This window comes from Alnus glutinosa, chromosome 10, assembly GCF_958979055.1.
Source record: "Alnus glutinosa chromosome 10, dhAlnGlut1.1, whole genome shotgun sequence".
In the NCBI taxonomy this organism is placed as follows: domain Eukaryota; kingdom Viridiplantae; phylum Streptophyta; class Magnoliopsida; order Fagales; family Betulaceae; genus Alnus; species Alnus glutinosa.
Window position 1 is genome coordinate 13,555,004 of NC_084895.1, and position 72,089 is coordinate 13,627,092.

Sequence of the window (72,089 nt, forward strand, 5' to 3'; positions counted from 1 at the left end):
AATCCTCCACCAAGGCAATGCTTAAAGTCTATATGGACCTTCCTAACATGCTTGATATGAGCGCGTAATGGGCGTCAACCATTACGACGACCTCGACACGAAAATACTTTAGTTAAGACGTAATCATAAAGCACCTAGATTTACATTAATCTACTCCACGTAAAGACTAAACTATAATTGAAAAACATTTACTCTACCAAAGGTGTGGAGTGACTAATGTTCCCTAGCTTACTACTCTATAACACATCCTAATGAGTATACACAATACATGAAAACCCTAATTAGGCCACAATGATAAGATATCTAGTTTCACACCAATTCATTCCACATAAAGTTAAACTACAATTGAAAAAACCATTAGACTACCAAAGGGGTGAAATGATTTGGTGCTCCCTAGCATACCCTATAAGGTGACTCTAATGAGAAATCATATATCATGTCAAATAGCTTCATTGCAAAAGACATCATTCTTGTTTCCAAGAATGTTGGTTTTACTCAAGACTTCAAGAAGAACTCATAGACAAGTTAATCTATTTTTCATGAATAATTGGATTGGAATATTGATACCAAAACCTTTTAGCATGGGTTTTGATATCCTCTAACCCTTAGCAATCATCAAACATCTAAAGAAAATCTCAAGAACCTCAAGAACACTACATGGTTTTGGATAGGACTTGGATCAAACCCTAAGACTTAAATTAGCTAGACATGAATTTAAACTAATCTAGGCATGGAAATGAATGAAAACAGTAAAGAAACAAGGAGAAATGAATTGAAATCAACTATATTAAACTTAAAGAAATTCGGATTACAAAAGAGAAAGAAGAAAACTAACTAGAATATGAAGAACAAAGGAAAAACAACAAGGAAACAAACTCTCTGGATTTCGGTCCAGAGAGTAGCATCTAAGTAAATGAAAATACAAGAAATTGAAGTGATACACCTGAGCAAATCCGAATAAACCCCAAAAGATGCATGTTCTAACCTAAAACCCTAATCTCATATATATAGAGAATTGGATTCACAAAAGACCATCAAGGATTAATCCTAGCCGCACAAACAGAGCTGGTCGGCGTCCATTTCTGTCCACAAAATCCAACTTATGATTTGAATTGCATAAAGAATGCAAAGATCTGGAAATATCTGATTTTCTGGAAGATGCGAAGTCGATCGATCGAAAAGTAGATTGATCGAATTACTGGCTGTACAAATAGTAGATCGATCGAATTGCCTTGGACGATTCTTCAACTTGCAGGAAAATGACTAAAGTACTCTTGATGTATTTTCAGGTCTAATTCAAGTGTTTTGAATTAGATTTCAATTAAGACCTGAAAATAAGATAAAACACAAAAACTACGACAAAACGTTATATATACAATACGAACTAGGTCTAACAAATGCAAATAAAGGGGTCTTGAATCAAACAATTCAAGACTTATCATTGACTATCCGGAGTGGCTGGCTAATGTGGTATTGGTGAAAAAAGCGAATGGAAAATGGAGGGTGTGCGTAGACTTTACGGACCTCAACAAAGCTTGTCCGAAAGATTGCTTTTCCCTTCCCTGGATTGACCAGCTCGTAGACTCGACAGCGGGGCATGAGGTGTTGAGCTTTATGGATGCCTTCTCCGGCTATAATCAGATACGAATGGCGGAATCTGACCAGGAGAAAACCTCATTCACGACCGATCGAGGGCTATATTGCTATAAAGTAATGCCATTCGGACTGAAGAATGCTGGGGCCACTTATCAGAGGCTTGTGAATAAAATGTTCCAGGCACAGATTGGACGAAACATGGAAGTGTATGTCGATGACATGCTCGTCAAGAGCCTGACCTCGCATAATAATGTTGCAGACCTGGCGGAGGCGTTCGATACACTGCGCAAGTACCACATGAAATTGAACCCGCAGAAGTGCGCGTTCGGTGTTGATTCGGGAAAGTTCCTGGGATTTATGGTGTCGCAGAGGGGAATTGAGGCGAATCCTGACAAGGTGAGGGCCATTCTAGAGATGCCATCCCCCCGGACAACCAAACAGCTACAACAGCTGACGGGGAGGCTGGCGGCACTGAATCGTTTTGTTTCTCGATCCTCGGATAAGTGTCTGCCTTTCTTTAAGGTCCTGAAGAAAGCCTTCAGCTGGACAGAAGAATGTGAGAGAGCCTTTGCAGAGTTGAAAACCTACTTGACCAATCCCCCGCTTTTGAGTCGTCCAGTAGAAGGAGAGATCCTCTATTTGTACCTTGCGGTCTCACAGAACGCGGTCAGCTCGGTGCTAGTGAGAGAAGAGTCAAGTAAGCAAAGGCCAGTATATTTCACGAGCAAAGTACTGCATGGAGCGGAGGAACGATATCCCCGCATAGAGAAGTTGGCATATGCTCTTGTAATTTCAGCACGAAGATTAAGACCTTACTTCCAAGCACATGTTGTTCGGGTATTAACAGAATACCCTCTCAGAAAAATATTGCAGAAACCGGATTTTTCGGGAAGATTGGTCAATTGGGCGATCGAGTTAGGGCAATATGATATTGAATACCACCCACGGACAGCTGTAAAGGGGCAGGCTTTGGCGGATTTCGTGGTAGAAATGAACGAGACACCGAACGCGGAGGAACTGCCGAAGGGCTCAACTTGGATTGTTTATGTAGACGGCTCGTCGGCGGGGGGAAGATGTGGGGCCGGAATAGCTTTCTGGGGACCCAATCGAGAAGAATTCCGATATGCCCTCAAGTTCGGATTTGCTGCAACGAACAATGAAGCCGAATATGAGGTCGTGCTCTCGGCCATGGAGATTGCCCGGGAGATGGGGATAATGAATTTGGAGGTCCGGAGTGACTCGCGTGTTGTAGTCGAACAGGTGAATGGAAGTTATGCTGCCCAAGAAGCAAGGATGTCGCGGTAACTGGACAAGGTACGCCAATTCTATCTTTACTTTGATAATGTTGTTTTAACCAAAGTCCCCAGAGAAGAAAACGGCCTAGCGGATGCTCTTTCGCGCATCGGTTCGGGGACGGACCCGGCCGTGACTGTAGGGGGCTGCAAGATCTTGGTTAAAGCTCGCCCAGCAATATCGTCGAATGCAGAGGTAATGCAGCTGAACGAAGCGGAGCCTGAATGGGGAGCGGAAATCGTGCGATACTTGAAGATGGGAGAGCTCCCCCCTGGGAAGACAGAATCTCAAAAAGTCATTTGGAATTTGGCTCGCTATGTCCTTGTTGGGGGAATTCTTTACAAGCGTGGATACTCTTTTCCTCTGCTGAAATGCTTGCCGGATGAAGATGCAAGTTATGTTTTGAAAGAGGTACACCACGGTGTGTGCGGAAATCATTCAGGAGCAAAGGCGTTGGCAAACAAGATCATAAGAGCAGGATATTATTGGCCGACGATGATCAGAGATGCGAAGGAAATGGTGAGGGCATGTTACGCATGTCAGAGGTTCACCCGTGTATCAAACAGCCCCCCTGAATATCTTCATTCAGTTACTTCGCCATGGCCATTTGCTAAATGGGGGATCGACATCGTCGGACCCATGCCACCGGGCAAAGGTAATCGAAAGTTCATTGGGTTGCGGTCGACTACTTCACCAAATGGGCTGAAGCTGAGGCATTGGCCGCAATCACAACTGAAAATGTTATAAAATTCCTCTGGAAGTCCGTAATATGTAGATTCGGTATCCCATATGCTATGGTGACCGATAATGGGAAGCAGTTTGATTGTGACCGTTTCCGAGAATGGTGTGCCGAGCTGGGCATAAGAAAAAGCTTTTCATCCCCCGTGTTCCCGAAGTCCAACGGCCAAGTTGAGGCCACAAACAAAACGCTGATCCAGATGTTAAAGAAGAAGCTCGGCCGGAAAAAAAGGAGTCTGGGTTGAGTATCTCCCCGAGGTGCTCTGGTCCTATCAAACTATGGTCAAAACCGCTATAGGAGAGACCACATTCGCTTTAGCCTATAGGACGGAAGCAGTAATTCCTGTGGAAGTGGGATCACCAAGTTTCAGGGTAGCCCACTATAATCCGGGGTTGAATGAAGAAGGAATAAATCTACATTTGGATTTATTGCAGGAAAGGCGTGAAGATGCCAATGCCACGTGTGCAGCTTATCAGAGCCGAGTAGCTAAGTATTATAATAAGAAGGTTAAACCTCGGGCGTTCAGTGTTGGCGACTGGGTCCTGCGGAAGGTCAACCTGATGACTAAAGAGCCGACCGATGGAAAATTGGGCCCAAAGTGGGAGGGGCCATATCGGATAGTCAGCTCCAGCAAGAATGGGGCCTACCGCCTAGCCACAGGAAAAGGGAAAACCGTGCCAAGGGCCTGGAATGTAGATCATCTTAAAAGATGCTACTTTTGAGATTCTCTGTTCTTATAAAGTGACTTTTTAATTTTTACTGCATTAGAGCCAACCATGTGAATGTCCGATCTCGGACTTGGCCCCCTCCTGGTTTTGGACAGGGGGTGGAAATGAGCCCGCCCTTAATAGGGGACTAACGGGAGAATGTCCGATCTCGGACTTGGCCCCTTCCTGGTTTTAGACAGGGAGGTGGAAAGGAGCCCGCCCTTAATAGGGGACTAACGGGAGAATGTCCGATCTCGGACTTGGCCCCCTCCTGGTTTTGGACAGGGGGTGGAAAGGAGCCCGCCCTTAACAGGGGACTAACGGGAGAATGTCCGATCTCGGACTTGGCCCCCTCCTGGTTTTGGACAGGGGGTGGAAAGGAGCCCGCCCTTAATAGGGGACTAACGGGAGAATGTCCGATTTCGGACTTGGCCCCCTCTTGGTTTTGGACAGGGGGGTGGAAAGGAGCCCGCCCTTAATAGGGGACTAACGGGAGAATGTCCGATCTCAGACTGGGCCCCCTCCTGGTTTTGGACAGGGGGTGGAAAGGAGCCCGCCCTTAATACGGGACTAATGGGAGAACGTCCGACCTCAGACTTGGCATACGTCTTGTCTGTGGACAGGGTGGGGGGACGTCGGATAATCCGACCCCGTTCTTAATAATGGATTAACGTCCGACTTCTTTTGTTTGGGATGACGTGGGCTTACCCCTCTCAAATAACAAATCCCTCCGTTCCTTTTCAGTAGCAACGCACGGATTTGGGGGGGAAGGGTGAGGTAAGTGACCCCACTCCCTGTGACGTTTGTATATTTTTATTTGGTTGTGTTAGTTAAAAGTGCAAATGAGTGCTCGGAAACAACCAAGGAATAACCTTTAAAGGAGATATTTTAAAGCAAAAAAAGAACATGCTTATTGATAGAATATACAATTACACGTTATAAAATATTTGGGCTGGCGTACATGAAGACAAGTCGTGCGGCAACAGGTCGCCGGTCTCGTGCCTTTGAACAGTTGGGTTCCCGTCTGCCTGGCGTGTTGACTCCTGACAGCGTCTCCATAGAGATGAGGTCTCATCTTCCCTCATCGCCAGCGTCTCCATGGAGAGGAACTCATAGTAAGGGCCGGCGACTCCCGATCGGGCGTGATAAGCAGTGGAATATCTCCGCCGTAAAGCCGGAGATCGCGCCTCCCTTACTAGATAAAGCCGAAGATCGCGCATGCAAGTGGGTCAAGATGCTGGAATTGGGGCACTCTTAGCTTCATGCCTAAGTGCTGGAACAGCAAGAGCATCGCGACTCCAAATGAGAAAAGGTAAGTGCGAGAACTTGAAATGAAGATGTGATGGATGAGGGAAATCTGGAGGTACATATATATAGGCGCGAAGTTGTTTAATGCATTCGCAATTCCCGCGATGGCAGGTATTCCTAACGCTGAAAAGCTAGATTGGAAATGAATTCGGGCCGGTAGCCATTAATGGGGTAAGGCCAGACAAGATGGTTATTAATGGCGACAATAAGTGAAACGTACAGTTTCTTTTCATTAAAAAAAAGAAGGGGTGAAACAGTACATAGATATTTTAAAAGAAGAAGAGCTGTCAGGGGTTGCCGGGGGCGCTGCTGGAAGAAGGAGCCCCTTCTCCTCCAAGACGGGCGTTCCCTCTCACCGGAGATGGCTCCGCTCCGGACGCAGAGGAAGTAGACCCTGGTTCTGAATTTCCGGCGGGAGCAAATTGAGAGGTTTTCGGACCCCAGTCGGTTACATGGGGGTACTGATCGACTCCTAGTTTGGCCATGGTCTCCAAGGCCTCGTCCGGGATCTGGATGGTGCTGATATCGAGATCCTTGAAGGACTCGTCACCGGTCGGGGCGCTTTTGGTGACACCCCTGTAATGCTCGAAACCCCAGTTGAAACCCACGGCCCATGATGCATCTCGGAGTTTCGGAACCTGAGAAAGCTCCCTTGTAAGCTCGACCACTTGGAGATGAAGCTCCTCAATTCTCTCCACAGCTTCTCTCCTTTCCTCGAACGCGCTGATCTGAAGGTCGAGGGCTTGCTTTTTATCTGCGATAGCTTGTTCGAGCTCCGATTTAACCTGGTCCCTGGCAGTAAGTGCCACGCCCTTCTCGGACAACGCTTGATCCCTTTCCCCAGAGAGCTTCTCCTTGTCAAGCACGACTCGATCTCTAGCCGCCTGGGTTGATTGCAGTTCGGACTTCAACGCCGAATTCTCGGCTTGTAGAGACTGGATGGTCGCCCTTAAAGAGCCGGAAGCTTGAAGCTCGACCTCTAGTGTAGCCTCAAGTTTGACCTTCTCGGACAGTGCGTCCTTTAGGCGAGCTTGGGTCGTAGACAAGTTGCTTTCCAGAGTCTCCATGTCGTTGACCATCCTTTTGCAGCTGTTCAGGGTGCTCTGCAGTGTACTCTCTCGGAGCTCGGACAGTTTCTGAAGCCTGAGCTGATGCTTTTCGGATTCGGCCAAAGTCCTCCTTTGCCTCCCGGATTCCTCTTCCAACTCCTCCACGCGGGCCCTTAAAGACCGAATGGATTCGGACTGGTCTTGTTCGGGGCCGCGGAGGCTTTTCCAAGATGTGGCTACGTCCACGGCGAACTAAACAAAGATAATGCACCAATGCATAAGTAGAAATGGGAGATAAACTACTATCCAAGTAGAAATTGTCAAACCATGTACCTGGAGGATCTTTCCGGTGAGCTGTTCGGCGTAGCCTTCCACTGGGAGCTGCCCGAACTGAGGACTATAGTTCGAGGTGACCAGGGAACTCAGAGCTTCTAACGGACATCCCGCCAACCCTTCGGTTTGGAAGTCCGGCCGTCGCCCGGTGGTTATAGGGGTGGTTGGAGGAGCGGAAGTTGAAGTTCCGGGGACCGCGCGAGTTGGAACCAGAGCTGGGGACTCGGGTCCTGTGGATGAAATAAGTGTCGGCGAGGCCTGCTCGAGTGCCTCCCTTTCGGAAGCCACTTCTTCTTGTAATTTGTTAAACTCTTGAGAGAAGGTGTCCGGGTCTTCCCCCAGTAGCGAGCGAGTCGAGGACCTGCCGGGGAGAACTTCATCCCCCTCTATAACGTCAACACCGAAGGTCAATCCAGCCTCCGGTCGACCAATCGGATCATCTGAAGAGGGCTCAGGCGTGGTAGACGCCGGAAGGGAAGTAGCCATTGGAAGCTTCTGGCTGCTCGGGGGAGCATAAACCTTGGCCATGGCTAAAATCCGATCAACCATGAACCCGCTGTCCCGCTGGGCTCGAAGTCTTTTGGGCTCAGGATCCTCGTCGGTCTCTGAAGCGACCCTTTTCCCTTCTTGCTTCTGTGGAAGAACCTCATGTCGAACAGCCGGGCCCTTCGCAGGTCGTGAAGGAGGGTTGGGCTCAACTGGAGAAACGATAGAACACCCGACCACTTCAGTTAGGACAGCGGCAGTGACCATGTCTTCGGTGACATCCTCGAAAGAGATGGGGGGTGAGCGAGCGTTCAAATCAGGGGAAGGGGGACCCGTACGATGATCTCGGGGAAGGATCGTCACAGCCGGAGAAGAATTCCCCTCCTCTCCCTTGGACGAGGCTTCAACTACTTCGTCGATCTCCCTCATAATGGAGTCGTCGGAACCGATCGACGAATCGGAAGATAACCTGTTCGGGGAAGCCTCAGGGGTTCGGGAAGCCGGGGCCTGTGGGTGATAAAATTTGAGGCGCGTGTCCTCCTGGGAGACTGATCGGCCTGCCTCCCCGAAGTGTTCCCTTTTTGGGCGGCCTTCTTCGGAACCTTGCCCGGAATGGGTCTGCTGGTCGTTACAGACCACCCAGCTATCGGAGCCCCCCGCTTGTCCAGGATTATTTTTTGTTTTGGGATTTGGTACCCAAAGCACTCATTTAGACTCTGAACGGAAACAAGTTTCTCGTAGTCGATCGACGACTGGACTGCCCTGGCCGAAAAGGAGAGCATGGCGTTGACTTCTTTGACTTTGGCGATGCTCAACGTGGGCAAGATCCGTAAGTCGTTGACCAACGGCCTCCACTCTCTGGGAACCCTTTGGGAATCTGGAATGGCCGACTGTGAAAGGCATTCCCATTCTCCGGAAACCCGGAAGAACTGTTGTCTCCAACCCTTGTTGTTCCCATACTTGCGTTGGTCGAGGTAGATGAATATCGGATCTTGGCGCACTCGCAAGTCGACGGCCCCGTCCTTGGTAGATGGATGGTATATACTGAAGAACTGAGCGGCATCCATCTCAGTTCCGAGGACCTGTCGCCACAGGATAGATGACGCCACCACGTACCTCCAGCCATTCGGAGCGATCTGGCCGGGGGCAACCCCGAGGAACGCGCACACCTCGCGAACGATCCTGGGGAACGGGAGTCGTATCCCTGCCATAAGCATTCGCTCTGTTAGGGTAACTTCGCCCCCGGCTATTCCCAACGATCCGGGCTCTTGAAAAGAAGACGTTGACAGACAGGCCGATATCGTAAGCCCTCCGAAGAGTCGCCTCGTGGCTCGCCAACCAGGTCGACTCTAACCGGTCTTCCGGCGGTACCAAACGAACAGCCCCAGGTCTGACAATAGGAGGGGGGACGACGGCCAAAGGGACATGCTCTTCGCGAGCGTCCACGTGTCCTCTGGGTGCTGGGTCTCCTCTGCGAGTGATGGCCATGTGGTGGTCGGAGGAAGCAACGAAGAGAAGCCCGAGAAAACGAGAAGATGAAAACAGAATGAGCGATAGAAGAAATGACCAGAGTTGAGGCCGAAGGGAGACATTTATAACGAGGCCGACAACCTCTGGAAGACGAGGGGACGTGACTGTCTGACTGATGGCGGCGAGCGTCCGATAGTGTCAGCACGGTAACTGAAGAGGTATATTCCAGTCATTGAATAATTGCCTATTTTAGGGGCATCCAGCTTAAAAGCTGGATACAATTAACCAGTGTGAAGGCATCCCAACGGCCGCCTGATTCGGGCGGCCAGGATTCATCCTTGGTTAAAGTGGCATAAATGCCCGCTTTAAAGGAAGAAAAGCAACAGACGCGCTGCTTCATCATCCTGAAGAGGAGTGGGTATAATGCCAAAGAATAGTCGAGATAGCTGAGATCCATAACCAGAAATTGCAACATTGAAGACCAAATTCTTGGGACCCAAGCATCGAAGAAAGATCAGTGTTAGGCCTGACCTCTGGATCTTCCGGAGAGCACCGGTGGAATTCCCATCTCCTTAAGAGAAAGGAGAGAGAATTCGGGGGGTAATTGTTAGGGAAATTTCCCAAAAAGAAAATAATAAAAAAAAAAACATTTTCATTGACCCCGGAAGAGCGCAAAGTTCAACGGCTACAACAGGATAAATCCGGACAGAGGAAGAGGAGGAACGAAGCATTAAATGAGGACTTTAATGAGGGAATCACCTCATTAAAGACTTTGATCCTGCTAATCAAAGACAACCGCCACCATATGGGAAAGTACAAACTGTGGCCTGATGATGTGGTCTTTTGTTGTGAAGCAATTTTGATATATTAAACATCTGAATTTGGGAAAGCCTATTTCTGACATATTTTTTTAATTTTTAATTAGCTTTCCAACGCTATCAATTGTATTGCAATCCAATGTCTGACGCAAAAGTTATGATTCAAACACTGAGACATATGCAGAATCCAAATTTGAATCCAATCCGATTTTTGACTCTTAGTAGAGAAATTCCGATTTATCCTTCACTTGATTTGATTAAACTTAACCACATCATATAGGTATTCTATTATGATTGGTTAAGCTTAAACATATTTTCTAGGTCTTCTCAAAGTGTGCTTTAAGCCCAAAATTAATGGAATTAATTGCATCTTTATTTAAAACCTGAAAACAATAAAACAACACAAAATCAAACAAATAACAATGCTAAGGAATTAACATATATAAGTTAAGGGGCTTGAATGTGTAACATTCAACGCTTATCACACCCCCAAACTTACATATTACTAGTCCTTTAGCAATACAAAACAAGAAATAAAACTGAAAAACAACATAATAAATCCTTCTTTCGTGGGATGTACGATTGCATTTAGCGTATGCAACAAACCTTTTAAACCTCTAGGACTTCCTAGTGGACGAGTGAAGTCTCGTGAGGGTTTGCCAGAAATGATACCCACAAACATTGTTCCTACCATGTTATCCCCAAGAATGCAGCATCATAAAAATAATGGTTCTCATTCATTAGCAAGCTTAACAAAATAAACTCCATCTTCACAATTTCAGGGAATTAAAAATTAAGCTACTAACATGGCATTATGAGATATCACAAGATTCAACTAGTGTAAAGTGAACTTAACACATAGTCATGAGGTTTCAAAACTAATCTCAATCATGAATGGTTCAACACTTAAAATTCGCTGGACTCCCCATTAGATAAAACAACCAAGGCATATATATTTATTATTATTTTTATATATGCAGGCTGTGCAATGCTTAGCTCCCTTAAGCTTTCTAATTGACCCATGTAACGAGTGTTAGGTCAATGACTCCCAAACCAGATGGTTTTAGGGCATTAGGTGTAAAACACCCTAAAGACTTACTAACTCGAGTCAAAAAGGCTACGAAGCCAAACTTAGCCATTTATCAATCAAGGTAAACTTCCACCTTTTGACGCGAATACTCAATGCTTAATGAGGCAAGAGATCCGGTTACTCAGTGAAAAGCTCAAAGTAATCAATATTATTATTCTTTAATTTCTTTCTTTCTTTCTTTCTTTCTTCTTTTTTTATTTTTTTATTTTTTTTAATGCCAAGGTTATTCCTCCAATAAGTTACCCAGCTGCATCCAAGATATTGATAACAGACATAACTGATTTCCAATTTCATACCCCACAGACTACGTGCTAGTGTGCTTGTGAGAATCAAATTGAAACAGGTAATATCTCATGCTGCCAAAGAAATTAACAAAACTTCTTAATTCCCTAGTCAAGTGATCATGTGTTCAACATGTTAAGCTCACCAATGAAATACGAATCAAAATTTAAAATTCAACCAAATTCTTAGAAATAGCATGATCAGGCAGTCACAATATCTACAAGAGGACAACAAAATGTTTTTTCCACCCCCAAACTTAAACGATACATTGTCCCCAATGTATAGATAGAGATACAATACCGGGTGGAAGGAAAAAAATAAATGGGACTGGTTGTACTCCCCCAATCTTCAACGCAAGAATGCCTGTCCTAAAAAAAAAAAGAGCACTACTCCAGCTTTATAATAAGAATCAAGAAAATCAACAAGAGAAGTGTTAGTAAAGTGGGTTGCCTCCCATTAGTGCTAAGTTTAACGTCTTCATGAGCCAGACAAACTAGATCCATAAACAAATCAAAAATAAAAATGAGGAAGGGTAAGAAAAACTCCTCTAGTCCAAGTAGATGGGATCCGTCAAGTGGATGGAAGCAGCATTTTCATTCTGTGCAACGCCCTCTATGTAGGGCTTCAATCTTTGGCCGTTGACTTTGAACAAAGTGCCATCCTTTGGGTCCTGTAATTCGACGGTGCCATGTGGAGACACTGACGTGACTATGAAAGGGCCATCCCATCTGGAGTGAAGCTTCCCAGGAAAGAGCCGGAGTTTAGAATTGAAAAGTCATACCTTTTGTTCTGGCACGAAGGACTTGGGCAGAATATGTCGGTCATGAAATGTCTTTGTCTTTTCCTTGTAAATGCGGGCATTGTCATATGCATCATTGCGCAGCTCCTCCAATTCTGTCAACTGAAGTTTCCGGTGAGAGCCAGCTTCTTTCATGTCAAAATTGAACTGCTTGATTGCCCAGAGAGCTTTGTGCTCTAGCTCCACAGGAAGGTGGCATGCCTTACCATAAACAATCCGATATGGAGACATACCGATTGGTGTCTTGTAAGCTGTGCGATAGGCCCATAGTGCATCATGGAGGCGCAAGGACCAATCCTTGCGATCTGGCCTAACTGTCTTCTCTAGAATGTGCTTCATCTCCCTGTTGGAAACTTCCACTTGGCCACTAGTTTGAGGATGGTAGGGAGTGGCTACTTTGTGTGTGACGGAATATTTAAGGAGCAAGGTCTTGAGAAACCGGTTGCAAAAGTGCTTACCTCCGTCACTAATGATGGCCCGTGGGGTACCGAATCGGCTGAAAATGTTAGTCTGGATGAATTTGACCACAACCTTGTGATCATTAGTCTTGGTGGCCATAGCCTCGACCCATTTAGAGACATAATCCACTCCAACAAGAATATACTAAAACCCAAAAGATGGCGGGAAGGGTCCCATGAAGTCGATACCCCAAACGTCAAAGATTTCAACAATTAGGATAGGGTTTAGTGGCATCATGTCCCTCCGAGACATAGCTCCAAAGCCTTGGCACTTCTCAAAAGCTCGACAAAACCCATAGGCATCTTTGAACAAGGTAGGCCATGTGAATCCACTCTGTAGAACCTTGGCTGCGGTTTTCTTGGCACTGAAGTGTCCTCCACATGCTAGTGAATGGCAGAAGGTAAGAATACTGTGGAATTCACTCTCAGGAACACAACAGCGGATTATCTTATCAGCACAATACTTGAATAACTCCGAATCTTCCCAAAAATAAGATCGAACTTGCTTGAAGAAACGGTCCTTGTCTTGTTTGGACCAATGAGAAGGGATCCGACCTGTGGCTAAATAGGTAACAATATCAGCATACCAAGGCAGCTCCCTCAAAGTAATCTCAAATAGTTGCTCATCTGAGAAGGAATCATTAACTGGAATAGGCTGAGGTTTCTCAAACATAATCCGTGACAGGTGGTCAGCGACAACATTCTCAGTTCCCTTCTTGTACCGTATTTCGATGTCGAATTCTTGCAGAAGAAGTATCCATCGAATCAATCGGGGCTTAGTTTCTTTCTTGGCTAGCAAATGGCGCAGAGCCGCATGATCTGAGTAGATGATTACCTTAGATCCAAGAAGATATGAGCGAAATTTATCCAAGGCAAAGACAACAGCTAGCAACTCTTTTTCTGTTGTTGTGTAATTGACTTGAGCATCCATCAGAGTCTTGCTAGCATAATAGATGACATGAGGAAGCTTACCTTCATGTTGTCCCAGGACCGCACCCACAGCATAATCAGATGCATCACACATGATTTCAAACGACAAAGACCAGTCGGGAGGCTTCATGATGGGAGCAGAAGATAGCATAGAACGGAGCTTATGGAATGCCTTTAGACATGCATCATCAAAGTGGAAAGTAGTATCCTTGGCAAGTAAATTACACAAGGGTCTTGAAATCTTACTGAAATCCTTGATGAAGCGGCGATAGAAGCCGGCATGGCCGAGGAAGGAATGAATCTGCTTCACTGAAGTAGGTGGCGGTAGATTTTCAATCAGCTCAACTTTGGCACGGTCCACCTCAATTCCTCTTTTAGATACTATATGGCCCAAAACTATTCCCTCTTGCACCATGAAGTGGCTCTTCTCCCAGCTTAAGATTAGATCTGTTTCTTTGCAACGTTGAAGCACAAGTGATAGATTGTGGAGACATGTATCAAAGGAGGAACCAAAAACAGAGAAATCATCCATAAATACCTCTAAAAATTTTTCTACCATGTCTGAGAAGATCGACATCATGCATCGCTGAAAAGTGGCAGGTGCATTGCATAATCCAAAGGGCATGCGCCTATAAGCGAAAGTGCCAAAGGGGCAGGTAAAGGTCGTCTTCTCTTGGTCTTGGGGATTAACTGCCACTTGATTATACCTGGAGTACCCATCTAGGAAACAGTAGTAGCTTTGGCCAGCAAGACGTTCCAGGATTTGATCAATGAATGGGAGTGGAAAGTGATCCTTCCGAGTATGGGAGTTGAGCTTGCGGTAGTCAATACAGATGCGCCATCCCGTGGTTGTGCGCTGGGGAATCAATTCACCAACTGAGTTCTCTACCACTTTGATGCCAGACTTCTTTGGAACCACTTGGGTGGGGCTCACCCACTTGCTATCGGAGATAGGGTAGATGATACCTGCATCAAGTAATTTGACCACCTCCTTCATCACTACCTCTTTCATATTGGGATTCAGCCGGCGCTGTGCCTCACGAGACGGTCGAGCATCTTCCTCTAAATGAATCCGGTGCATACAGATGGAGGGGCCAATGCCCTTCAAATCAGCTACAGTCCATCCAATAGCCTCTTTATGCTTCTTCAATATTGTTAATAAACTATCTTCTTGGTCCTTTTGTAGATCTGAAGCAATGATGACCGGCAAGGTATCATTAACGCCAAGGAAGGCATACTTAAGCTTGTCTGGCAGTGGCTTCAATTCAAGCTTCGGTGGAGACTCAAGGGAAGGAATGAGAGGAGTGCTTGAAGTTGGAGGTAGGGGCTCCTTGGGTAGTCTCCATGGATGAAAATCTGCACTGGCAGCTGTCTCTAGCAAGGTATTTACCTCATCAATGTATTGATTGGTGTTGAAGTCTTCAGAGCCAAAGTGAGTTAGGCAATCTTCCAAAGGATCCCTTGCCAAAATACTGGGGAGTGAATCTTCTACATATTCTTCAATGTTGTCCTCAAAGAAACACTCATTCTGATCAGGTGCATGCTGGAATGCATTGAAGATATTTAACCTGACCTTCATATTACCAAAGGAGATCTCCATGACTCCTGTACGACAATTGATGCATGCATTGGCCGTGGCTAAGAAAGGGCGCCCAAGGATGACCGGGATCAGCTTCTCAGGATTGGGAACGGGCTCAGTGTCAAGTACAATGAAGTCCACTGGGAAGAAAAACTTATCTACTTTGATGATGACATCTTCTATTACCCCTCTTGGTTTCTTAATAGACCGATCAGCCAACTGTAGAATTACTGTGGTGGGCTTCAGTTCCCCTAGGCCAAGTTGCTGATGATAAGCGTTGAATGTTACACATTCAAGCCCCTTAACCTATATATGTTAATTCCTTAGCATTGTTATTTGTTTGATTTTGTGTTGTTTTATTATTTTCAGGTTTTAAATAAAGATGCAATTAATTTCATTGATTTTGGGCTTAAAGCACACTTTGAGAAGACTTGGAAGATATGTTTAAGCTTAACCAATCATAATAGAATACCTATATGATGTGGTTAAGTTTAATCAAATCAAGTGAATGATTAAATCGGAATTTCTCTACTAAGAGTCAAAATCGGATTGGATTCAAATTTGGATTCTGCATATGTCTCAGTGTTTAGATCATAATTTTTGCGTCAGATATCTGATTGTAATGAAATTAGTGGTGTTGGAAAGCTAATAAAATATTCAACAAATATGTCAGAAATAGATTTTCTCTAATTTGAAAGTTTACTATGCTAAAATCGCGTCGCAATAAAGGACCGCAATTCTGGCCGAATTTGAAATCCTTTTCCTACTTGGATTAAAGTTTCAATCTCCTACTTGGACAAGAAGACTCAAGAGACGATTTTTCTGGAATTCCAAGGGCTTCTAGGACTTGTGTGCTCCCTATAAATAGACCCCTAAGCTTCAAGAGAATGTGTGCTTGGTGCTTGGTGCTTGAGCTTGTGCTTAGATTTAGACAGAAAATTCTTCTTGGAGGCCTAACAAGTTGAAGAGGAGAATACCATGGCAGGAGGCCATCCCAGCACCATGATGAGCGGTTAAATTCCTAATAGGGTGTTGATGTAGCCCTTTCCAAGTAACAATGGTTTAATTGTATTTTAGTTTGGGATTTTCTCTATGCATGATGGTTGTATAACTGTGAGAATTGATTTTAATGTTTATATTCAATCATTATGAATTTCTTATCTTGTCTTAGAAAGTCTTTTATATTGATTGAACTCAATCCTTCATATTTTTTGTGATTATGTGAATGATTGTTATACAACGGTTTTAATTGATATATGATTAAGAGGATTAGATAGACCATGCCTAGGGAAGACGGATTGTACTACACCCTAGTTTAGTGTAATTTAGGTAGACAGTCCGTGCCAACCGAAGATGGGTTATACTATTCCATTGATTATGTGTATCCTATTAAAGACGTAGCTAGTCCATGCCTAGGGAAGACGGGTCGTACCGCATCTTAGTGGTTAGGTGGACGGTCCGTGCCAACCGAAGATGGATTATACTTATTCTTTAGAGGTAATTTCTTGACTACTCGAGTGAGACGAGCCCTATATCATGTATAGTATGAATTTTCCTTATTAATTTACGATTGACCATTGTTATGCGGTGAGTGGTGAAATCAATCCCCTATTCTTTATCTCATCCCTACTATCTTTAAATTGATGTCTTTTACTTTTATGTATTTATTATAAGAAAACAAAAATCAAATATCTTTTTTTAATTAAGTTATTTTTAATTTTGAAAAACTTGAAAGCAATACCCCTGCAGTCCTTGAGGTTCGACACTCTCTCTATAGCCTTATCCTACAAGGATTCGTCCTATTGCGAGTGGTTATTTATTATTGATATATTTTGGTAAACAAAAGACCACATCAACCATTGGCGCCGTTGCCTGGGACTGCTTAACGATAGCGTTATTATGTTTTAAAGATTGAATTTAACTTGATTCTTTTTTGTTTTTATTTTATTTTATTTTAATTTTGGTTTCTTTATTATTATTATTATTTTTATTTTATTTTTTTGCTTTCAATTTTGTTTTTATTTTCTTTTGTTATTTTGTTTTATTTTTCTCAATTTAGTTCATGTGGGGAGGCATTCCAACACCCCATGAACCATGTTCATATTGCTATAGTCCTTATCATCATGTTAAAGATTGTCCTACTGCAGGACAATTTTCTAACTATTCTTATGAGCATATGAACACGCAATTCTCTAGACCGAGGAATGAGCCGTACTTTGATTCCTATGACCCGGCATGGAGTAACCAGTCTGATATCCCATGGCAAGCTCAAGCTCCTGAAAGTTATGCTCCACAATTTCATGAACTGTACCATCAGACATATCCGCAGTTCAATGATCAAGCAGCCTATCCACCATCTAACTTCCATCCTCCCCACCAGCAATGGCAATCATCTCCATATTGTGCTAACTTTGAGGATAACTGGCAACCTTCTTCTCAGGCCACACCACCGCCTCGGTTTGATTCGGAATTTCGAGATCAGCTGTTGAAATTTATGAACAAGATGGATCAGATAGTGACCTCTATCAGTCAGACATGGAACTCTCGCTCTGAATCCATTGCTAAGATAGATGCTGACGAAGAGGAGCCATCCCCCATTGACTGGTCTCCACAATAGTAGTACCATGCCGAACCACCGCCTCGGTTGGATTCGGATTCTCAAGATCAGCTGTTGAAATTTATTAGCAAGATGGATGCTCACGAAGAGGAGCCATCTCCCATCTACTGGCCTACACAACAGCAGTCTCAGGCTACACCATCTGCTCAGTCAGATTCTGACGTTCAAGTTCAGATGTTGAAACTTATGGGTGAGATCAATCAGAATTTGAAATCTCGAGGTCAGACATTGAACTCTCACTCCCAAGCCATTGCCAAGTTAGAGCTTCAGATGGAGTAGATGGCAAAGCAAATAGAAGAAGAAGAGTTTCAAAGACAATCAGAGGCTGATCTTGATAGATTCTATGTGATGGATGAGAGTACTTCTTATCATGAGCAAACCATCACCACAATGAATAATGGAGAAGTGGTCGAAATTCAAGGGGAAGAGAAGAAGAAGGAGCAGATTGAGGCCCCACAAGCTCTACATCGGGCAAAAGGCGAGGAAGTGAGCACTGAGGCTCATTTATCATTCACTCTTATTCTCGATACACCATATGAACCCCGAGCCCCTATTGCTTGTGATTTACCAAGAGGTCAGGAGAGTAGTTTGTTGGGGATATTAGAAGAGCAAAAAGAGACCATCAAGGTAGAAAACTTCCTTGTGTATTCTCCTCAATCTATTCCAGTTCATGATTCCCTTCCGGATGAGAAACTACTTAAGAATACTCAGAAGGATCTACCTCGATATGCGGGCATTCGAAATTATCTTTATGTAGGTAAAATTTATTCTCTTTGGTCAAAGAGAAGAAAATATTGGTGCTTCAAATTTAAACTTAAAGGTCAGAGAGCACTGAGCGCATCAAGGATGTGGATTCTGTTGGCTTGACAGATCTCACATATTTAGACTAAATGAGTAAGCTTCATTGGTTCGAGCACAGGCCCTGTACACTCGAGTCCTCTATCAGGCCAGGTATTTGGTTGGAGTATCACTCTCTTTTTCAAGACATGTGTTTTTACAATCAAGTTTGGGGGTATGATATGCCCCGCATCTGCTCATTCAGGTATTCCTATCCTCTTATTGTTATGTTTAGTTTTATACACACATTGGGGACAATGTGTGATTCAAGTTTGGGGGTATGGAAGAACGAAACACTGTCCAATATTTTGCTATGTTATTCTTGAGCATGCTGTTGATTTTGAATTCTGATTCGTATTTCATTGGTGAACTTAACATGATGAACACATGATCACTTGACTAAGGAATTAAGAAGTTTTGTTATTTTCTTTGGCAGCATGAGATATTACTTGTTTCAATTTGATTTTCACAAGCACATTAGAACATAGTTTGTGGGGTATGAAATTTGAAATCGGTTATGTCTGTTATCAATATCTTGGATGCAGTTGGGTAACTTGTTGGAGGAATAACCTTGGCATAAAAAAAAAAAAAAAAAAAAAAAAAAAAAAAAAAGAAAAAAAATGAAAAAAAAAAAGAAAGAAAGAAAGAAAGAAAGAGAATAATATTGATCACTTTGAGCTTTTCGCTGAGTAACCGGATCTCTTGCCTCATTAAGCATTGAGTATTCGCGTCAAAAGGTGTAAGTTTGTTTTGATTGATAAAATGGCTAAGTTTGGCTTCGTAGCCTTTTTGACTCGAGTTAGTAAGTCTTTAGGGTGTTTTACACCTAGTGCCCTAAAACCATCTGGTTTGGGAGTCATTGACCTAACACTCGTTACATGAGTCAATTAGAAAGCTTAAGGGAGCTAAGCATTGCACAGCCTGCATATATATAAAAATAATAATAATAATAAACATATATGCCTTGGTTGTTTTATCTAATGGGAGTCCAGTGAATTTTGAGTGTTGAACCATTCATGATTGAGATTAGTTTTTTAAAACCCATGACTATGTGTTAAGTTCACTTTACACTAATTGAATCTTGTGATATCTCATAATGCCATGTTAGTAGCTTAATTTTTAGTTCCCTGAAATTGTGAAGATGGAGTTTATTTTGTTAAGCTTGCTAATGAATGAGAACCATTATTTTTATGATGCTGCATTCTTGGGGATAACATGGTAGGAAAATTGTTTGTGGGTATCAATCCTGGCAAACCCTCACGAGACTTCACTCGTCCACTAGGGAGTCCTAGAGGTTTAAAAGGCTTGTTGCATACGCTAAATGCAATCGTACATCCCACGAAAGAAGGATTTATTCTGTTGTTTTTAAGTTTTATTTCTTGTTTTGTATTGCTAAGGGACTAGCAATATGTAAGTTTGGGGGTGTGATAAGCGTTGAATGTTACACATTCAAGCCCCTTAACTTATATATGTTAATTCCTTACCATTGTTATTTGTTTGATTTTGTGTTGTTTTATTATTTTCAGGTTTTAAATAAAGATGCAATTAATTTCTTTGATTTTGGGCTTAAAGCACACTTTGAGAAGACTTGGAAGATATGTTTAAGCTTAACCAATCATAATAGAATACCTATATGATGTGGTTAAGTTTAATCAAATCAAGTGAAGGATTAAATCGGAATTTCTCTACTAAGAGTCAAAATCGGATTGGATTCAAATTTGGATTCTGCATATGTCTCAGTGTTTAGATCATAACTTTTGCGTCAGATATCGGATTGTCAGAAATAGCTTTTCTCTAATTCGAATGTTTACTATGCTAAAATCGCGTCGCAATAAAGGACCGCAATTCTGGCCGAATTTGGAATCCTTTTCCTACTTGGATTAAAGTTTCAATCTCCTACTTGGACAAGAAGACTCAAGAGACGATTTTTCTGGAATTCCAAGGGCTTCTAGGACTTGTGTGTTCCCTATAAATAGACCCCTAAGCTTCAAGAGAATGTGTGCTTGGTGCTTGGTGCTTGAGCTTGTGCTTAGATTTAGACAGAAAATTCTTCTTGGAGGCCTAACAAGTTGAAGAGGAGAATACCATGGCAGGAGGCCATCCCAGCACCATGATGAGCGGTTAAATTCCTAATAGGGTGTTGATGTAGCCCTTTCCAAGTAACAATGGTTTAATTGTATTTTAGTTTGGGATTTTCTCTATGCATGATGGTTGTATAACTGTGAGAATTGATTTTAATGTTTATATTCAATCATTATGAATTTCTTATCTTGTCTTAGAAAGTCTTTTATATTGATTGAACTCAATCCTTCATATTTTCTGTGATTATGTGAATGATTGTTATACAACGGTTTTAATTGATATATGATTAAGAGGATTAGATAGACCATGCCTAGGGAAGACGGATTGTACTACACCCAACCGAAGATGGGTTATACTATTCCATTGATTATGTGTATCCTATTAAAGACGTAGCTAGTCCATGCCTAGGGAAGACGGGTCGTACCGCATCTTAGTGGTTAGGTGGACGGTCCGTGCCAACCGAAGATGGATTATACTTATTCTTTAGAGGTAATTTCTTGACTACTCGAGTGAGACGAGCCCTATATCATGTATAGTATGAATTTTCCTTATTAATTTACGATTGACCATTGTTATGCGGTGAGTGGTGAAATCAATCCCCTATTCTTTATCTCATCCCTACTATCTTTAAATTGATGTCTTTTACTTTTATGTATTTATTATAAGAAAACAAAAATCAAATATCTTTTTTTAATTAAGTTATTTTTAATTTTGAAAAACTTGATAGCAATACCCCTGCAGTCCTTGAGGTTTGACACTCTCTCTATAGTCTTATCCTACAAGGATTCGTCCTATTGCGAGTGGTTATTTATTATTGATATATTTTGGTAAACAAAAGACCACATCAACCATTGGCGCCGTTGCCGGGGACTGCTTAACGGTAGCGTTATTATGTTTTAAAGATTGAATTTAACTTGATTCTTTTTTGTTTTTATTTTATTTTATTTTAATTTTGGTTTCTTTATTATTATTATTATTTTTTTTTTTTTTTTTTGCGTGGTGTGGGCATGATCTAAGCAGGTCCTTGAGTCTTTCCCAGGTCTAATACAGTTGTTCTCCCTCATTTTGGGAGATACTAGTGATAGCTCTCCTAATATCATTGGTCTTACCTATGGGAAAATACTTCTTCAGAAATTCTTGTTGCAATTGAGCCCAAGAAGTAATGGAGTTTGGTGCTAAGGAATGAAACCAATGTTTGGCTCTTTCCTTGAGGGAGAAGGGAAAGAGACGCATCCTTAGAGCGTCCTCGGTGAACCCACTCAATTTAATGGTAGAACAAATTGCTAGGAATTCACTGAGGAAGTCGTAAGGATTTTCAGTACTAAGTCCTAGGAAAGATGGTAAACTCTGTATAGTACTAGGCTTAATCTCATAGTGGGCTGCCGTCACATTTGGCAGCCTGAGACATGTGGGAGAAGTGTATGTGGTAGGGAGATAATGATCTCTCAAAGCCATAGGATTATCGTCACCCATAGTCTCAGTGGTGCGTTCTCCTAGCAAATTAGAGTTCCTTTCGGATCTAAGTTGTCTAAGAGTGCGTTCAATGTCGGGGTCGCAAGAAATTAACGATAATGATAAAGAACGACGACCCAGCATACAACAAAACAAAATAAAGATAAAAACAGGATAAAAGCTCACAAACGGCCCGTAGGAATGTTGGAATTTAGCTACTGCAGATGATGATGGCGGTCAGCGAGGAAAACTGAGAGGGAAAAGGAAAAGAAAAACTAAAAGCAAAATTAGAAACGAAAATCAAGAGTAAAAAAGAAATAAAAAAAAAAAGAAATAGAAAAAAATGAAGCTAGATTTAATCTTTAAAACTTAATAACATTACCGTTTGCAATCCCCAGCAACAGCGCCAAAAATTGATGTGGTCTTTTGTTGCGAGGCGATTTTGATATATTAAACATCCGAATTTGGGAAAGCCCATTTCTGACATATTTGTTGAATTTTTAATTAGCTTTCCAACGCTACCAATTGTATTGCAATCCGATGTCTGACGCAAAAGTTATAATTCAAACACTGAGACATATGCAGAATCCAAATTTGAATCCAATCCGATTTTTGACTCTTAGTAGAGAAATTCCGATTTAATCCTTCACTTGCTTTGATTAAACTTAACCACATCATATAGGTATTCTATTATGATTGGTTAAGCTTAAACATATCTTCTAGGTCTTCTCAAAGTGTGCTTTAAGCCCAAAATTAATGGAATTAATTGCATCTTTATTTAAAACCTGAAAACAATAAAACAACACAAAATCAAACAAATAACAATGGTAAGGAATTAACATATATAAGTTAAGGGGCTTGAATGTGTAACATTCAACGCTTATCACCTGAGATGACCATCTGAGACCACCGAAGGGAATTAATTGAGAAAAGATAAGCATCTCAGGATAATAAATAGCAGTACGGATAAAGAAATGGGAGAAAAAGGAAACAGATAAAAGGTGATCAACACAGAAAAATATAGTACAGGAAAACTCCTTAATTCTCTGATCTTGAAAAATTCTCTCATTCTCTTCCTCGTTGAACTCATACTAACTTGATCGTCGGAGGGGGTTCGGCAGGAAACCCCATCGGTCCTTTTGTCTTGCAGGACGTGGAGGAGGTTGCGTCAAGGTTTTCCACTTTCACCTATTCAGGGTCCGGAGACCAACCAGGAGTTGACACGTCTCACATCCAAATTTTTGCATCAACATAATTAATGCCAAATACTACTAAAACTTGTGTTTTTCTAATCATTACAGCAAAGGCTAAACCTTAAATTAGTTTGAATTTGTAGGAAGAACAATACTTTCTAAAATTTTTAATTTGATTTGAATTTTTTTTGCAGTTTGTCTAATTCAATTTTAAGGGATAACTTCACTTAAGGATACTAAATTTTTACCATTTTTGAAAGAATGTACCTAAACTTCAAAACGTCTCAATTTAGGATAGATATTTTTTGGAAAGTCTCAATTATGGGTCATCCATTAGGATTTTCTGTTAAATCCTGCCAAAATCTCAAAATACCCCTCTTTTTTTTTTTAAGAAAAAAAATTGCGAAGATTTAGGTGTTAGTCAAAATTTTTAACGAAATTTTCAAAAATACACGTGCCTGAATCTTTGAAAATTTTTATAATTTTTTTTTTAAAAAAAAAAATAAACATAGGGGTATTTTGGAAATGTTGGCAGGATTTAACGAAAAATCCTAACGGATGACTCCTAATCAAGACTTTCTGAAAAATTAATACTCTAAATTGAAACGTTTTGAAGTTCAGATACCTTCTTAAAAAATGGTAAAAGTTCGGTACCCTCAAGTAAAGTTCTTCCCAATTTTAAAGTAGTTTGAATTTATATTTAATTTATCTAATAACTATATCTTTATAATCCTGCCACCCTCATGTAGTACAGTCACCTTTACAAAAAAATAAAAAATAAAAAATGGAAACTACGTGTCATAATTTTAATGGTGCCACGTATTGTTGACGTGGAAATTCGTTAGTTTTAAATAGAAAAATGGACGAAAGTACTATTTTCATCTTTTTCCCCGGTACAAGTGTCGTCTATGAAAAAAAAAAATTATAAAGACAAAAAATAAAATTTTTAAACCATATAGACGTGTAAGGTATTTAACCCAAATGGGGACCTTTTTCAACGAATTCAAACTATTTTTCCAGTGAAACAAAAGTAAATTAGTCCAGTAAAACAAGCTTTTGTAGCCCAAGTCTTTTTGTGCAGCCTTTTTAAAATGGGGTAAGTTACTTTCATAAATACTTTTGTCACCCAATAAACTAAAGTGTACCATGTTTTTGTGTCGGATGTGGCTTTTTCGAAGCAAAGTATAACTTTAGCTTTTCATGGTCAAAGCAGCCATGTGACCATCGCCCGTGGATGTCGCTTTCTTGTCTTGTCTATTTTTTTAATTTAATTTTATTTATTGTTGAACGAATGTTAAATAGAATTATAATATCTAATATTTCTCTTGTGAGATAAATTGGAAGACTCAAAACAACAGTGCAATATAAGTAGCCCTGACTGAAGCTTATTAGAGGTAGTTAATTAACTTAATTTATTATAAGAGATTGAGATGCAATTAGTACAAGAACCTGTATATGCCCAAGCAATTATTAGACTGTTAAGAACCTAATAAATTTCCTCAGATTTTATTTTATTCTGACATTATTCTAATTTTATTTTCGTTATTATCATCATATTATGATTTTATTCGTAATGGTAGCAAATTCTAAGTAGTAAATTATCAGGAGTCTAAGTGTCGAACCACAGGGATTTGAGGAACAAAGAACACTAACAAAAATAAGATTCGGAAAAACCTGTGACAATTGATTTGGTTGAATAATTTTTATAAAATGCAATAAAAGATATAAGGGAAACAATAATTAAAAGAAATTGCTAAGGCATTGGGGTTTTACTTTTAATAAAACCATAATATTTATTCTTCAACTCATTTTATAACTCAATTGAGAGGCAGCTAAGGACTAGTGCACCAATTGAAAAATAGAGCAGTGATTATAAAGAGAAAATATCATTAAAAGATTAATCTTAAAATTGATTGATTTCGTTACGTAAAATTGGTTATTTGATTGGCAGGAATTCCAAGTATTCACTGTATCCGTAGTTAACAATGAATCAATGAATAAATGAATTTTACAGAACAAAAACCCATTTCTAAAATAAATAATCCAATCAATTAAAAAGATTATACATTCAAAAACCAAGAAGAGTTGGAGAATAAATACCATAATCTCATTAAAAGTTCCACCCTAACCTTAGTTAGAGATTTAACTACACATAACTATGAAAATTTATTCCATCATCAAAGTCCTAAACATGATCATGCTAACAAAATAAAATAAACCGAAAAGAAAATAAGAACAAATAAAAGAGAATCTTTCTCGTACAAATCTCCAAACAACGTGATAACACTTCATGCTTTCAAATCGCATATGACAAAAGGATAAGATTGGGGCTCTAGCCGGCAAAAGGGGTATAAAAAAACTAGAGATGAAACACATGAGATGTTTTTGTATTGCATTCTTCTACTTCTATTGGTCTTCTATACTCATTTCACGTAATAGTAGGGATAGAGCATATGAGAAATGTCCTTAAAGTCATGGGTCCCACGTCTATCTCTTTTGTTTGTATTTCCTTTGATTTGTTTTCTTTTTCTTCTTTTTTTTGGTCTTCAACATGTGACTCCCTTCATAAAAGCAACTTTGCCTTTTTCTTTCTCTCCTTCATTAATTTCAATAACAAATATTCTAAGCTCAAAATTAATAATTAGACATTATTTCACAATTGTTTCTACAATGCAAGAAATATGAAATTTTGGTATGACAATGCTTATTTTTAATCCAGAAAAACATGGATATTTAAGCTATTATCAGTAGTATAGTAATGTTTCCTTTCCATAATAAGTTGTAAGCCTCTATACATAAGAGCATTTCTAACAACCTCGCCAAAATAGCTTTTTAGTTCGTGAGGTAATGTGGTGAAAACAGACTAAAATACACTCCAACAGCCTCACTACTATAACCAAAAAGTTTTGATGAGTACTGTTCACTCATCAAATGATTAAAATATCATTAAATTTGTTCTCTCTCTCTCTCTCCCTTTTATTTTTTAATTTTTAATTTTTTAATTTCTCTCCCACATAGTCCCTTCTCTTCGGTCCTTTCTCTTATAATGATGATTGCTGAGTAATGGTTTGATGAGAAAATTGATGAAAAGCTTGAATATATTTTTTAATCTTACGGTTTTTGAGATCTTGGGTCATTTTAGTTAGTTGGATTGCTTTTTCCTATGTTTTCTTAATATCCAAACAAAAATGTCCTGAAATTCTAATATGAGAGCACATTTTTCGTATTCATAAATATGACAATTAGGAAAAGATAAACATTCAAAAAAAATTTATAAAAAAGTAATAAAGAAATCTGAAAAATGATTATTTAAATGGAATAATGATCGATGATAATTAAAATGGTGAGGCTGCTAGTTTAAATAAGTAGATGGCTAAAATAGAGAAAGATATTTTCTTAACTATTTTGGCTAATAAAATTTGGTGAGGCGGGTAAGAATGCTATAACCATGTAGAAACTGTATAGTCAATTTATAGAGAAGAATTCAAACTGATCATTTGGAGGCTTGAATCCCTCTCAGCAATCGATTATCTGTCAGAGGATATGAATGGAAGAACGATTGGAGCATACGGTAAAGTCACTGTCTGAGGGGCAACAACAAATGTGAAAAATTTTGAACATATCACAAAATATATTGTTCCAATTTTTTACCTATCAATAGAAAGTTTTCCTCACACTTTGCTACCAAAGATGATAGAACAGTTCATCATTTGGTTGAGATAAGAGTTGATGCAGATAAAGAAAGAATATTCGGTCTTTAGATTTATTATAATTTAATTTATATTTTGAGAGTTGGTGTTATTTATAATCAATTGTTAGTAGTATATAATTTATTTTTTATTTAATTTTAAGTGCCTGTGTTATTTTGTAATTCAATAGTAGACTTGGTTCAAAGTTAGACAAATTAGGTTAGGGTTAGGGTTTTTTGCCAAAGTCTATATAAGTATTTTTTTTTTTTTTTTGTACTCTATGGAAACATATTATCATTAATAAAAATAAAAAAATAAAAAGATGTTTTTTTTTTAAGGTACGGCTAATCTTCTCTTTTGGTAGTGAGACTATGCCAAAGCCAGTAAGACTCTAGCTCAACTTATTCTTTTCATTATTTCGGTGAGACTCAAAATTAACGCAACATTTATTTTTATTTTTATTATTCTGAATCTATTTTATGGAAAATGATTCCCGTGTTATGCCAGGAGTGCTTTAACTTCGGTGGCTGCTAATGGTAATACTATAAGTAATGCGTATTGAGTAATCCAATTCCTAGCATTACTTAATTATGGACCATCTTTTTGTTCTCTTTTTATCCTTTTAAAGTTGACGTGACTTTTAAAATTATCATTAGATCAAAATATAGATACAATAGTAAGTTTAAAAGCCACATTTACTTTAAGAAATAGAAAAAATAAAAAATAAAAAGATAAAATAATGATTTCTAACATTACTCGTACTACTATCTATTATTGCATAAGTTTTGTGGCAGAGGAAACCAATCACTTTACAAAAAGGAAGCCCTGTAGAGAAAAAGCTAGCAATTGCCAATTCATCAAAACCTTTTACATCTAAGTGGGAGACTTCTACTTCAAAAAGTGTTGGCATTCTTGACAAGAACAACTCGATCAACCTATCTCAACATCTGGATGATTGAAAGAAATAGTTCTTGGATTATGCATCTCTTGGACACTCTATTTTTCGTATTAAAAATAATGGCAGAGAGAAGGAAAATCGATCCAAAACTTTTGAAGTATAGGGGCAGACCTTCCTTGCATTTCTTAAAGCCCGGTTTGTAGAAGACATAAAAAGAGCAAGTTAAGTCATGGTCTTGATCATTAAAGCAGAAGAGTTAACAAATATTCCATCATTTTTTAGTCTTTAATCATTATTTTAGTTGAATTTCAAGATATCACTCTAATCAAATTACCAAATGAATTGCCTCCCATGCGAGATATTTAGCTTCAAATGATTTAGTTTCATGTGCGTGAGTTTGCCTAACTTTTCACACTACCATATCAGCTTAAAAGGACGGAGATCTTGCAAGGTCAGGTTGAAGACGTAATTGATTTGGAATCGATTGATAAGAGAAATTAAGAAACTATTTGAGATTGTATGGAGAAATAGAGCTTTTGTATATACAAAAAGCCTGAAACAGTTTTTTAGAGAGGAAAAAAAAAATTAAAAAAAAAAATAATCAATTTTTTTTTTTTATCAAACGGACCCATTTTTGTTTAGCACGGTTTTTTATATACTAAAAACACTTTTTAAACTTTTTAACGCAACTCTTAACAAGCGCCAAGTATGAATCCTATTATGTGCCTCACTAACTCCAAATAAAGATGGCATTGACGGATGTGTATGGATAGTCATGGTATCAACAAAATAATAATTAAGTATTTGATTCATGATCCCTCTTTTGAATGAAATTAATGCTAGATTTACTTGAAGGCTTAAATATTTTTTTTTAGAAAAAACAAAAACAAAAAAAAAAAACAAAAACAAAAACTTGGAATGGTCATTCCCTCATGGATTATAGGAATGGCTATTCTAAAAGCTATTATATTTCACTTTCTTCCATTCCCGATAGAAGCTAATGCACCAGTACCTCCATGCGAGTTATGAATAAAGTTCAAAAACCTTTCATTGGTAGATTTGTTTTAGTTTATTTTTGGGAAAAATACAATTTAGCCCCCCAAACTACTACATTTTTTAGACAAACGTCCAGCCCCCACATCACATGCATGCCACACATTCCCACTAACACCGATCTCTCACCCCCTTTAGGGCCCTCCGAGGCCCGGCCTCAGGACTTGCCCCTCACTCGCACCTCACCAACACCTTCACTACTAACATTGTTTTATCTCCTACTTGTCTCTAGGTTCCTCCTGAATCCTCTGACATCACTCTTGCGCTGCCAACTCCACAGCATGTCATGCAGACACGCTCTAAGAACAACATTTTCAAGCCCAAGTCTCTCCCTGACGGTCTCGTCCGATATCCTCTTCCTATGGAGCTCATTGCCACATCTGGCTCCCATGACGTCGAACCGACTTCCTATTCTACAGCCTCTAAGCACTCGGCTTGGCATGAAGCGATGGACCTTGAATTCAACGCCTTTCTACACAACGGCACCTAGACTCTCATTCCTCCCACCTCTACCATGAACATTGTTGGCTGCAAATGGGTCTTCCGTCTCAAATGCAAAGTTGATGGCTCCATTGATCGTCACAAAGCTCGCCTTGTCACCAAAGGTTTCCACCAACAACCCAGAGTTAACTTTGATGAAACTTATAGTCCATTTGTCAAGCCCACCACCATTCGCCTAGTTCTCTCCCTTGCCATCTCCTCCGACTCGCCCATCCGCCAGATTAATGTTCAAAATGCCTTCTTCCATGGATGGCTCTCTAAAGATGTGTACATGACTCAGCCTCCTGGCTTCGTTCATCCTCAATTTCCTCACCAGATCTGCAAACTCCACAAGGCACTCTATGGCTTAAAACAAGCTCCTCATGCCTGGTACTCTCGCCTCAGTGATCATCTCCTAGAGCTTGGCTTTGTTAGCTCTCACTCTGATACCTCACTGTTCATTTGTCGCACACCTCAAGAAACCACTTATGTCCTTATCTATGTTGACGACATTCTCATCACCAATTCTCTTCCCCAAGGGACTACCTCACTGCTCCATTCTCTTCGTGCTGAATTTGCAATAAAGGACTTAAGCCCTCTTCACTTCTTCCTTGGTATGGAAGCCACCACGACCCTAGCTGGGCTTATTCTCTCACAATAATGCTACATACTCGATCTTTTTCACAAGAGCAACATGTCTGACACCAAACTGGTCAAGACTCCTATGTCCACCGCCCATGCTCTCTCACTCCTCTCTGGTGACCCCCTCACTGATCCAACTCCCTACCATAGCCTTGTTGGCTGCCCTACATTATCTGTCCCTCACTCGTCCTGATATCTTCTTTACTATCAACAAAGTCTCTCAATTCATGCATCAACCCACCTCCCACCATCTACAAGCAGTCAAACGTATTCTATGATACCTCAAGTCTACAATCTCTTATGGCTTACTCCTGCGCCGCTCCTCATCTCCCATCCTTGAAGCCTTCTCAGATGCCGACTAGGCCGGCTGTCCCGACAACAGAAAATATACTGGTGGTTTCTGTGTTTTTCTGGCCCTAATCTCATTTCATGGTCCTCCCGCAAATAACGGACAATTGCCCGCTCCAATACTGAATCAAAATATCGCACCTATGATACCACCGCTGCTAAACTCATTTGGCTTCAATCTATGCTTCGTGACCTTGGTGTTTATCTTCCCTTACCACCCACCCTATGATGTGACAACATTGGGGCCACCTACCTCTCTGCCAATCCCGCCTTCTATGCTCGTACCAAACACATAGAAATTGACTTCCATCGTTCGTGACAAAGTTGCCTCCAAAACTTTGGATGTCCGTTACGTTTCATCTACAACAAAGATAATTAACCTGGCTGACATCTTTATTAAACTCACTGCCTCACCTTACTTCTCCCTCATGCGCACCAAGCTCAACGTTGTGTGCCCTTTGTCTCACTTGCGGGGGCGTAATGAACCATAAACAATCTCACAGGAAAACCGCAATCCTACAAGTCAACATTCCATACAAGGTAACCAAATAAACACACAACGGCTAGCACTATCTCAAGAAGGAAATCAAATCAACTCAACGTCTAAGTCATCTACAAAAGGTAACCAAATCAACACCAAAGGCTAGCCTCATCAATTCTCGTCAGTTCTATATATTGCATGCATTATTTTCCCTTTTGTAAACATCAAATAGCTTGTATATATTAACCATCGATGGAATGACACAAATGTGCAAAACATTCTTCAATTTACCTTAGTCTTTACTCAGAATATCATCTGACTTAGACATCAGAGCTATCCCTAGCCGGCCCGTTCCGACAAGCTCTTTTGTATAACTTTTTCTCTTATTGCAGTGGACCGTTTGGATTGCAGGGAAGGATACCCCAAAAAGGAGGTCTAAGAATCGTCCCATAAACTGTTGTAACAAATCTCTTTTTTTTCTTTCTTTTTTGGTTTCTGTTGTGTTTTATACGTTGTGCACACTAGAATTCCCCCCCACCAATCATTTCTTTCGATAGCATTTAAGCTGTGGACTTGTGTGTTGATGATTGTTAAGTACATGCACTAGCATCGCTGAAAATGATGGCGCGCAGTGCCTTTGTGAATGCATTTCTAAGAAATGCAGGGCCATTTATTTGTTAACAGTGAGTCCAGTATGACATTTCAATATTTAGCAGTTTATAGTGACGAAACTATACTGTCCTTTTCTATCCCTACCCTAGATTTTATTGCACACAATGGTACGGTGTATATTTATTCACCTATATCTTAAAGAGAATAGGAGACAGATCGATGGTTGCTCGCCATCGACCACAGTACTCTTTGCCTTTTTCATGTTCTTTGTTGATGCTGAAGCCAGCATGATGTTGAATATCTAGAAGTCTATAATGACCCACTTGATTAATTAGACCATCCCCAATAATTTTGTTTCTTTCTTATATACTCATCTCCTTATAAATCCCCTATATTATAGCTTTTATTGCACAGATGCTATATTCATCCACCTTCATCGTGGACAGAGAAAAGAGAGAGATGTCGTCAGTTGACAAAGAAAATAGCGTTCTTGACCCTCCAAAACAGCTCGATGCTGGAGCTTTGTTTGTCCTCAAATCCAGAGGTAAATTTTCATCCTTTTTTTGTTATTATTATTATTTACCATGCATATATATTACGATCCCGACCACCTAGTACTTTCTACTTTCGTGTTAATTATATGTAGTTCTAAGTTCTGTCTGTTTCTAAGGGTGTGTGAATATGTGGTGATTAGGGTCGTGGTTGCACTGTGGGTATCATTTGACGACATCTATCGTGGCGCCGGCGCTTCTGAGTCTTCCCTTTGCGCTGGCCTTGCTAGGGTGGGTTGGGGGAGTTATTTGCCTTATCCTTGCAAGCTTGGTGACTTTCTATTCATATAATCTTCTATCTATGGTCTTGGACCACCATGAACAACTTGGTCACCGCCAACTTCGGTTTCGGGACATGGCTAAAGATATTTTAGGTGGGCGATTAATCGATCTCCTACCAACTTTTTTCCATGTTCAAGATATTTAATAAAACGAATTTTAAAAAAACAAAAAAGACCCTTAGATTAGACTTGATTTGAAAAAGATCCCATACCTCTGATGATATTTTACTTTTCCGGCCTTTTAAGCATTCTCTCTCTTCCAATTTTCATTTTTCTTTTTTTAAACGTCACAAAACTCCCCACAATGGCACAATTTTCACTCGATTTGAACTAATTTCTTAAAGTTCAAAAAACTCTTAATTTAAACCATCAAACTTCTAATTTTTTGCAATTTCTCCCATCCATTAGAGGTTTAGCATTAAATTAAACGATAAAGCTAGGGATGAAATGACTTTTATGCCCCCCACAAACTTTTATAAAATTTCAAAATTTACCATTAATTTCAAATTAAATATTTTTTACAAAGTACAAAAAAAAATTAAAAATTAAAAATTAAAATAAAATAAAATAAAATAAAAAAAGAAATAAATAAATATATATATATATATATATATATATATATATATGACCCCACCATGGGTCTGGTGACCCACGAGTCACCAAAAATTTATTTTTTATTATTAAATGAAAAAAAAAAATTGAGGGGATTTTGGTCATTTTCAAGGCATCTATTAGAATTTAACAAAAAATCCTAACGGATATAGAACATTGTAGAAAATATAGCATTTGAGAGTACACTTTTAAAAAAAATGCGATTTGAATTCAAATCGCAAGTAATTATGTGCTCTTTTAATAATGCATATTTTTAAAAGTTAAACTGCAATTTTACGAAACACTTAATAACGTTTTTAAAATCATGTTTTCCGATCACAATTTTAAATCGCACTTTCTGAAATCACAAACCCAAAATGACTTTTAAAATCATGCGTTTTTAAAAACACACCTCTTGCCTAATGCCTATGATTTGATAATACAGATTTTTCTATGTTTTCAAACTATAATTTTTTTAAAACGCACTCTCAAATTATACAAGTTAAACTGCAATTTAAAAAGACAAACTACAATTTAACAAACCCTTGACTCTATTTCTAAAAGTTATATTTTGTAAAATGATACGATTTGAAATAGCAAATCAGTCTTTTGCAATTGGTGGTTAACTGGTCGAGGTTATGTGAGTTGGCAGGACCTGCATGGGGCAAATATGTTGTTGGGCCTCTTCAATTTGGGATATGCTACGGCGCAGTTATTTCTGGTTGTCTTCTAGGTGGGCAGATCCTGAAGGTTTGTGTCTTTCTCCCATTAAACCCCTTTGAGACATCTCACATCTCAATCAAAATTAATCATAAACAGAGTTTTCGTTATTGGACCAAGCGATAGTTAATTGATTCTTCTTTTAAATCCCTTAATATGTATCTTGAATTAAATGTATCTAAGGATACAATTTGAAGGGAGCGGCTGACTTCCCATTAGAGCACAAGCAACAGATATTCAATAGTCTATTCTCTTAAGTAAAGGAAAAAAAAAAAAAAAATTTAAACAAAAAAAATTAGAAAAACCACTCACATCAGTTTCTCTATATTTTTCTTAAACCTTTGGGTACCTACAGTGCTACCCAATAGATTATTATAACCATGCCCCCAATGGGTAGATCAATCAATTGGGGACCACGTCTCATGAAGCGGAGGTCACTAATTCGAATCTGAATCTTCCATCCCCCTCTTGTGTGGACATGTCAAAAAAGAAAAGAAAAAATTATTATAACCCTAGGAAAACGAAGGCTCTCTCTCCTCTCACTTCTCCCCATTTCTTTTTCATCATCTTCTAGCAGCACCCCCAGGCCCCATCTCCCTCTCCCTCTCTCTCTCTCTCTCTCTCTCTCTCTTCTCTCTTCTTCTTCTTCTTCTTCTTCTTCATCATCATCATCTAGCAGCACCCCCATCTCCCTCTCCCCCTCACACCTCTCTGCCTCTCTCTCTCACGCTCTCTCCTCGATCTTCTACACACTGATAAAAGTTCACACTATTGGGAGTGAAGGTCAATAACAAAAGCACAGCAAAAATTATCTACTCCTCTTTATGCAAATTAAATAGTCAATCTAGCACCAAAATATCAACTCACCAAAAACAATGCAGAGAAATAAATCAAACAACCCACAAGCAAGACACCAAGATTTGTACGTGAAAAACCCTCCAATGTGAAGGGAAAAATCACAGGACCTAGTCCAATTAAAACTTTCACTATCAACAATAATGAGTTTATATACAAATGTCTTTTCTAGAACAATATTTAGAGGTTATCACCACATCAAGAATACATACATTCTTGGATAAAACATAAATTCATCACTTCAAGAGTGGATTCCAACAAGAACAAATAAAAGTCTCACCAAGTGGGGATGAACAACCAAACAACTGGAGAGGAAATCCAACAATCGACACCAGTCAATACGTAGCTCTTGTCGTCAGGAACAACATATTGAAATTTCATCAAAATCGGACCATAAACTATCCTCTAATCTCTGACGGAAATGGCTAGGTAGAAAACTCTATTTTTCTCCTTCTTCTCTCACTGTTTGCTCGAAGCTCTCCTCAAAATTGATTTTTTTTTTTTTTTTCTTTGTCTCTGGCTTGAAAAACTGCAAGCCCTTCTTTTCTTTTTCTTGATCGCAAGACAAGAGAGTCACGCACTATGCGGGACTTCTCTTTGCTTCAAAACAGATGGATGTTACCTTTTGTTTTTCAACACACATGGATTGGTCCCCACATAGGAGGTACCACCCAACAAATCTCCCCCTCCTGACTAGGTGGGGGGTTCCACCAAGTCCGCTTTCCTTCTGCAAGTTTCAAGTTTTTGCATAGGCAACGTTTTGATAATCATATCTAAACCATTATCATCAATATGGATTTTTTTTCAATCTGCAACAATTTCTCATCCAGTGCATCATGAATCCAATGATACCTAACATCAATATGTTTGGATCTTGAGTGGAAAGTTGAATTCTTACTGAGATGGATGGCACTCTGACTGTCACAGTGAAGCAAATACCTCTCTTGTTGTAGACCTAGTTCTTGTAAGAATTTTTTTCATCCATAACAATTCTTTGGCAGCTTCTGTGATAGCAATGTACTCAGCCTCTGTAGTAGACAAAGTAACACATTTCTACAATCTGGATTGCCATGACACTGCTCCCCCTAAATAAGTAATTAGGGACCCTGAATTAGACTTTCTGGAATCAATATCACCGACCATATATGCATCTGTAAACCCATCAAGCACTTGTTTACCGTTACCGAAGCACAAACATACCATCGAAGTACATCTGAAATACCTGAGAATCCATTTCACAGTTGCCCAATGTTCTTTGCCGGGATTAGAAAGGAACCGACTAACAACTCCAACAGCATGAGCGATATCAGGCCTCGTGCACACCATGACATACATCAAGCTACCCACAGCTGAAGCATAAGGCACTTTCTTCATTTCATCATTTTCTTTCTCACTTGTAGGACTTTGCTTTGAACTTAGCTTCAAATGACCTGCAAATGGAGAGCTCACCGGTTTTACCTTGCTCACGTTGAACCTGTCCAATACCTTCTCAATATAACTCTATTGTGATAGCCACAATCTTGTATTTTTTCTGTCACGAGAGATCTTCATACCAAGAATCTGTCTTGAGGGTCCCAAGTCCTTCATAGCAAAAGACTTACTCAACTCCTCCTTCAATCAGTCAATTTTGCTAGTGTCACGACCAACTATCAATATGTCGTCCGCTTATAGCAAGAGAAAAATAAATTCTCTATCTAAAAACTTCTTCACAAATACACAATGATCAGAAGTAGTTCTGTCATACCCGTGCTCGACCATAAAGGAATCAAATTTCTTGTACCACTGACTTAGTGCTTGCTTGAGTCCGTACAAGCTCTTTTTCAACTGACACACTAGATGTTCCTTATCTACCATATATATTTCCTCATCCAAGTCACCATGAAGGAAAGCAGTCTTCACATCAAGCTGTTCAATCTCCAAATTCATAATGGCAGCTAGACCTAGAACAACTCTGATATAAAACATGTTCACCACGGGTAAAAAAATTTCTTCAAAGTCAATACCCTTCTTCTTACTAAACCCCTTCACAACCAATCGTGCCTTGTACCTTGGTTGTGATCTGTTTGGTTCAATCTTGCATCTTAACATCCATTTATTCTTGAGTGCTCTCTTGCCCTTAGGCAGTTTCACCAAGTCATCTGTGTGGTTCTCATGCAAGGATTTCATCTCTTCTTGAATGGCCTTTTGCCACTCATTTTTTTGGTCATGTAGCATAACCTTCTAATAACTTTCTGGCTCTTCCTCATTAGAAATAACACATACTCATAGACTGAATATCTTCTGGAAGGTTGGCGCTCTCTGGTAAATCTTCTCAACTGAATCCCAGTGGATGGCTCTGAGGAAGCATAGCTCTAGTTGCTCTTCTGACTCCACATTATCAACTGTGGGCTTACCATTTCTACCAACTATGTCAACATGTTCTTCTTGTACATCTCTCCTACGTTCATCATGTGTCACACAAGGAGGAACAATTGGACCCAAATCAACACATTCTTCATAGAGAAACTCTGGCTTTTTAGTCTGTTCCATGTCTTCAATGGTTTTATCTTCAAAGAAAACATCTTTGCTTCGTATGATTTTCTTAGTAACTGGATCCCAAAATCTTTAACCAAACTCCTCATGTCCATAATCCTGAAAGATACACTATTTAGCCTTGCTAGAAAGCTTGGACCGCTCATCTCTAGGAACATGAACAAATGCCCTGCAGCCAAACACTCTCAAGTGCTCAAAAGAAACAGCTTTCATTGTCCACACCCTTTGAGAAAAGTCACAATTCAAAGGAAATGACGGAGAAAGATTGATCAAGTCAACTGCGGTCTTCATTGCCTCACCCCAAAAGGATTTAGGCAACTTTGCATGAGAGAGCAAACATCTAATTCTTTCACAAATAGTTTTGTTCATTCTCTCTGCTACGCCATTATGCTACAGAGTCTTGGACACAGTTTTCTCAAGCCTGATGCCATGGCTTCTGTGGTACTCTTCAAACGGACCTCTGTATTCACCACCATTATCTGCTTGAACACATTTCAGCTGCCTCCCAGTTTCTATTTCAACCTTTATGTGAAAGACTTTGAACACATCCAACACTTGATCTTTAGTTTTCAAAGCAAAAACCCACACTTTTCTAGAGTGATCATCAATAAAGGTCACATAATAAAGTGCACCACCATGATTTTTAGTGTTCATAGTGTAGACATCAGTGTGAACTAAATCAAGAATATTAGTCTTTCTTGATGGAGGGGATTTATGAAATAAAAGTCTTTTTTGTTTTCCAATAAGACAATGAGTACAGGGCATTAGTGATGTACCTTTGATATTAGGTAGGAGTTGCTTCTTGGCAAGAACTTGAAGTTCCTTCTCACTCATGTGACCAAGCCTCTTGTGCCATAGCTCAGTGGAAGTTTCATTATCAACAACAATCACATCTCCCTTGACTAATCTTACTTCTGTCTTATAAAGAGTGTTAATCTTCTTCCCCCTGGCTAAAATAAGAGAACACTTGCAAAGTTTCTATTGTCCACCTCCAAGGTAATTATGGTAGCCATCATCATCAAGCTTCCCAATGGAAATCAAGCTGAAGCGCATTTCAGGAACATATCTGACATTTTTTAGAAGCAATTTGCACTAACTGCTGGTTTCTAACTGTATATCTCTCATGCCCAGAATTTCATATTTTGTTTCATTTCTCATCCTGACCCAACCAAAATTGTCACTGGTATAGGAAGAGAAGAAATCTTTATATGGCATAATATGAAAGGAAGCTATAGTATCAACTACCCACATAAACTCATGACATGCGAGTCTTCACAAACCACTAAATCATCACCAACAGATGCAACTGTTATAGTGTCTTTTTCTTCTTTTGGTTCTTCACCTTTTTCTTTCAACTATTCCCTTTTAAATTTTCTGCACTCTCTCTTCATATGCCCAAGCTTGCCACAACAAAAACATTTTATCTCCCTTTTTGACTTGGACTTTCCCCTTGACTTGTCACGACTATCATCACCACGAGGTTTTCTGCTTTTACTTCTCCCCCGTTTTTCTGTAACAAGTGCCTCTGTATGAGAAGAAATGCCATGCTCTTTTCTTCTTGCCTCTTCATTGAACATGTTGTCTTTTACTATAACCATAGTCATCACACCATTGGGATCGAAGCCGAATTGTTGAGTGACACTACCAAGGTTTCCTAACTATCTGGCAAAGGACTCAACATAAATAATGTTTGCACATCATCGTTTAGCACAAGTTTCATGGTAGACAATTCATTTAATAATCCAAAAATTACTCAAATGCTTCGTAACACTTTGTCCATCTTTAGACTTCAAATTCACAAGCCTTCTTATCATAAAAGCTTTGTTCTGAGCAGTCTTTCGCTCATAAAGACTCTCTAACTTCAACCAAAGTAAGTAAGCATCAACTTCTTTAGCTACCACCACCTAATATGTTCAACGGCTTTCCTATTTAATTTCTTCCAGTCATCATCGGTTTTGGCATCCAGTTTAACCCCATTCAAATCAATTGGCTCAAACTATTCTTTACAATACAAAAGATCCTCCATCGTAGTCTTCCAAATTGAATAATTGGAAGTTGTGAGTTTAACCATGCTATTAGATGACTCCTCCATTTAATTTACACAACAATTTCACAACCAAAGCTGTGATACCACTTTGTTGGGGGCAAAGGTCAATAACAAAAGCACAGCGAAAATTATCTATCTCTCTTTGTGCAAATTAAATAGTCAATCTAGCACCAAAATATCAACTCACCAAAAACAATGCAAAGAAATAAATCAAATAACCTACAAGCAAGACACCAAGATTTGTACGTGGAAAACCCTCCAGTGTGAAGGAAAAAACCACAGGACCTAGTCTAATTAAAACTTCCACTATCAACAATAATGGGCTTACAAATGTCTTCTCTAGAACAATATCTAGAGGTTATCACCACATCAAGAATACATACATTCTTGGATAAAACATAAATTCATCACTTCAAGAGTGGATTACAACAAGAACAAAGAAAGGTCTCACCAAGTGGGGATGAACAACCAAGCAACTGGAGAGGAAATCCAACGATCGACACCGGTCAATACGTAGCTCTCGTCGTCAGGAACAACATACTGAAATTTCATCAAGATCGGACCATAAACGATCCTTCAATCTCTGACGGAAATGGTTAGGTAGAAAACTCTATTTTTCTCCTCCTTCTCTCACTGCTTGCTCGAAGCTCTCCTCAAAACTGATTTTTTTTCTCTGTCTCTAGCTTGAAAAACTCAAGCCCTTCTTTTATTTTTCTTGGTCACAAGACAAGAGAGTCACGCACTATGCGTGACTTCTCTTTGCTGCAGAACAGAGGGCTGCTGCCCTCTGTTTTTCAGCACACGTGTTGGTCCCCACATAGGAGGGCCACCCAACACACACTCCCAAACTCCACAACTCCCCTTAAATTCCACTCGAAATCAACAAACAAAGAACACCATAACCTAGAAATCAATGGAGGAGAGAGAGAGAGAGAGAGAGAGAGAGAGAGAGAGAGAGAGAGAGAGAGAGAGAGACAGAGATAGAGACAGAGACAGAGACAGAGACAGAGAGATTGAGAGACAGAGACGAGAGAGAAAGAAGGTGGACAAGAGAGAAAGATTGAGAGAAAAGAAACATGTTTCTGGAATTTAATATATATATATATATATAGTTGGGTGTCTGATGCTATTGCTCTTAAAAGTCTCATATTTGCTCCCTTCTTTTATTTGATTTGTAAAGCGCAATCTGATAAAGATTTAATGGTAATTAAAGACAAAATTTTGTTTTAGTAACAGTTACTTAACATATGTTAATCTCAAATTAAATTTATTTTTGAAAAAAAAAAAAAAACTTCCATACTTTGTAGAAAGAACTCAGACAAGGAGCTCACTAAGAAAAGCAAAATGGGTGACAAAAACAAAAATATGCAGAGCAAGGTATCTTAAGCGAATCAAGCTTGATCACTTTATGACTCTTACATTGAATCATATGAACATTTTTTCCTCACTTATCACTTTGCTAGAGTGGTTTTGAGGATGTCTCCGTAGCCTTTAGATACTTTGAGCTTTTCTACTTGTTCTATCTCTGGACTAAAGGAGAGTGAAAATGGGTTATCCGCAACACTTTATAGGCCTGCCATTCGAGTTCAAATGCTGAAATGTATAATTTTCAATTGCATGTAGGAAGCATCGAATAAAACATTTTCGATCATTAGTTAGCATTGTGTCAACATCGATTGATCGATGCTCTAGATTGATAGTTCGTCCACTACTAAATCTCACTATAGTCCTAAAAAAAATCACATTCTCTCTCATTTAGTTACTTAGAAACAACTCTAACATGCTTAGACAATAGTTACAGCACACTTAACTCCAATTAAAGAGTGGGGTGTTACACACCATGAGCTTCTGAGAGTTAGAAATTACTCAGAGGTTGTTGCTTGTGTTGATTCCATAAGGGAGTATTGGTCTTTCGCGATGATTCCTTTGGACAGCCACTCTAGAAACCCTGACGGGTTTGGGTCGAAAATGAGGGGGCTGTACAATTTGTTGTAAGGGTTTCTGATAGGATGAGGGGAGCTCCTTTGGTTATGACATAGAAATCCGCAATTGTAACAATAATCTCCAAGCATTTTTTATGCAAGGCGATTTCACCTGTTTTTATTAGACCGTTTTACTGAAAATAAAAAATAAAAAAAAAAAAAAAAAAAAAATCGTATCTTATGATTTCAATATCAGATGGAGACAAACTTGGTGTCATTGAAAATCTTATTCAGATGGCTACAATTTTATATTTCGCAAAACTTTTGTAATTCCAACATTAAGTAGGTGAAAGTGGTCTGTCTATTTTTTTGTTTCCCACACAGTATTTTTATTTTATTTATTATTATTATTATTATTATTATTATTATTATTATTATTTAGGGTTTTGAATTTAGGCTCTATATAAGCCTAATAAGATGGTCTGAATCGTCAGACTATGCCTTTTTTATCAATTTATCAATAAGAAATAATCAGAAGTTGAGTTTTCTCCTATTTTGCCTCAAATCCTTGATTAATTCTTAGTTTTGGGAAGAGTTGTAATTCTTATGTTGTTTGTCTTTACGATCCACTACATCGCACTGCATCAATTTATATCAGAGGCCAACAAATTTTCTGCCATGGCGCGAAGAGGATGCGACGGAGGAAACATATATGCAAGCCTTGGTATTGTGCAAAAGCGCAAAAAAACAACACACAAGGAGCGACTGACGGCATGGGAGCAATGCATGGAGGAGCAGTTGGGATCAATTTTGTGATCAGCTTGGTGATTTGATCGGATTAGAGATCGAATTGGCACACAAGTTGGACCACTAACCGAACAATTTGCTGCCATGGGTCGTGCTTGTGGTTGTCACCGTCAACCAAATCCGCATCTCGTGGACAAGGATGACAAGTTTACCATTAATGAGGTGCGATTTCAATGGAGAAAGGTACAGTTTGATGCGCGGAGCCCGCATCGCACTGCCTTGACTGTTGTTTGCCAGCCTCAAATCCATCTTGTTTGGAGGAGAAATATGATTTTGTTGACAAAATGTTCTAAAAAGATGAGTTTGTCAATGAGGAGTTCCAACATAACGCAGATGTTGAAAATCCTTCACAATGATTCGTGAATTTGAATTTTCACCAACTTATAATACCAATGTCGATGATGAAGATCTTGTAGTAAGTTCTTTGTCATATGATCAAGAGGATCAATTGGATGAGCTAAGTCTTCCAGGTAACACAAAAAATTTTGTTGATGAGAATGATATATATCATGTGTCTGACAAAAGCCCCAAGAGTTAAGTATGTGATTTGGGTGTTGAAGAAGTTAGTTTTGTGGATTTTTTGGAATTGACAATATTTTATCAAATTCTCCTCATTATGGTTTTTATGATCTTTATACGGTGAAGGAGAGTTTTATTTTTAAACGGGAAGAAATAGTTGATCCATTTTGGGAGATTTCTATGGCGCACGAATGGCAGAAGGTTAGTGAAGAATGAATTATCTCAATATGGAGTGAAGAGTTTTCAACTTGTTATTCGAAGTCTTGTAGTGATTAGTTGTGTGATATTTCTTTTTAGGCATCAAGTTGTGTTGCTCTTGAGGAGAATGGGATGGAAGGGTTAATTGGTCATCCAAAGGATCGAGACAAAAATCATCGGAATTTAAGGACAAATTTTCTCCAACCTGAAGAGAATGATGGATGGCGGTTTTTTACTTGTTTTTATCACTCGTTTTACTTAAAATAATTATATCTTGTGATTCCGACATCATATGGAGACAAACTTTGTGCCGTTGAAAAGCTTATTCAGAGGGCTAAAATTTTGTACTTCACAGAAATTTTGTGATTGCAACGTTTACAGTTAAGTGAAAGTTGTCCGTGTGTATTCTGTTTACCATAAGTGTTATTATTATTATTATTTAGAGTTTTGAATTTAGGCTCTATATAAGTTTAACAAGATGGCCTTAGCCGTCAAGCTATATTTTTTTTTATCAGTTTCTTAATAAAAAATACTCAAAAATTGAGTTTTCTCTTATTTTACCTCAAATCATTGATTGGTTCTTAGTTTTAGGAAGAGTTATAATTCTTAGTGTTTACATCCACTAGGCCGCGTTGCATCACTTTCATATCACCAAAACCGCATTCAGCCTTTCTCTACTTGGGAAGAATTTAAATTAACCTGGTGTTAATGGCTTGGATATGTTTATTTCGACATGGATACGTAGGTATTTGCTGTAGACCAAGCCTTCTTGTTTGAAATCGTCTATTCCTAGCAACTTTCCAAGGCTTGTGCTTATTTTCTTTTTTTCACTCCAGTAACACTAGTGGATACAACCTTTCCCAAAGAGGGAAAAAAACACCTCCAACCTGCGATACACAGCAAGAACAACAAACTAAAGCAAACCTGTTAGACACAGGACAAACACGTACACCCAATTGAGAAACAAACAACCTGCTAAATACAGCAGAAACAAAACACAGGACTGCAAAGGCTCAACAATAGGAACCTACATTACAACAAATTATGCATATTCCAACTTTGCACAAGCTTGCAATTCTGAGTAGTCCTTTTGACAGCACCTTTAGCCACTACCCTCGATCTAACCTCCCACTTAATTTGAGCCACAATAGTTTTCTCTGTCCTGGGAATATTACACCATGCATCAAATCATTGCGTTGCCTCCATAGATAATAAACAGTGGCTCCAAAACAAAGCTTGCACAGACCGGAATGAAGACTTTTCTCTTTCAAAGCATTAGTACTCCAGACTGCAACATCTTCCCACTCCACCTTCGGATTAGGAATCAAGTAAGAGGCCATCAATTCTTTCCAAATTCTACTACTAAAGCTACATTGGAAAAACAGATGTTCTCTGCTTTCTTGTCTTCCATGGCAGAAAGGCATAAGCTATTACCACCATAACCCCATTTACACATCCTTTCCTTGGTTAGAAGAGCATCTCTAAAATTTAACCATAGAACGAAAGCGTGCCTTGGAATGGCCAAAGAAAACTAGACCGCTTTCCACCAAGACACAATAGGCTCCCTATCCATTAAAATATCCCAAGTTTCGGAACAAGAATAGGCACCATTCCTGAAGTCCACAAAGGCACATCAGCAACTCCAAGCTCCACCTCCGAAAGCCTACTATGGATTGCCACAATACAAGGCCAAAACCTGTCCCCATTCCGAATAATGGAGGAGACCTTAGCTTCTACATAACTGCCAGCATCATAAACAGCCCTGAAATCAAACTTTTCAAGCAAACAGCCATCAGGATGCCAAATGTCATATCATAAGAAGGTCCTGCACCCATCTCCAACCTTGATCCAAATAAACCTCTTAGCCACCTCCCTAAGCATTAGAATCTTCCTCCAACTCCAAGAGCAAGGATGAGGGATAGAGACTTGCCAAAAGCTTCTACCCTTCAGCCAATTCACTTCCACCCAAGCCACCCAAAGAGAATCTGCTTGAGCAAAAAGGTTCCAAATATATATGGTTCAGCATAGCAGCCTGATTCCATACTTCCAATCTTTTAAGCCCTAACCCTCCTTCCTGTTTTGGAACACAAACTTTCTCCCAAGCTACTTTAGCCTTTGCCTTAGAGTCTTGACCACACCACAAGAATCTGTTTAATTTTTGACATTGTAGGATGTCATCTGCTTTGTCAAGCTCAGCATCATCTAGAGCACCGAGTCCTAAGGTTAAAACTAAATTTTTATCTCACAATGCAACTATCTAACACTGTTGATGTGAAAGTCTCAACCAACTTTTGGAATAATTATTCCTTGTTAAAAAATAAAAAATAAATATTCAAATATTCGTTGTCACATCATCATTGTAAGATAATTATGGAATAAAAATATAACATATCTAGCACTACTACATGTATAGGGTTGAAGAAGATTAATATTTTATTTTATTCTATCTAGGATTCAGTTGCCTAAATGAGATAAACTAGGACGTATAGAAACCAAAAAGGGCCCAAAACGAGAGTAATGCTAAAAGTCACTCTTTTGTTATTCTTGTATCTCTTAAAAAATGATGTGACTTTTAAAATTACTATTGAGCATGTGATTCATGATCATTATTGAATTTCGATCAAATTGTGATTTTAAAAGTAACATTATTCTTAGAGAGATACAAAAAAGACATAAGATTGAGTGACTTCTAAAATTACTCAAACAAATCTACTCATGACATGACGAAGCCGATCGAAATCTAAATTTTTGTGTTACTAATTAGAGTTAATTTTTTTTTTTTTTCTTTTTGGCAGTTCATTTATTTGCTCTCAAACCCAAAAGGGACGATGAAGCTTTACGAGTTCATTGCAATCTTTGGAGTCCTAATGCTGTCCTTAGCCCAAATTCCATCCTTCCACTCCCTCAGGCATATAAATCTCGTCTCTCTTACCCTTTCTCTTGCTTACAGCGCTTGCGTCACAGCCGGTTCAATATATGTAGGTAAGACTTCAAAGAGAATTACATGAAAATTAAATCATTTCTTTGTGTGTATATATATATATACAAACACTTGTTTGACAGGACATTCCAAGAACGCTCCTACTAAGGACTACTCCGTAAATGGCTCTGGAGAAAATCGTGTTTTTGGTGCTGCCAACGCTCTTTCAATCATTGCCACCACATATGCCTGTGGAATTGTCCCCGAAATACAGGTATAGTTGAGCCACTGCATTCATTTGTTGCTAAGAAAATTTGTTGAAAAAGAAAACCAGAAAAAAAAAAAAAAAAAAAAAAAAAAAAAAAAAAAATGGGAATCCTATTTTAAATTCCAAATTTTGGTTATTGTGATTTGATTGACATCTAACTTTGGCTTCGTTAATTTGTGCTGGAAAAAAAAAAAAATAACAAAAAATATACTTTAACATCTTAAACTATCGTCACATTTTTATTTATGCCTCCAAACTTTAAAAAGTGATACCGGGACCTCCCGAACTTCCACCGCATGTTATATTAAATACTTTTGCATTTTTCTCCCCAGAATACCCTTAAAGTTATTAAAAAAAAAAATTAACCATTTGAAAATTACCCTCTTTGGTATTTTGATCAGTTTTTCCCCTTTTTTTTGTTTATTTTTAATAATTATAATTTTTAATCATTTAATCAATACTTTAACACTTCCCTCATGTGTCAAGGTTCAAACTCCAAACATTTGACTGTAATACCATGTTAAATCACTACTTATTCTAAAAGTTTAAGTTGATTGGAATAAATAACTTTAATCATTAATTTAATCAATATTTTAACCCAATGGGCTAAATTTTTCTTTTTTTTTAAAAAAAGTTTAAATTCTAAACGAGTCAATGCTATATATATATTGGTTATATGTTGGGAAGAGAACAAAAATGCCTTCGATTTTTTCCATTTGCAGGCAACCATAGCAGCTCCAGTCAAGGGCAAGATGTTCAAAGGTTTATGCATCTGCTACGCTGTTATAGTCACGACTTTTTTCAGCGTCGGAATATCCGGGTACTGGGCATTTGGCAATCAGGCTAAGGGGACAGTTCTTGCAAATTTCATGGGCAATGATATGCCTTTGCTGCCAACTTGGTTTCTCTTGATCACCAATGTTTTCACCCTTCTGCAAATCTCAGCAGTCTCGGTGGTAAGTCCAACTCACAACTATATATTTAGCCTCACAATTCCTGAAGATTTTTGGCTGTTAGAATACCACTACAGAGCAAGCATTTTCGATTTTGAATATCGCTAAAACAAGATTTCACAATAATATTGAAGATAACTTTCTTACAAATTATTAACTATTTACATTGAGAAAAAAAGTTGAAAAGATTAGTAGAGAAATGTTTATATATAGATGATTTATATTCTTCAAAAAAATTTTGGGTCCCACTGTAATAGAAAATTTATGAATCTTTTCTGGGATTTTAATATATAGGTCCCACTATATATATATATAGTGCACTTTGATAAGATATACGTATATATACTCCTATTTAGTTTTAAGAAAAAGAGCATATTTAGTCTCTATGTTTTCATTTGATTTAATCCCAAAGTGAGCTCACAAAGAAAAAAGCATCTAGATTTAGTCCAAAGGGACGTAGCAGAAGACTTGGTAACAACAATATTTAAAAGCGTCTGCATCTTCTAATTAAAAGATAAAACAAGCCATAAGGATTAAAGAACAATAAACTACGCATAGTATTTGAGAAATTCTCAACTTTGATTAATAATTCAATGTGTTTTTGATAACATTGCAAACTCACCTATAAATAGTAGAGAAATACTTGTAGAAAAAAGTAAATGTATTCCTAATAGTAAAAGTAAACCTAATCATAGTAAGAAAATAAAATACTTGTAGAGAAAGTAAATCCTAATTAACAAAAAAAAAATATGAAAGTCAATAAAAATTAATTATGCAAAATTTAGGGACTAGATATGTTTGACTAGCAAACCGTTAAATTTGACTGTAAAGTAATAGAACGACCTATTTTAAATCTAAGCAAAACATAATTAAAGACCTTATTTTTAAAAAATTAGAAACTCAATGACTAAATTCAAATCAAATAAAAAACTTAAAAGGAACTAAATATGATTTTTTTTTTTTTTCCTTAGTTTTAAAACAATATTAATATGTAAAGAATCTTGTCTGAAAATTTTCTTTCATATAATATTTAAACTTGATGAATAGATTGCATTCATTATATATGCTGCAGGTTTACTTGCAACCAACAAACGAAGTATTTGAGAAGCTGTTTGCAGACCCGAAAAAGGATCAATTTTCCATTCGTAACGTTGTGCCGAGATTGATTTTCCGGTCGATGTCAGTGATTGTAGGTACAACATTTGCTGCAATGCTGCCTTTCTTTGGAGATATAATGGCACTTTTGGGGGCATTTGGATGCATTCCTCTAGATTTTATTTTCCCAATGGTTTTCTACAACGTGACTTTCAAGCCCTCAAAGCGTGGCCTGGTTTTCTGGGGGAACACATTGATAGCAGTAGCTTCCACAGTGTTGTCCATGGTGGGTGCAGTGGCATCTGTTCGACAAATAGTTCTTGATGCCAAAACATATCGTTTGTTTGCTAACATATGAAAATATTATATATATATATATATATATATGACTATTAATTAGCTGTGAAAATGTTTGGAGAACTTTTTTTATTATTATTAGTTTGGATAATTAAATGTTTGAAGAAGTACTGCAAGAGATATATATGTATATATATACTTGAAGAACTCTATTGTAAAATATATCCTAGCTACTTGTTCATGGCCATTCATATCTGCCTTTCATTTCCCTTGGGTGTACGTTGTTGAATATCTTCTCATCGGATATGGCACTTGGTTTCAGATTCATTCCAGGCTCAACCATGATTTCAGATTGTTTCCAACCTCTATTTTGCCTAGCTATTAGTGTTTTGGATTTTAAAAAGAAATTTTGAAAAGCTAGAAGTTGAAAAGTGTTCAAATTGAATAGTATTATATGTGGATCCACAAAAGAAAATTTGTTTGATAAACTGAAAAGTGTTTTTAAAATGCAAAAAATCGGATAAATGTTTTAAAACACAAAACAAACAAAATAAAAAATTTAGGAGTGAACACATTGTCAAACCATATGTTTTGTTAGGGGTGGTCGTTGTTGAGGAGGGTTGTACGACCACTCTCTTTCTTCCACTGAGTGGCCACCTTATCTCTTCTATTAGGAGTAAAAATGAGGTGGCTTTTAAAATAACTATTGGGTTTGTGGTTGATCAAATGGTAATTTTAAAAGCCGCATTATTTTTAGAAGAACACAAAAATGATATAGGTATGACATCTAAAATTACTCGGTATATAGACCGTTTAGTTTATACATATGGTGGATTTTGTTTAGAGTGGTTTGGACAAAGATGACTTTGAAGTGAAGGGGTGGTAATAAATCCTTTGATCCACGGAGGAGAGTTTTGCCATCCGAGCCAACTTGTACGGAAAGCAATGAAATCCCATACTTATTACAAAGATGCCCAAATAAAACTGCAAGAGAAACGATAAGAAAGCATTACGATGATTTCGGACCAAGGTCTTCTCTAGTTGAGAGGAGAACGAGTAATTCTATAAGCACATTATGTGTCCATCAAAAGATAAGGTGTTTTTTTCAATTGGGCGTGTAATTGATCAAATGATGATTTTGATCAAATGGTAATTTTAAAAGTCACTTTATTTTTTAATGAACACTTGATAGACTCTTAATGTACATATAGAATTATTCAAGAGGAACTGGAGAGGAGCCGATCATCTATATACATAGACATTTTTGTAATTTCACATTATGTAAAATTACAAAAATGCCCATGTGTATAAAGGACCCAATTAGAGAGGATCTTGATGCGCCACCGGTGGAAAGCGCCTTCATGGGGGATTTGTGAAGGCAAATTGGGACGCTGCAATAGATAAAGTAAAAAAGAAAGACAGGCATAGGTGTGATTGTGTGGGATCCTATGGATAAGGTGTTTATTACTGATCCGGTTGTCGCAGAATCCATGGCAAAGTTTAGGGCTGCAGTTTTCGCCAAAGAGTTGAGGTAGCAAAAGATGGAATTGGAAAGAGATGCTTTACAGATAGTGCCAATAAAAATTTGTGTCATTTTGGCCAATTAATAGACGATGTCAAAATAGTGATGAACTCTTTACAACAGCAGAAGATGTCTAATGTAAAAAAGAAGTGAATGGTGTTGTTCATTAGACTAGCAGAAATGCACTTGTCTCATGGATGAAGTGATTAATGACATTGTAATAGCTAAACGTTTGGTTCAAGTTTTTTCTCACAATCAATTCATTACTGTCGTTCAAAAAAAAAAAAAAAAATCGTACTTTATCCCTGAAAACTTTAAATTCATATGGAGTTGTGGACCAAACCCGAATCATAAGCGACAAAAACCCTGGATTTTTGTTAAGAATACACCCCAAGGCCCAAACCTATCATCTAATCTAATCCAGCCCGATCCAACCCTTTAACACAATTTGACCCGTATCCAACTTTCGATCCGACCCGGTCCATACTACCCAATGAAAAAGCCTCACAAGTCACATTTCTCACGTTCCATCCGCCATTGATTTTGATTAAGCCGCAAACAACATTGAATGATTTTGAATCATTCCACAATCTGTGTATATGCGAAGCTTTTAGTCTTTTATGGGACTATTTAAAAAAAAAAGAAAAAAAAAAAAGTCTTTCATGTGACTAATTATCCATTGAGTAATGATAGGAAGTAAGTTTTTATCTTATAATTATCTTATAATATTGATGGGTTAATTTCAACTAACTTTTATTTTCAATATGCCATTACACCGAATTTATTCATCAAATTTTGTAGGTTGTAATGTAAATTGTTAGGCCGAGCCACGATACTTCTGCGTTCTTATTCCAAACTATTTATACATGTCAATACGTGACCGAAGAGTATTAAAAAAAAATAAAAAGATTAAAGACTAACATGGTTTCAATCACATACGAACATTGTTAACAAATTATAAGAAAAAAAATTATAAAAGAGTTATAGAGATAATATTACTCGTTTGCTATTGTTTCTTAGAATGTGTTTTTTGTTTTTTTGTTGAGATGTGATATAAATGTGAAAATAACTTCTAATATTGAGTTGTTTGTTTGGTATTTGACTTAGGTGTTGTAAAACAAACTAAAGCATATGTATTATAATTTTTTCAACGGTCCAAATTTATCTTTATATGAACCGTTAAAAAAATCACAGCATATGTTATATTAGTTTTTTTTTTTACTGCATTTAAACCAAATCTGTTTGTTAATATTTTTACTTTTTTGCCAAAAAGTAAAAAATAGTCCCAAAAAGCATTATATGATCCCATTAATTTTCACAGCTATTTGCGATATCCGTATCCTCATTTGCAAAATGCAAATATCACTTTTAGATATCCACATCTGCATCATTTTTTACTATTCGCATCCACGCGGTTATTGCAGTTATTAAGTGCACTTATTATCTAATATCCGAAAATAGGAAATGAGCCTATTTTAAAAGCATTTAAAAATAATTTTGACCGAATTTTAGTCTTTTGGGCTTATTTCGAAAATATAATGCAACACAAAAAATATGTAAAATCGAGAAAAAAAAAATGGGTTGATATGGATACGACCTTAAAATATTCATGATAACCAGTGCTCACAAAAAATACCCTTATATTTTTTTTATGCATGATTCAATGAGTATAACAATCAAGCTAGCAAACATTAAAAAATAAAAAATAAATAAACGTAAATTACAAATCCAACATTTAAAAAAAAAAAAAAAAATTTACACATTTATAAGTGATATATATATATATATATATATAGTATGCGGATGTGGTTATTATCCGCATATATATATTCTAAAATCGCTATCCGCAATAGTAATTTTTGATATCAGTATGAATGGGCCGTTAATATATGCTCGTAAGTACACCCATTCCAGTTTCTATGATATGTACTTGTATATGGACGTGGGCCCTTTTCTTAATTAAAAATAAATAAATAAAAAGTGAAGCAAGTTTGAGTATTAGATGAGCCACAATTATGAGTATCATAATTAATACTAAAAAAGACTATTACATGTGGATTAGTAATGATGACACGTTAAAAAGCGAGCACCACCACAAGCTTGCCTCTCCCATGCTGGTTGGAGAATGGAGAGTGGAGACTTGTTTATACTGGGTGGCATCCAAGATATGATTATTTACAGTGGAAGCCAGTAACTATGACCAAAAAGCTTCCCTTCTCCATCATTGCAATTAAACAACATCAAACTCATTACATTTTTTCATCCAACCTAACTTTTTTCTTTTTCTTTTTTTATCTCTTCAACACGGGAAAACGGGAAGGAAAAGATGCCAACAAAAGCAGAAAAAGAAAAAATAAATAAAGATGCACAACCCAACAGCAACCCCAAAACAACCACAGCATTCGAGAAAAAAAAATCTATAAACTATTAGAATTTGGAAGAGCCAAAGTATGAATAGAGGTTAAATTTATTATTTTTAAGTATGGGTGCAAGCCTAAATTTGAGCCTAAAAATACATATATATTTAACTTAATAAATAAAAATTAAGAGAAAATTTAAAAAGCAAGAGGGGTCCTGGCCCTCTTTGGTCTATACATAAGTCCGTCCCTGCCCGACCTATTGGATTGGCCGCCAAACTGGCAGTTTAAAGAAGCAAAGTCGAATCAAAATTTGCCATTACAACACTTACTACAGCAACCGAAGAGGAAAACTACAGCAGAAAAAAAAAAATATATATATATATATATATATATACAAATTTGGTGTCTTTCCTCTAAGTTACCACTCTCTCCAACTATTTATACAACTATTATACACTCATTACATGTATTTTTATTTATTTTTAAAAAATATATATATATTCTGAGAATGAAGTACTCCATCGTTGTTTTAGTTTAAAAGGTAAGTCTTATGAACAAAAAAAGGCAATAAATGTTTGGGTGAATGGAGGGACGGGGCATTTCATTTTCTTGTTTGGATGGGATGTATAGGCAGATGCATGGAAGGTCATTTTTTTCTTGCCCCTTGACTCCGCCATTTAATTTGAACCCAAAATTATGAGAATATTTAATGTGTTGTCTATTCCTTGAATTGAAAGGATGAAGTGTGTTTTGGTCCATGAATAAGAGAGAGCCAGAGCCCATATATGCAATCTTTCTCTTCCACATGATATTGAAATTTTTGGAGATATATAAGAATTGCTTCGTAGATCAACTAAGAACCATGTACTTCTAATCAAAAATAAAAATAAACCATGTACTGACGACAAAGGGATCCATCAGATTTCCACCCTAACGGGAAAAATACTTCATGAGATATTAATATTTGATCATGTACTTCTTGAGAAAAAGAAATAGTTGACCTAGGGATTTTTTTCTTTTTTTTTTTTAAAAAAAAAAGGGATTGATATAAAAGTTTATTGAGACTGTCGCTTTAGAATTGCAAGATATTTGTGAGATAAAATGCAGTTTCTAGCATGAAGTTTCGTTCTTTTGCACATATTTTGTCCATCTCTGTATAACAGATGTGCAAATTCACCGTTAAATTTATGAACCACATATGGGTTCTACATATTCAATTATGAATTTTCAAAAGAGATGTACAAGAGAATGACACCGAAAATAGCTCTTTTAGCATTACTCTTTTAATTTGGAATATAGAAATATGAGTAATGATACTCTTTACATCAATTTCATACCGACTGATGTAGTGTATTTTAAATGATTTTTTTTATTTATTTTAAATAACTGATAGGAAAAGTCAATTAAATATATCACATTCAATAATAAAATTCCGATTTTACTTTAAAATATATATATATAGTCATATCGTTACCGACAAAGAAGATGTCAAATTAAGACAAACCATATCATCAGATTGCATAACTGCTTTGTGTTTGGTTTGAACTGAAGAAATACGTTTTCCAGATACAATTGGAACTTTACAAAAATCATAGACCAAAAATTTAAAAAAAAAAAAAAAATAAATAAATAAATAAATATGAAACATTGATAAACTGCATTTCAATTTTTCAATTTTTTTTTTTTTTTTTTTTTAAAAAAAAAAAAGCAACTTCAATTTTCATTCGTTAGTCTGAAAAATCTAGAGCTAAAAACTCTTATAACAGTGCCATTTGCTCTAAAGTTACAACATTATAGATACAATTAAGAATTTCTTCCATCCAAACCTATCAATAACATGTAAAGTAATTACTACTTTAGCTAATCCATGTGCAGCATAATTGTTTGCTCTCCTGGTATGAGTCTATGACAAATTTGCCAATTCCTTAGTCCTTGAAGGACTACTTTAGTATCCTCTATGATATGTTCATACCTGCTCCAATTTGGGCCCGTGTTCTTTACCGCAGTTACTACCGACAAAGAATCACCCTCCAACATTATATATGCTAGGCACTCAAGATCAGGACTGAATTTCACTGCATTCAATGCTGCTATTGCTTCCGCCAACACAGGCTTTGCTAAAGATCAAATAGTCTGATTTCTCTAGCCACAGTCGCCATGCCCTGAAAATCCCGCACGATAATACCTATCCTCAATTTTTTTTAAAATTTACATTTCAAATCAAACGTAAAGCTAGATGGGTGCAAATGAAGATGGGAGTAGTGTCGTGGGTTTGGGTGGATTGTAGGGTGTGGTTTATGATGAGTTTAAATTGATGGTGGAGAATAGTGGTTGCAGATCTCATTGTTATTAATGGAGTGACGACTCATAACCTAATTTTCCAGATTTTTGTGGCTTCTATGGTTTTGATTTTCCACTCATAAATGAGTTGTGTGGTGAGTTTAGGATGGATGTTTTGGTGATCCACGGCAGAGAAGCAATGGAGGTAAATAAGCTAAGGTGATGGTGTTAATGGAGTTTTTTTTTTTTTTTTTTTTTTTTTTTTTTGGCAAGTATAATATGAGAGGCTTGAGATCACTAGTAGCAGATACTTTATAGATGGTTATCTTCTCTAAATATAAGGAATATAGAGAAGAAAATAAAAAATAAAAAAAAAAAAAAAATCACTTACAACATATTTCCTACAAATTTTTTAAGCATCGGGACAATGCTCATTGTAGCATCTTCAATGAATATTATAATCATAAACTATATTCTCTCACCTCTCACATCTCCTCTCCTCCTAAAGTAAGAGTAAAATATATATATATATTATGGTTTAAATATATATTCTCTCACCTCTCACATCTCCTCTAAGAAAAAAATGTTATAGGAGTCCCTAATATATAACTTTTTTGTCAGTTCACTGCTTAAAGTTTAAATTTTGTCAATTTACTCCCTCAAATTTCAATTGTTATCAAATAGATCCATCCTTCCAAATCTTTTATTAAATTTTTAATGGTATTATCAACATTTTAAACGAAAACAAATTAATTTTCAATCTTTAGAATGATTACTAATTACAATAAAACTAAATAACCCGTAAGAGAAAAATCTTAAATGAGTTTCATAAACATTTAAACAAGTAATTAAATGGAACCCAATTTAGAAATCTGAAGTTAGAATAATTTTCTTTACTTTCCTCCACAATTGTAGAAATAAAAATCAAATATGTTCTTCTAGATCACTTTTTCCCCTTCCTCATTCTTTTCCCTCAATTTCTTTTTTTCCTCTTTCTCCTTGCTTTCTTTCTTTCTCCCCTTTTTTCTCTTGTTCTTCAATCTTCGGGGTAAAGAGATTAGGATCATATTTTTTTTTGTTTTATTACTAAAGAAAACTAAGGGCCACCATTTTAAAAGTTTTTTTTTTCTTGTTCTATTCTACCTAATTTGTTCGTTATATATATATATATATATATATATATATATATATATATATATATATATATATATATATATATATATATATTCCTAAATGATCCCACTAATTCTTCTGTGAGTGTAATTGGAGAAAATTTTCAAATATCTCAAATAAATGACATAGAATCCAATGTTTTACAAAATTCAATGGAGAACCGTTATCTTGGCTCAATACAATGGATATAGACTCTTAGCAATTTTGCTACTCAAATTCCTAGCAATTTGGACTAATAATCTGATACCAAATTGCTAAAATTTGAAGAGTAGTTTGCCATGACTTTTTTTTTTTCTTTTTCTTTTTTCCAGTATAACATGACTCTATTATTCAAGATTGGGGTTTGGATATTAATAAAGATTGAAATTACTAATGATTTAGATAGTGGAGTTGTGGTGAATACTGGTGATTGCTCTATTGGGGATGGAGTAACTCTTGATCTTAGATTCTTAATATATATTAAGTTTTCTGTTGAATCAATCGATGGGAACTGTTTTTTGATCTTCTTCTTCTTCCTCTTATTCTTTTTTTTCTTTTTTTTTTGATTCCAATATCACTTTCCTTTTTCTTGTTTCATTATATTCTTTAAATTATTTAATTATGAAAAAAATTTAACGAAAACTATATCGGTAGGTTACATTTTGCCATCATATTAAATGTTAGGGAATTGATTGCTTGACTTTAAAATTTTGGAAGATGTAAATAATCCGGCTCTTAGAACGAAAAAGTATAATATATATAAATCAATGAAATAAGCATGGAAGTCCCCTCATTGTTACTGCTTTTTTTTTGGGGGGGGGGGCATTCTCATAAACTAATCATAGGTTTTTATTAAATAAAAAAAAATAAAAATAAAAATAAAAAACTAATCATAGTTTAATGTACTGAATGGTAACCCTGTGCTGTGTAATACTGATGCAAATCAAGCGAAACTACCCAACTAATTAGTCAAAGTAAATCAAACAGTCATTAACAAATCATTAAATTAAGCACATGATGGTGTCTTGGAGAACAAGCATATCCACGTAATGAGTAATACCCACCTAAGACTCATCCAAATTGATCAGTCAACGTAGACCAATAATTAGTTCCCTAAGGCAAAGTATTAATTAATTAGTTATTTATTAGGATTTATTTTTAAGACTAAATAACGCAAAATTAGTCAGATTTGAGGGAGCGCCTGCAATTCTAACCATCAAGATCCCTCTCGTGTAATTCCCAGCGGGTAGGCCCAACTATGGTTACACCCAGATAAAATAGCTACAGTTAATTTTTTTCGCCTGCCTTTTTGCTAAAAAAAAAAAATGCAAAATAGTAGAATTTTAAGTGAAATGAAAATGAATTATTATATTGTCAAATTAGCTTTCATAGATCTAATAATATAAATAGTGTTAAATGATGTGACATTATGTACTTTATTAGATGCAATAAAATAAAATCAAAACCGTAAAATAATTTATCATCGATTCCCTTAAAATGGAGTGGATCCTATTCAAGATTAGATTAAATGACAGACATTTGAAGAAAACTATTTAGCAAAATATGTAATAAAAAAAATTAATCGTCATTAATAAATCATTAATTAAGCATATGATAATGTCTTTGACAATAACCTATACCATGTAATACCCACCTAAGACTTGGACAAATGGATTAGTCAACGCAGACCAGTTGTTCTTACTTCATTGAATAAGGTAAAGTATTAATTACTTATTTATTGGAGTTTATGTTTGAGAGTAAATAAGATAGGATCAAAAATCACTAGAATTTTTAAATTATTTAAGAGTAATGCTAGCAACTTAGTAAACTGTTATATAATCGTCACACAATTTGGATGATGTGTTAGTGAAAATTAAAACTTGATCTTTCTTCTTTTTACAACTACTGATCCGGTGGCTAAGTTTCATTGCTACATCATCAAGTTGTATATCAGTTTACTAAATAATATTAGTCATTATTTAAATCACAATTGATGTTTTAAAATTAAAATCATGGGTATTGGAAGAAATCATTTTCGTAAAATGCTCTCAATTTTTTAAATATATTATTGATGAGTAATGTTATTCTTAAAATACAAAATCAGTCCATGTAGTTTACCTGATTTACAATTAGCTTCATGTGGTATCAAAATGAATTTATAACTTCATGTGGTATGTCCAAAAAATAAATCACTCCCTACAATCAAATTCTTTCAAACACTCAATGCATTCCGTTAGTGTGCCCCCTGTGTGTCATAAAAGAACCAATAAAATGACGACATGTGTTACTCCTAATAAAAAAATATAAATATATAATATATAAAACTAAAAATTTAAAGAAATAAAAAAATTAAAGAATTATTATTTTTTAATTTAAAAAAAAAAAAGCCACCTCCTTTCGCACCAATTTTATAATTATTTAATTTTTTTTTCTCTAATGTCACACCAATTTTATGCTAACTAACATAATGTGTATAAAATAAATTTTCATATCAATTATCAAAAAATAAAAAATCAATAAAAAAATGTCATTTCAAATAATATAAAATATGTGTGAAAAGTAGGATTAATGTTTTTCGTAAGGAATAAAGAGACTTTACTTTTTGTAAGGTTACGTGACGTCGATGACTTCCGGGTCTTCAGTCGGACCGATTTGGCGGCCCTTTTGTTTTGTGTTGGATTTCCCGTACGTTTGGCCCGCCCGACTCACGGTTACGTAGATGGAAAGGGTCAAATCTGTAAAACGACATTTCCGCGTGATTGCCATTAATGATTGCGACGGATCTCCACCTTTTTTTATGGCTCTGCACTTGAGCCCTTAAATTTAGTTCTAATTTGTACCATGTCACTTCTAAATTTGGGAATTTCTTTTTAAGTCATTTTCAAAATCAACTAATATCCAGAAATTATCTCCAATAAAATTTTAAAAATTTAAAATTAAGGTGACATGAAATTAAAAAATTACTACAAGCATCTCACTTGGAAAGAACTATAGAAGCCAACAAAATATTGAAAATTATATTCTTAATAGTAATGTTATATACTATACCGACATTTATAAATATTTTACAAAACTGATTTGACAAGGTCTAAGAATCATTATTTTTATTTTTATTTTTTATTTTTAAAAAAGGGCTAATCTAAGGGCTATTAAATCTTGTCGAGTCACAACGTTAGCTTTGTAGAATATTTGTTAAATGTTTGTGTAGTATGTAAATTATTTTTTTACGTAATTATACTATAATTCTATTCAACAATATTGACGTGGCACTCATAATCAACCATTTGATCTTTTTTTATTATTATTTAATAAGGATTAATCTAAATGTTAATTATGAGTGCCACATTAATATTGTTGGATGAATATTAGATAGAAATATAGTATCTAACATTACTCATTTTACCCTTAAAAAAACATATCTGAGAGGAGGAGGGAACAGATTTGCTCCTTCCTCCTTTCCCTTTTCTCTTTCTATTCTTCGCTCTTACCCTTTCCCTTCCATTATGTTTTTTTTCTCTTTAAATTTATCCCCATGGGCGATCTATGAGATGAAGGTTGCTTAGGTGTAAGGGATTATTTCATGATTTGGATAGTTCGATTTGAGGGGTTATCTCTCATGGCCTGTTTAAATAATTTTTTAAGATATTTGGTTACCATTGTTTTAGATCTAGTCTGCTAAGAACATATATACTCTTTAATTATTTTTGTACATGGGTTAGTGGAATATGAAAGTCATAGATAACACTATATTGTAAGAATTTTGTTTGTATCTATGACTATATAACCTCATAGCATATGACTATGATTTTACAGAACTTTATGATTTGTGATGTAAGAGTTTATGCTCGTAATCTTTAATCAATAAAATATTCAGATCTTTCGTTAAAAAAAAATATATATATCAACTTTGACACATCCCATAACAACCTCCATAAAAGCAAAACGCAAACAAATACTCATAAGAATGCATATTAATTTGTATAACCTTGTAAAGTATATTTTTTAAGTATAAAAATTGATTAGTATTGATTTTCATGAAATTACCTTTTTATAGAAGGGTAAATATTTATAGTTTGTTCATTAATATTATCTCAATCACAGATTTGAGATTTCAAAAAAAAAAAAAAAATTGCTTCCTAAATTTTTATAAAATTGAACATCAAAATGCATATGTCCAATTTCACAATGGATGCGAGTAAATCTCTGAAAGTCATTAAGCAGTTCTTTTGATCAAGATTCTTTACAATTCTTAGAGTATTTTATTATGTTTAATTACTTAAATCTTAATAATTTTTTTTTAAAAAAATTAAATTAAATTATTAAGATTTGACCACATTAGTATTTGTCACTTCTAAAATATGGTAAATATTGAAATGATAAATATTATGATGAAATCAGATAGAAATTTTTTACAAACTGGTTTGTAGGAAATTTTCAACAATTCATATATAAAAATGACATAAATTCTTTAAACATGTGATAAACACATTTATTTTATTAATGATATTAAAAAAGTATGTAAAAAGCACATGCTATATAAATAACATGTGATTCTCAAATGCTAAGGAACATGTCAATCTTATATGGGGGTTGTAGAAAATTTTCTACAAATAGATTTGTAAGAAATTTATGTCCGTTAAAACCATACAACTCACTGTAGAGATTCCTACCCTACTTATTTATGCCCATTGGCCATTGCCATAATTTTGAAAAAAATAAATAAATATTTGAATTTTTGGGATGAGAAATCTTAGATTTGAAAAAACATAAAAGGATGAAAAGGAAAAAAAAATAAGAGGAGTGTAGAAAGCTAGCAAAATACAAGAATAGTGGGGCAGTAGATTTATATCAAAAGGCAAGAGGGTCCAAAATGCAAAACCAGCACTAATAACATCACCGGTTTATCTTTAATTTCACTCGTTTTCGCTCTTTCTTTCTACAACTCTTGCTTTCCTCCATGTGGCTCTAATTCCTACTGCAGTTTCCTAGCTCCTTCTCTCTCTCTCTCTCTCTCTCTCTCTCTCTCTCTCCTCTCTGGGTTTCGCAGCATCATCCCTTTGGCGTTTGGACCTGAAAAGATTCTTGGGTTTGTTTTCCTTCATTTGATCGGTGAGTTTTACTCCTTTGAATATACCTTTGTTTTGCTTTAGTTGCTACATAGTGTTGGGTAAATCTGTGCGGCAGTATGGTTTAGATTTTCTCTTTCTGAAATTGTTCGATCATGCAGCTAATGGTTTAACTAAAAGCACAAACTTTTGGTGCAGAGTAAAGGGTTTGGGAATTCGCCTTTTTTCTTTTTTTGGGATGAATATTGTTTTGGAATTTGGACTGATATGGTGAATTTTAGGTTAATGTCATTCTCGTTTCTTTTTTTAGTATATATTCTTGTGAATTAGTTACCACAGTATAGTATATTCTTGTGAATTTTTGCCTTTTGGTTTGTCCTGGTGGCTGAGAAAATTGCGGAAAAGAATGAAAAAAGAAGGTTGAATTATATGGTTCATGTTGTTCGGTTAGGATTCCAAAAAAAAAAGGGTAATTATAATTTAGTACTAAATGTTTAGAAAATTGTATATATCACATTTCTTTGTTCAAATATTCATGCAAAATGTTTGAGTAGACTTCCCTTAACCACATCAGCCTGCAAGAAGAGAAATTGACATTAGACATCATCAATTTTTTTTTAGTCAGACTGAGGGAAGAATTTAATTGAGATTTTTTAAATTATTTGGAAACATTTTAAACTTTAGAGATCAAGCTGGAAGTTTATGCACTTTGTAAGGACCAAAGTATTTGTCTTTTTTTTTTTTTTTTTTTTTTTTTCTTTTTTGGGAAAAAGGAATAGGCCCAGTTGAGTGTAGTCCTAAATTTTGGGGTGATCTTGGATCCATGAAAATTTAAATACATTATTCTCTCTCTCTCTCTCTCTCTCTCTCTCTCTCTCTCTCTCTCTCTCTCTCTCTCTCTCTCTCTCTCTCTTGTTTTTTGTTTTTGTTTTTTTTTGTTTTTCCTTTGCTTTCTATATTAACGCAGCAAACTGAGAAAGTGATAGTTGTTTGGTTATAAGTGGTCAATCACAAACTCTTTTTGGACTTGTTTATCTAAGGAAACGAAAATTGTTCTCTTTACCGATTCTGGAAGCCTTGACTTGTGCTCTTGCTAAATCTGTTCGAGGCCAAGAAGGAAACCTGGTTAAAAGAATTAAGATTATTTTGAAGGTTCTCTAATTTTCTAAGTTTTTGTTGCAAGAAGTTGATTCTCTTAATCTATCAACTGTTTGTCCTAAGTATTTAATCGTAATATAGTTTTTGCTATTTACTACAGAATCAAAAAATATGGTGGATTTGGCTTGAAAATATTGTGTCTTAGATTTTGGGGTAAGAGATGGTTGCAGAGCCGTGGTTTCGCCGTCTGTGGAAGACTCCACGGAAGCATGAGGCTGGTCTTGGGAAGCTGTCGATTGGAGTGTTAGCATTTGAAGTTGCAAGCTTGATGTCTAAGCTGGTTCATCTATGGCAGTCTTTAAGTGATAAGCAAATTTCTAGGTTGAGAGAAGAGATCACAAATTCAGTGGGGATAAAGAAGCTTGTCTCGGATGATGAAAAATTAATTGTAGATTTGATATGTGAAGAGATGTTTGAGAATATGGTACATGTGGCAAAATCTGTGGCCAGGCTTGCGAGTAAGTGCAGTGATCCTAGTTTGAAGAGTTTTGAAAGTGCTTTTGATGATTCAATAAAAACTGGCCTTGATCCATATGGATGGGGATTTTCATCAAGGAAGATGGAAAAGAAATTGAAGAAGATGGAAAGGTTCATTGCAGCCAATGCAAATTTGTATCAGGAGATGGAAATTCTTGCAGATCTAGAACAGACTTTAAGGAGAATGAAGGGTAATGATGACGTAGATGGTGTAAATTTGGTTGAATATCAGAAGAAGGTTGCGTGGAAGCGGCAGGAGGTGAAGAATCTGCGACAGATCTCTCTGTGGAACAAGGCCTATGATTACACTGTTCGTCTTTTGGCTGGATCTCTGTTAACTATATTCAGTAGGATGAAACATGTCTTTGGAATTCAACAGATGGTAGATGCTGATATCAGATATTCAGGAGACATGAATTCTGATTATATCCCTCGCAGCCAATCAGTTTCTGCGCTGTTGCAGTCTTCTGTTCATCCATCAGAGAATGGTCTTGCTAAATTTGCTTCAGGTCCCCTTGGAGGTTTTATTGCTAAATCAGGACCAATTCCACGCGAAAGTAAAACTAGCAGTTTCTATTCGGGTCCTATTGGTGGCCCGACCACAAAATCTGGCCCTATTTCTGGAAAGAATAAAAATGTCCCTATTTCTGGAAAGAATAAAAATGTCAACTTCTTTTCAGGCCCTCTTACAAGGGGAATGACAAAATCAGGTCCAATTTCTGGATCAGCTGAAATCAGGCAGAAGAAGTGGTGGAGCAATAGCCAGGAAAAGCCTCATTTGAAACCCAACCGACTTACCCAAGTTGGACCTTTTAAAGGATGCATGATGGCTGGAAATAATTCTCCTGTTGCCAATTGTTATTCAAGTCCGAATGTTGTGTATTCAAGAAATCTCAATGGAATCAACGAAGTTAATGAGGACCTTCTTGCTCCAGAAAAACCTGAACATTCTAAGGTATCAATCTTCAATTTCAAGCGCAAGTTATTGAATCCTCCACCCGAAACCCTTGGCGGTGCTGCTTTAGCACTGCACTATGCGAATGTTATCATTGTAATTGAGAAACTAGCGGCATCTCCTCACTTGATTGGTCTTGATGCAAGAGATGACTTGTACAATATGTTGCCCACAAGAGTGAGAGCTGCCCTTAGGGCAAAGCTGAAACCATACAGCAAGAACTTGAGTTCATCAGGTTATGATCCAGATCTTGCGGGTGAATGGAGCGAGGCAGTTGCAAGGATATTAGAATGGTTGGCTCCACTTGCTCATAATATGATAAGATGGCAATCTGAGAGGAGTTTTGAGCAGCAGAGCTTGATTTCCAGGACAAACATTCTTCTAGCACAAACCCTTTACTTTGCAGATCAAGAGAAGACAGAAGCAATAATCGCCGAGCTTCTTGTTGGTCTGAATTACGTCTGGAGATTTGGTAGAGAACTCAATGCAAAAGCTCTAAGGGAGTGTGCTAGCAGTAGAATATATGATGAATATTTGGATCTGGAAAAGTAAGATTAATTTCAGTTCATGCCAATTTCCAGCTGAAACTGAAGTCCTTTGCAACTGAAACGCTTTAAGAGTTATATTGGGCATCGGTTGGAGCCGACTCGCTAAAATATGAGATTTCTCAATTCTACATGAAAAACATTGAATCATTTGCTTGGTGCCGAAGAGGGAGAGCCCTCCCTCCCTATAATTCTTTAGCAAGTTAAAGGTATTGTTTGAGCATCCAAGCAATTTTTCCTTTGGTGAGAATTCCTATCTGCCAAAATTTGCTTCTATATTCTCTTCCTCTTAAAGCATAGTTTGTAATTGATTTAAGCCTGAAAGGTGTAGTTACTAGCAATACCCTATAGCAAATGTGTAAGTAAATATAAAGGGTGTCCTCCTTAGTTAAGACCTCTCATGTTCAGGTATGTTTCATTTTGAGTGGCGATCTGTATTGATGTTATGATGCTGCACTTTTATCTCACATTGCAATTGGAAGGTACTTCACGAAATATCAGATTTTTTAACTTACTATATAGGCTAGCCTTCTAGTTACTTGCTCAACAAAAAGCATTGACCACTGCCTAAGCGTATTTCATATTGTACTGTCTTTTATATTCATGTTAAGCAGTCTTATGTTCCTGCAAGCTGTCTCAAGTATCATATGTAGCCTAGACATACGCAATATGTTCAGCTGAACTTGCTATATTACGGCCAAACTATAGACAGATTTATGGTGTCAAAACATTGATTCAAAATATAGGTTTTGTATGCTACGATTGCATTTCTTACCCTGATGAGTGGAATGAAAAGAGGATTCATTTTATGGCCGATATTAAATTTCACAGATCTAATAGTTTATATGTTGCTATATGTATACCGTTAGATGCAACATAACAAAATATTGACCGTAAAAGGATTCTCTCTATTTCATCTAGAGTAATGTTAGAAATCACATTAATGTTGACGTGTCAGTTCCAACCAACCATTAGATTGTTTGTTTTCTTCCATTTTAACAAAGATTGATTCAAGTGTTAATTCAGATAGTCAAGTCAATATTGTGAGATACTTGTGAGATTAAATTGTAGTTTCTAGCATTACTCTTTCACCTTCCCTTGCCTTTTCTGAATTACTTAGCAGAAAAATAAAATGGTTACAATTATTACCTTTGCCTTCACCTGTTGGTTGCTCTTCATGACTGTGCATAGGGGAGAAGAGAATATTGTATTTGAACAATTAAATTTGTTAAATTAACAACTCACTTTCGATTGCCCTATCCAATCTATGCTTAAACCATCTACTGGTGGCCCCAATTTACCCTCTGCCATTAATACATTGAATCATGAATGGTGAGAGATTGGAAGGACCAGGGAAAAAGACCTCCAAATCTTCATGTGTTTTAGACCAGCTAAATAATATTCCAACCAACATACTTTAAAGGCTGGTGTTTGTTTTCTATAATGTCCAGTGAAAATATATGGGCTGATTTTAATCCAGTTATTTCTCATCTAGATAGCAGATACAAAATTCTTCATAAAATTTGATTAGTAATTCATTGTTTCTCTTGGAAGCCTTTTCTTTTTTTTCACCCTTAAAAATATCATAAAACTATTGGAATATCCTGTAAATAGCTAGGAGTATAAAGGAGTATACACACTACGAGGAAAAAAAAAAATCTTAATTCCATAACAAATGAAATTATCCAAAAATAACAAAAAAAGGCAGATACAAATTCCACCGTAAAAAATGCTTGGAGTACTAAAATTTTTACTACGACTAATTTACAAACCATGTGACAGCCCTTTTATATATATATAAAAGAGTGTTACGTAAACTATTACTACATTAGTGGCTGATATGGTAAATGTCACGTGGACTGTCACGTCAATTTGTGAACGTGGAAGCCATATAAGGACTGTTATGTGACAATCTTTATTTTTAGTGGTTGATGTACTAAATGTTCCGTGGATAACCAAGTCAATTTATAAGGAATTTGTAGTATCCTAACAATAAAGGAATCTTAGCCACTGAATTTACCATTCAATGATTAACACCTTGTTCATCAATTAATTACAAACTAATGGTTTAAATTAAAGGGTATACCTTTCTGTTGATGACCAATTGGGGGTGACTAAAAGAGAAAATTCTTCGTAATTTTAATATTCCATAAATCATCAATCAACTAAAAGTCGGTGATAATTTATGAAAGGAGAAAAAATCAACTATAAGCTAATATGTTATAAACAAAAGGGTGACCATAAACCAATGTGGTCCATTTTCCGGTGTTACTTATTTGCCGAGATTGATTGTATTACGTAGTATGAATTAGCCCTCAAACATCATTTGAACTTCACTAATTGCAATTTATTGGCTCAACCATTTGAACTTGACTATATATATACATATACCAGACGACGCCAGTTTGTGTTCATATAGTACATTTTATATTATATTATATAATATATATATATATATAAAGGTAAGCAGTTAACAATTATTAACCGCATTCGCCTATCTCTAAAACCACTAATCGTATTGGGCGAGGCGGTTATTTATAACCACTTTCAAAAGCGATTATGTAGTTATACGGTTAGCGATTAACGGTTAAGGGACGATTATAATCTCCCCGTTTGTACAAAGCCTAATGAGAGTGTGTGTAGCATTACTGTCAACAAATAGCTATGTACTAAATTTGATATGTTATGAGTCTGCTAACTTTTGTAAAATGCTACGAGACGAGTATTACTTAATTTATGATGGTAATAAATGAACAATATTAAATTGAATTGTATGACATGGTACACTGGTACGTACAGTAGGACGGCCATGGGCTTACTATATGTGCTTGACCCTATGGTCACAAAGGTTACCTTGATGTTATGATGACCTTTGTATCTAATGGTTGCTTTAGGACCAACACACTATTTACGAATGAGGGTCACGGTTACGGCGTTGCTAATAGTGTGGGCCACCTGAGGTCGGACTCGGTTTGACTGCTAGTATATGATGGTATGCGTTCAATATCCGAGGAACCAGTGTTATATTACAAGTCGCTCGAGATAACACTAACTCTGTTGGGACAAGGGGTTAATATCCTATGTAGACCATATGAAAAAAAGATATGACCTATATATATATATATATATATATATATATTCTCTGTATTAAAATATTAGTGTTTGTTACCGGAATTTTATCTCATAAATTATTTAAAATAAACTACATTTTATTAGGCGTAATAAAGGAAGCAACTTACATCATTTTATGAAAACTCACGTTTATAGTTCCAGAGTTATAAAATGTCACTTAAGTTTAGTGCGTATTCAATTTTGTAATAATTTATTTACTAAGTCGTAAACTTACGTAGTTATTTCTCTTTCCCCTTCAAACACCTTGGTGTTTACGGTTTAGCAGGTTGCGAGTGTTTGTAGCAGAAAAGTCACTAGGATGAAGACGCCAAACGAATGGCTCGTAGTAGTAGGTTTGATTTATTTAAGTCTTGTTCTATAATGATATAGGAAGCTCTAAATCTGTATTTGATAATAAGTTAATGGATGATTAAACTTAGTAATCTCAAACCATGATTTTCGCTTTCTGCATGCTTTTTACTCTGATAAAATTATAGGTAATTCCACCGGTCAGTTATCACTTATTGATGTGGAGGAATTGCTAGTAACTCTTCAAGTTAAGTAAATATAATTACTTAATTTTAAAAGCGTTATACCAAGCAATTGATTATGGGGTGGCCAACCACTCACCCAAAACCAATTTATTTTTTCTTTTTATTTTTTATAATTTGAGAGTAATTTATAATTTTATAAAGATTATGTTGCAAAAAAAGGTAGAAATTTGTAGAGAGGGAATATTTTGTTACCAAATCATATAGTAGGGATTTAAAAGTTCATTTTGAAATAACATGGATTTATTTGTTACATGGCCGTCAAAACATGTGGACCAATTTAATAATTTTATCCAAATTTTAAGTTACTCTTTTATTTGAAAATTTGAAAATCTCTTCTTTAAATTAAATAATTAAAATTTTAAAAATAAAAAAAACCGAGTCCACAAAATTTTATTCATTTAATTTTAGGAAAAATATAAAAAAAAACTCTAAGTTAACGCACCATTTTAAATAACACCTTTTTTTTTTTTTTAACCGCATAATTTTTAATTTTTTTTTTTGGAATTTAAAGTGGGTCATTCATTGAATTTCTGGCCAATTTTGCAACGTCTGATAGTGATGCGTTAGCTTTTTTGCCATTTTACATTAAAAATTAATTTTAAATTTTATTAATAATAAAAGATTAAATCTTCAAAATTAAAATTAAAAAAAAAAAAAAAAAAACCCCTTCGAGGCACCACCAGGTGCCCCCAGGGGTTTCCAAGGGTGAGGATGGCTTGCGAGCCACCCTAATGGTGGTGGGTGTTCTCTTTTCTTTTTCTTTTTTTTTTTTTTTCTTTTTTTTTTTTAATTTTTTAATTTTTTATAATAAAAAATATTTATTTTAATGTGAAGTGGCAGAAAAGCCAACGTGACACTAACGGACTTTGTAAAATTGGCCAAAAATTCAACGGAAGGACCAAATTCGTGAAAAACTTATGGAGTTAAAAAAAAAAAAATGAGGTTTTTTTTCTTCTTTTCTTTCCTTTTCTTTCTAATAACTTTACGTGCTATTTAAAATAGTTCTTTGATTTAAGGATTTATATTATATTTTTTAAAACAACGATTAAAGATTTTAAAATACTTGAAAAAATAGAATACCTAATAACCTTTAGAAGATAATAATAGAAATAGAATAAAAATAGAATACTTAATTTGACTGCAGAGACTAAATTGTTATTTTGACCTACGTTGAGGACCTTTAAATTATTTTTTATAGTATAAGGATCGATTTGTAATTTAGGCCAACCATAGGGACTGATTTTGCATTTATCCCTATTTTTTATACGCGATTTGAAATTTAAGCCAACCCTATAAACCGATTTTGCATTTATCGGTAGATTTTTTTTTTTTTTAAAAAAAAAAAAAAAGAAAAAAAAAAACTTAAATTTTATTAAAAAGATTAGAATTTTATTTTATTTCATTTTTTAAAAAAAGAAAATAGTATTTTCTGCTAATTAACAAATACAAAGGATAAAGGTATTTTCGAAATATTTTGGTCAAATTAAATTTTTCATCCAACTTACCGATCAACCCTGATGGACATGACTTTTAAAAGACTAAATCATGACACTTGCCAGTTCATAGTATTTTATAAAAAATAACTGATGATTGAGGGGATTAAATAATATTTAAGCCCACCTTCTGGGGGGCATAGACTCAAATGGGGTTTTGGACCTTCTTCTTGCAGTCGGGCAGCCACATCTCATGGGCCGCTAACCTGTTTTTGTTTTCTATTTGTTGGTTTTTCTCTGAAAATAATGCTAAATGCTATATATTATTTCATTGGGCTTATTCAAAAGATTTAGACGGGATATGATGAGAGCGTAGTATTTAACATTATTATTTTCTTTAGTATATATTGTTACAAGTAGGATTGAGATTTATTACAATTGATTGTTCGAATTACAATTAGTTTAAATAGAGATATGATACATTGCCACCTCAAAACACAACTCTTGACCACCTTTGTTCACGCGACAATTTTTACCTTGTTTTTTTAGAAAAAAAAAAATCCTAAAGCTAGATAAGAGACTACATTGCTACATGAATAAGTTGGTCAAAAATTTTTGTCTTGAAGTGACAAAAGATCATATCTTATTCAAATAACCAAGTGAGAGAGGACACCTATAGAATCTTCTTGTCCCAATAAATTTTGGATTGCTTGAACACTGTTTTTATAGCCTCAACAAGCCTGTGGGGGTCCATTCTTAGACCATCCAGTAAGGTTCCCTCGATGCAATCTAGGGAATGATTTCAAACATCTTTTTAAGAGACTATTCAGAAAGTTAAAAAGAAAATGGTACACCTGTCTCCTTAATATGTTTTTACAGAAATTTAGACCACCACCTCAGAATTGTTGCAAACATTTACAGTTCTCAATGATAAAAGTGAAGTGTTGGAAGCAAACAAATTGCACAGTTAAGGATGTTCTAATGAATAGCCCAGCTTATAGGTGTCCCATTTAACTCGCATAGAATTTAAGAATACGTTTGGGTGTACGAATTTTTTATATTATATTATATTATTTTATATTATATTTAAAATTACAAAAGAAATTTATTTTTTGAAATTATGTCTGAATGATTTAGAAAACTTAAGACAAAATTGAAAAAACATAAATAAAACTTGAATAGAATTCAAATTTAGCAAAAACAAGCCAAACATATATTTCAAAACTAATAAAATATAATTAAAAAAAAAAGTGTTACCCAAACGTGTCCTTAAAGCATTTCAAACAAGTGAGAAAATGACTCCAAGATCTACTAGATGAGTTGGAAAAATTTGGGCTTTTCAAAGTCAAATGGAGGGATGAGATTCAGAGATTTGAGCTGCTTTAATACGGCTTTATTAGCAAAACAGGGATGACGGCTTCTTCATAACCCATATAGTTTGGTGGAAAAATTCAAAAAGCTAAATATTTCCCTAGGGCAAATTCTTTTTTGGGGGCCTCTCTTGGGCGAAGACCTTTTTTTCTTGGCGCTGCATTATATTTTCTAAAGATCTTATTTAGGAGGGTATGAAATGGCGAATTGGCAACAGTAATTCAGTTAAAATTTAGGGTGATAAATGGCTTCCCACGTATAAGGTACAGTCTCTTAGATCTTTATTTCCAGAGAATGCAGCGGTGAGATCTTTAATTGATGGTGACACCAGAGGGTGGAATAAGGCTTTAGTACAATTAATTTTTACTAAGGAGGAGGCCGATATTATTTATCCTATTCCCCTTAGTAAATATGATAATCTGGATATTCTTGCTTGGAGGGGGTCCCCAAATGATGAATTTACTGTTTGGAGTGCCTATTATATTGAGAAATAAAGGCAAGATATCAAGCGGGGAGAATGCTCTGAAACTACTAGTGCACAAAATCTGTGGAAGTTGGTTTGGGGAATGAAGGTGCCGAAACCGGTCAAGATTTTTATTTGACTTGCATGTCAAAATATCCTTCATATATTAGGGAATTTGATTTGGGCAAGTTAATTATAATCAATCAAATCTGATTTATTTGATAGATTTGTTTGTTGTTAGATTTGATGGTAATCAAATCACATTGATTGATTACCATACTTATTTACCAAAACCCTTCAATAAATAGGAGTCTGTTGTATTGTGAAAATATCAAGCAATAAGAGTATAATGTAGCCTTAGGGCTTTATCCTGTGGATGTAGGTCATAGACCGAATCACGTAAAATCGTATTCTCTCCATTTTATTATTTCCACATTTTATCTTTAATTTCTTTTAGATTTTCATTTTCTATCAATGGTGAAAAAGAGTGTAGTTTTTTATCATTCTTTTGTAGAAGTTATGGAGTATATTTATTTGATAGGTGCAGTAGGGAGGATGTGGAATTACATGTAGAGATTGCTAGATGTATATGATGGAGAGTTTATTCACCAAAATGAACTGATTCGGGAATCCTCTCAATTTATAGACGATTACCGAGCTTCATTGAACAGAGTGGGAGGGGACTGGGGAGGTTATTGCTGTGGTTAATCGGGCTGCACCAGTTCACGTCAGATGGTTGGCCCCTCTGGAAAGTAGGGCCAAAATAAATTGTGATGTTGCTTTGGATCCTAAAAATAGTAGAATGGGTTTTGATTTATTGATCAGAGATTGGAAGGGGAAGGTGATAGCAGCTGCCATTCATGTGGTGGACTTTATTGCTGATCCAGTTGTAGGGGAATCTATGGCGGCTTTGAAAGCAATTGAATTTTGCAAATTTAGGGGCCTGAATAGGATTATTTTAGAAGGTGATTCCCTCCAAGTGGTTAATTCTATCAATAAACCACGTTTAAATTGGTGTAAGTATGGACACATTGTGGTGAATATTCATGAAGTTCTTAGGTTTTTTCAAACTTGAAAGATTTGTCATACGCCAAGTGAAGTGAACTCAACGCCACATTTGCTTGCAAAAACAGGGATTTATTCTAACACTGATCAAGCTTGAATTGATTGTTATCTTGAGATTATTAGAGATATTGTAATATCAAAGGTTCCTACTCTGTTTATTTAAGAGCTTTTGTTCTTGTTGTTTACCCGTTTATGAAATGAAATCAGTACGAATGTTTATAAAAAAAGAAAAAAGAGAGATATGTTTGCAATAGCAGTTTCAATGACTTCTTTTCTACTTGAGGGATCTCAAATTTTGAAAATCGTCTCAAATTTTGCATTTGTGTTTGTTTTTTCCTTTCTTGCTTTTGTCTCCGGCCGTAAACTAAAATCAAGGTTTCCAACTTGGGGAAGTGGAGGCCGTTCGCGTCATTTAATGGTGGTTTTGGCCAGTTCTTTATCTGTTTTTTCTTAGATTTTCGGAGCCAAATCTACTCAACCCCATTGATTTTTTTTAGACACGCGCCCCTCAGCCGAGCTCTTCGTCGTCATCTGCCCCCGCTACCTGAAGTACTGGTCATGCCGGTGATCGGAGTCCGGCGCATGACCTGCACGTGCTAGAGAGCTTTTTGCTTTTTGGCGTGCGTGATGGCCACCCTCCGCCATTTTCTAGCCATGCTCAATAGGGTTGAGGCTATGGTGGCTGATCTACGGCTGGGTA

The 72,089-nt window shown here is 36.6% G+C and overlaps 2 protein-coding genes across 3 annotated transcripts; both read left to right on the forward strand.

Annotated features, from left to right (window-relative positions):
* The first annotated feature begins 31,560 nt into the window (after positions 1 to 31,560).
* LOC133880266 (GABA transporter 1-like) lies at positions 31,561 to 48,124 on the forward strand. Its single transcript, XM_062319182.1, has 7 exons — positions 31,561 to 31,865; positions 32,016 to 32,246; positions 33,397 to 33,494; positions 45,140 to 45,326; positions 45,408 to 45,538; positions 46,255 to 46,488; positions 47,558 to 48,124. Exons 1-7 carry the CDS (start codon positions 31,736 to 31,738, stop codon positions 47,936 to 47,938), a joined length of 1,392 nt encoding a protein of 463 aa, XP_062175166.1. The 5' UTR covers positions 31,561 to 31,735; the 3' UTR covers positions 47,939 to 48,124.
* Positions 48,125 to 60,130: 12,006 nt separating this feature from the next.
* Positions 60,131 to 63,887, forward strand: LOC133879658 (protein PSK SIMULATOR 1). Of its 2 annotated transcripts, XM_062318308.1 has the most exons (3): positions 60,131 to 60,300; positions 61,298 to 61,409; positions 61,516 to 63,887. In XM_062318308.1, the coding sequence occupies exon 3, from the start codon at positions 61,576 to 61,578 to the stop codon at positions 63,397 to 63,399; it is 1,824 nt and encodes a 607-aa protein (XP_062174292.1). In that variant the 5' UTR covers positions 60,131 to 60,300; positions 61,298 to 61,409; positions 61,516 to 61,575; the 3' UTR covers positions 63,400 to 63,887. The 2 variants fall into 2 exon arrangements, with proteins under 2 accessions (XP_062174292.1, XP_062174291.1); XM_062318307.1 differs by lacking the exon at positions 61,298 to 61,409.
* Positions 63,888 to 72,089: the final 8,202 nt, after the last annotated feature.

What these genes read in the sequence shown, in the direction of transcription:
- LOC133880266 (XM_062319182.1), top strand. Translation starts at nt 31,736, where the DNA reads ATGCTATATTCATCCACCTTCATCGTGGACAGAGAAAAGAGAGAGATG. An exon ending in GTTTGTCCTCAAATCCAGAG is followed by an intron (nt 31,866 to 32,015) that starts GTAAATTTTCAT and finishes TGTGGTGATTAG; the next exon opens with GGTCGTGGTTGCACTGTGGG. An exon ending in TAGGTGGGCAGATCCTGAAG is followed by an intron (nt 33,495 to 45,139) that starts GTTTGTGTCTTT and finishes TCTTTTTGGCAG; the next exon opens with TTCATTTATTTGCTCTCAAA.
- LOC133879658 (XM_062318308.1), top strand. Translation starts at nt 61,576, where the DNA reads ATGGTTGCAGAGCCGTGGTTTCGCCGTCTGTGGAAGACTCCACGGAAG.